The 58,923-nt window shown below is 31.7% G+C and overlaps 2 protein-coding genes and 2 pseudogenes across 3 annotated transcripts; all 4 read left to right on the forward strand.

Moving 5' to 3' along the window:
* The first annotated feature begins 3,422 nt into the window (after window positions 1-3,422).
* LOC114745894 (7-deoxyloganetin glucosyltransferase-like) lies at window positions 3,423-4,977 on the forward strand (annotated as a pseudogene).
* Window positions 4,978-10,850: 5,873 nt separating this feature from the next.
* Window positions 10,851-14,170, forward strand: LOC114745882 (7-deoxyloganetin glucosyltransferase-like; annotated as a pseudogene).
* A 10,882-nt stretch (window positions 14,171-25,052) lies between these two features.
* LOC114745918 (cysteine-rich receptor-like protein kinase 10) lies at window positions 25,053-34,065 on the forward strand. Its single transcript, XM_028934095.1, has 8 exons — window positions 25,053-25,449; window positions 25,632-26,035; window positions 27,231-27,344; window positions 27,556-27,722; window positions 29,306-29,516; window positions 32,769-33,006; window positions 33,143-33,293; window positions 33,403-34,065. The coding sequence occupies exons 1-8, from the start codon at window positions 25,076-25,078 to the stop codon at window positions 33,709-33,711; spliced, it is 1,968 nt and encodes a 655-aa protein (XP_028789928.1). The 5' UTR covers window positions 25,053-25,075; the 3' UTR covers window positions 33,712-34,065.
* A 7,825-nt stretch (window positions 34,066-41,890) lies between these two features.
* LOC114745928 (7-deoxyloganetin glucosyltransferase) lies at window positions 41,891-54,158 on the forward strand. 2 transcript variants are annotated; one of them, XM_028934115.1, is made up of 3 exons: window positions 41,891-41,898; window positions 52,447-52,998; window positions 53,127-54,158. In XM_028934115.1, the coding sequence occupies exons 2-3, from the start codon at window positions 52,476-52,478 to the stop codon at window positions 54,062-54,064; spliced, it is 1,461 nt and encodes a 486-aa protein (XP_028789948.1). In that variant the 5' UTR covers window positions 41,891-41,898; window positions 52,447-52,475; the 3' UTR covers window positions 54,065-54,158. The 2 variants fall into 2 exon arrangements, with proteins under 2 accessions (XP_028789948.1, XP_028789940.1); XM_028934107.1 differs by lacking the exon at window positions 41,891-41,898 and having other exon boundaries at window positions 52,357-52,998.
* The last annotated feature ends 4,765 nt before the right edge of the window (window positions 54,159-58,923 follow it).

A 58,923-nucleotide genomic window follows, 5' to 3' on the forward strand; every position in this document is an offset into this window, starting at 1 on the left:
AAATTGTTCATATTAAAATATTTTTCCCTCCCCTCCCCTCTTTTTTTATAAATCCAAACAAGATAATATTAAAATCCTTCCACTCCCCTCCCCTCCCCTTCCCTCCATTAAAATCCCTCCCCTCCCCTTCCTCTCATTGAGCCAAACATACCTTAAGGGAAAATAGGGGCACAAAACCTAGCCCTACTATTTGGATTCGAGAAATTTGGATAAAGCCAACCTAGCAATTAGGTATAAAAATAGCACAACGTTATCTACGTTCTCGTTTGTTATGAAACATTAAGAATGAAAAAGGAATATTATTGAGATTGCTTAATCCTAAGTAATAAGCAATTTATTATGCTAGATATTTTTTAAATAGATTTTCTTAATCTTTATTTTTCATTTTCAATACTTCATACTAAATGGGACCTTTGTCTCTAGCTGAAAATTTTAGTATCGTTTTAATAAATCAATGCTCTTATAATAACTAAATGATGATGATGATAAAGAATATGATGGGGATGTTTTTGTAAGATATACGCACAATAACACAAAGAATGTGGGCAATTAATTAAGATGACTTGTATATCACTAGCACGAAAATTATGAGCCAATGACCTTGTAACTTAATCATATGAGAACTTTCTTATAAGTGAAAAGTCATAAGTCCTGCACAGTGCTTATAATCTCAGGTAATTAGTACCTACTCTTATAATTCACATATAACGGAGTGTTTGGCCATAAAAAGGCTCCCATAAGTTTGGCATTTGGGACCCTTTTGAACAATAAAACACTGGTATATATGTCAGTCTAAATATTTGTTTCTTTTATGTAAAGATTCTTGGAGTATCCTACACTGAAAATTTATTATTTTTCCAGTATATATGCGTGGGATCGAATACGGTGGATTGGGCCTAAATATCTTTGCTGGTTCACGTTGGTCTGCTTTTGAACGAGTTGTCTTTAATTATTGTTGTTGTTGAGGAAGCTTTTGTGCTCCTAAATATTGGAGCTATATAATTATTTTATAAATATTAAAAAATTAGTTAAGTTAATTATTTATAATAAATATATATTGGTTTTTTTAAAAATATTTTTTTTATTATTAACCCGTTCCAATAAAGATCCCCTTTTATATATAAAATCAATGGAAAAAATATTAGTATAAGGGGACAAAGTATATTGCTATTTTAAAGACTAAATTAAACCTCCCAACTAATTTTTATATTTAGCATGAAGAGAATATTTAATTTTAAAAAGCCTCCTAATTAATTAGGAGAATTATAATCAAGTCCCAAAATTTTTTTTTAAAAAAGTCCTAATAACAATCTCAACAATCTATAATAATAAATTCTAAAGTTGACAATAATAACTTTTAAAATTTATTTTATAATTTTTTTAAAAAAATTTAATTGCAATTCTCCCTAGTTAATTTGAGTTACAAGGGAGCCAAAAAGCAATCCTCGTGAACGGGATGTGTGGCACAGAACAAAGATGATAAGCACAATCTCAAATAGGTGTTACGCTCAGAGAAATTAGGATAAGATGATGAACTTGTACGGACACATGGCAATGCTCCATATTTTTGTCTTCTCCCCATTACTCCTCCTCAATCGTTGTATATTTGTTGACCAAATATTTACATAAACAACACACACACACACACACACACACACATAAATATTTACATCCCCCAAAAAAAAAAAAACGCACACATAAATATTTGCAATATAGAACCGTTATTCAAAGAAAGTACTATCTTTGATCCTTTATATACATATATATATATATATATATATGTAAAAGTTACTTAATTAATTTTGATAGCTTAAAGAAAATCAAACAAATTTTGTTAATTATAATAAATATGACATGATATCCTTTAAATACTATGACCTCCGGTTCTTAATATAAGATCAAATTAACTAATTTGGAGATATTAGGAAAGTTACTAAATTACTTTAAAGTATTTATATTTATCGTTTTTCTCCAAACTAATTTGTCTCACTTATAAATTGACATATAATCTAAAGATACATGCAAATATTATAAAGATATCGTATAATATATGCTATAATTAAGTAATTTAATAACTTTCTTAATCTCTCTAAATTAATCAATTGGATCTTATATATTAAGGACCAGATATAGTAATATATAACATTAAATTATATATATCAATTTATAAGTTAAATAAATTAGTTTGAGAAAAAATTATAATTGTGAGAAATAAAATTAATAAAAGACTTATATTTATGATCATATATAGCTCCCAATTAGCTTATATACTAGTGATAAGAAGAAGAACCTCTCTAGCCATCAAACCTAATTGTTTGCTAGATGTTCGTCTTACCATGTCATTTTCATCAAATCTCAGAGATAACCTGCAACCAAACCATACACACTTCACCCACGAGGACAAAAAAAGAGCTCAGTTCTACTGCAATTCCTCCTGGAAAGCCTCTCCTTCACAAGAACTGCAGACTTTTTGGCAAAGTTTTAATCTTCCACAAATGACTCCATACCTCTTTAGGAATATATAAAACGAAGAGCTAGCCTTTTTACTCACTCTAATTCCTACCATTCATGCCTAACTTTGTGACAACTGCATGTGATATATATATGTGTCCTAGACTAATCTTGTCTTTTGAGTTTGACATGTATGCATAGGTGACAGAATTTACTGCTTGAAAACAACTTTCAATTAAGAAGACTTCATCATCCTAATTCTTAGTTTAAAATTCTGTGAGTTGTGTGCCATAGGGAACTAGATAAATCATGACTTGAATGGTTATCATTTTTTTGTTTTTTTTACCCATTTTATCCCTTTATCCGAGAGATGATTCCAAATAACAGGTATGAAACTTATAATTGTAGACCAAAATCAAAATCTAGGAAAGCAGTGGTTATGTATTTCCCTCAATTTTTATTTTAGGAATTATTTTTTTCACTCTCTTAGAGTACCACCTAAAATTTCAGTTAAAAAGATGAAATAATTTTTTATTATCTCAATTGAAGCAACGAGCCTACCAATTTTTTTCATTATCTCAATTAAAGTTCCAACTAAAGCACTTTACTTGTGGCGAATCTTTCTATGCCTTAGCTCATCCAAACTTTCTTTATACTAAAAACATCAAAGAAAGTTAGGTATAGTGTGTAGTTAGACTGTTAGCTTTTACTTTCGATCACCCTCCACCTTTTCTAGGTAGAGACAGACGGTGATGAAAGCTTACTAGTTCTGATTTGCTTTGTTGGTTTGTAATGATTACACTCTTCAATTCCAAAAAAAAAAAAAAAAAAAAAGACTGCTAGCTTCCATTGTCGCAACTATAACTTTTGACCTCACACTCTATATAACTTCTTATAAGGCCTTGCAACAGATTAGGTAGATCATAAATAAACTGAGAGAGAGAAAGGGAGAGAAGAAGAGAGAGGGAAGAATGGACGTTGCTGCAAGGGAAGGATCAAAACCACACGTTGTGATGATTCCCTTTCCGATTCAAAGCCATCTGAACAGTTTCATCAAATTAGCTAAAGTGCTTCATTCAAGAGGTTTTTACATAACATATGCTAGCACAGAGTACAACCATCGACGCTTGCTCAACTCAAGGGATCCTCGAGCTCTTGATGGGCTCCCAGATTTTCGGTTTGAAACCATTCCTGATGGCCTTCCTCCTTCTGATGCTAATTCTACCCAACAGCTACCTTCCCTTTGTGAATCTACAGCACAAAACTGCCTCCTCCCTTTTACAAAGCTTCTTGAAAAGCTTCATGAATATAATCTGCCTCCAAAGGTCTCGTTCCTCCGGTTACTTGTTTGATCTCTGATATGTCCATGACCTTCACAGTGAAAGTTGCTCAAGAAATCAAAATTCCTATTGCTATCTATAGTCCCATCAATGCTGCTTCTTATTAATCTTCATGATAAGGGTGGCATTCCCTTGAAAGGTAACTCATACAGATGCCCGCTCAGGCACACACTTTGTTATTTTTAGCTATAATGGACCTCTAATTTAACAAGATTGTCCATTTGCAGATGAGAGTTACTTGACAAGCGGTGGGCACTTGGATGCTAAACTAAACGGGCTTTCAGGCATGAAGAACATTAGAATGAGGGATCTTCCAAGTTTTTTTAGCACCCAAGATCCAAATGATGAGTTTATGATAAACATGACAAGATACAATCTAAAAAATGCGCAAGCTGCTCAAGCCATAATTTTCAACACATTCAGTGAGTTGGAGAGTGATGCGTTGAACACTTTATCCTCCATCTTCCTATCTATTTACACCATAGGCCCTACCCATTTGCTTCTATCTGGAATTCAACCTAACCAACTCTTGGAATCCATTGGTTCCAATCTATGGAAAGAAGGAACCACATGCATCAATTGGCTAGAATGCAAGAAACCTAAATCTGTAGTTTATGTCAATTTTGGAAGCGTCACGGTCATGTCTCCTGAACAAGTATATGAGTTTGCTTGGGGTTTAGCCAACAGCAATAAACCTTTCTTGTGGGTCATAAGGCCTGACCTTGTTGATGGCGGCACATTGATCTTATCACCTGAGTTTCTCACTGAGATTAAAGATAGAGGTCTCGTAGCTGACTGGTGTGAACAAGAGAAAGTGCTGAATCACCCTTCAGTTGGAGGGTTCTTGACTCATTGTGGATGGAACTCCATGATAGAGAGTGTGTGTGCAGGAGTTCCAATGGCTTGCTGGCCTTTCTATGGAGACCAGCAAACTAACTGTAGGTACGCTTGTGCAGAGTGGGGAATAGGACTTGAGATTGATAATAATGTGAAAAAAGCAATGGTGGAGAGGGTCATCAATGAGTCGATGGAAGGGGATAAGGGGAAGGAGATGAGAGATAAAGTCCTGCAGTGGAAAAAATTTGCAAGGGAAGCTATTAATGCTCCCGATGGTTCGTCCTATATCAACTTGGAGAAATTGATCAGCCAAGTCTTGATCCATCAAAATGCAAAAGTGAGGTGCTAAATTGAAAAATTAAATTTACTGCTTCCTTAAATCTTGTCTACTATTCTTGTTTTAATTCACTGTGTATCTCTAAAATTACACTTTATCCTATCTCTTCTTCTATAATATGGGCAAATTTATTTGGAATCTAGTTAGCTAAAAGTGTGGTATATATGTAGCTTCATCGATTCTTATGGAAGTTGCATTATCTTTTCAGTCTCAGTCAGTTTTTAAGGTTTGTAAGTTATGTATATCGACATATTGTAATATGTTTGGTTCTGTATTTGTCTTTTACATAAAGCGTGGCATCTTGAATTGTATACGTATGCAGTAAGATGCATATATTTGTTGTAAATAACAGAAGATTATTGATGTATGCAGAATGTGTGAATAACACAAGTGTATGTGTCCTATCAAATAATAAAGAGTAAGCAAAATATTGTTCCCACAAAAATTAATAAAACAAAATAATGTTTAGGCATTGAAATTCTTTTTTCATTTAAGTTCAGGAAGCTAAATTATAATTAATTAAGCGAAAAGAAATTAAATTAAGATACAAAATTTCTTAATCAACAACTATAATGTCAAAGGCAACCTAACATTATTAATCCCATTAGCTTCATAGGTTTTGGTTTCGCCTAATTAATTAGTCTCAATGCTAATTTCGTTAATAATTTAAAGTATCAGAAGCTATAACTATATGTCCATCCACCTATAATCTTTTCTCAAGTTTATATTATTCTGATCATTAATATAAGAGTTAGTTTGATATTCAATTTGGTTTTAAATATAAAACCCCAATCTATTTTGTCTATCATATTTATCTATTTTTTTAAAGTAGTCCTACAATTGTACATATTAAAGGTTTTATCAAATGGTAATTCAAGCTAATGTACTTGATTAGCAAGTGGAATAATTGCCAATTATATTAAAAATCTAATACTATAATACTCAATCGTAGACCATAGTTAAGATTTCTTTCATGAAGGTAAACCCAAATGCCCAACTTCATATTTAATGGTAACAAAACATTAAATAGACATATCAAAACATGCTCTACAAAAAAACATGAGATTAGGGACAAAATTGAATTAGCAACGGAATTTGTTCTGTCACTAATTTTTTTATCACTAATTGGATTAACGATGGAATTTCAATTCCATCACTAATTAACCACAGATTAGAGATGGAATTTTTCGTTGCTAATTACCAACAGAAATTTTCTATCACTAATCCGTCTCTAATTACTGATAGAAATTTCCATAACAAATTAGAGACGGAAAAATTTTGTCGCTAATCCTTCGCTAACCTGATTTTTGGGAAAAAAAGATTAAAATGCCATGTGACACCTCTATCAATCGCCCAAGACCTCGTCTTTGTGTGTATGCAATTTTACCAGTTGAGCTGTAATGAATCTATTAACTTATTATGCAAAATTATATATATAATATTCTTTTACACAAATAATTATATATACATATATATTATTAAAAACTAAAAATAAACTATATGATAATTTTAATCATAACTATTTTAATGACAAAATAATTTTTAAATATTTGTTTTACTATTTATTTTATAATGTCATATTTTAAAAAAAATATTTTTAATATAATTTTAATTTCCAATTACACTAATTTTGAATTAAAAATCATGAATAATTTTTTCATAAATATGTTTTTAAATTTATTTTTTAATTAGCATTGATTAGATATATAATTTAATTATATATGTATTATACTACATTATATTATATTATCTATATGTGCTATATATATTTGATGAAAACCATTTATAATTAGTAAAAAAATCTTGTTATTCAAAAAATAGCTACTATAATAAAATCTAACAAATTATTCTATATAAAAATTTAAATGATTTGAATGGATTGTGATAAACAATATTCTCCTACTTGTATATGTATCCTATTTAATTTATTTTCTTAAAAATTCTTTGTATATACTATTTGTTTTTGTATTGAAGACCAAAATCAATCTATATCATGGGCATTAATTATATCATGATTAAATTTCATTGTTTAATGATTAAAATTCAAAATTCACTTTAATATTAGTTTGATTTATAATCATAAATGGAGGTGCTCATATAAATTCATTTTTCGGTTTTAAATTTCTATCATATATTAATTCTTTAAATACATTGTTCATATGATAAAATTATTTATTTCTTATATCAGTTTGTAAAAAAATGTTATTAATATTCTTATTATATATTTTTTAATTATTATTAATAATCAATAAGAATTGATGAAATATAAACAAGTTTTCTAAGAAATTGTCTTCCTATTTTCAATATGTACCTAATAATGACATGAATGATGATAATATCTTCATTAACATCAACTCCATAAATATATCAATTTATTTTACAATTAACAATATATTTAAGTTATTACATTCTTAATTATGTTATTATATAAATTGTTGTAAGATTATAATCTAAAATAATAAAATTTAAAATTAGTGACATATTAGTAATGAAATTGTAACATAATTAGTAATGAAAACTTCTATGACAAACAATTTAGCAACGGAATTAGCAACGAAAAATTTCTGTCGCTAATTTCGTCCCTAAAAATTTTGTAATTAAAATCAACGACGGAATTAGCAACATAAATTTTCGACAGAAAAAATTCCGTCACCAATTCTGTCACTAAATATTTATTAACAGATTTTTTGATGAATTAGTGATGGAATTTAACAACGGACAGAAATTCTGTTACTAATATTATCCACAAAAAAATTCCATCACTAAATGATTAGTAATTCGTCAAAAATTAGGGACAAAATAATTTTTCATTGATAATAAGCTGTTTTTTTGTAGTAATGTTCAGCGACTAAAATTAACATTAAACATAATTAGTTAATGAAAACACTACCTCCTATGCTAATAAGTCCATAGTTAGTCTAACTCAAAAGGAAAACTAGCCACACATAACTAGAATCACATTCATAAAAGCAAAAAAAAAAAAAAAAATCAGACTCAATAAGGAGAGAGAGCAGGATAGAAGGGAGTAAAACTACGGCAAGCTCTTCTTTTCATTAGCTACCGTCAACGGTAAGAGAAACCTACTGCTCTTTTCTGCCTTGGATCCGTAGCCCTCTTTTGCTTAAAATTACACCGTTTTGGTGTAAAATAGGTGAGGTGGAACCTTTCTTTTTGTAGATAAGTATTTAACACCCAGAAATATTTTTTAATAAATTAAAAAATATTTAAAATATTGAATGATACTGAAATTTTTTTTCAAAATACTAAGACACCAAAAAATTATTTTACATGAAAAAAAGTTCTGCTTTACTTTTTTTTTTGGGCTAAATCCACTTCACTTATTCTATAGTTGGGAATACGTGCCAACCCACGGGCTGGGGGCCAGCCCGCTACAACCCATGGGTTATGCGGTGCAGGCTGGAGTAGCCCACATTTTGATTGGCTGGAAAAATGCCAACCCTAACCCGTCATAGTGGGTGGCAAGCCAGCTCACCAGCCTGCTATTTTTTTTTTTTTTCAATTCTCAATTTTTCAATTCTCAATTTAATTTTTTTAAATTAATAAATGGTAATCCAAAATTTCAAAAGTAATCATAAGTACAAATTATGTTTAACCACACTTAAAATAATCAGTACAAATATAAAAAAATACATTACAAATATTTTATATGATTAACATTCAACATCAACTCATCAAGTGATAAATTTTACAATTTTTTCATACAAGTATCATGTTTGATACAAAAAACTATCTCTTAATAAATTAGAAGTGTATCTATCTAATTTCTTTTTAAAGTTCATTCACCATGCTTTTCTAGAACTCTTTTTTTCTGTAATAAATATTGTCTTATATATGATTGTAGTTGTTAAATTTTTGTTATAAGTATAGTATGCTTATTTTTTAAAAAATTTTTGTTTAGATATGTACTCTTCCGATCCTTAATATAAGATCTATTTAACTAATTTGATTAGATTAAGGAAGTTAAGTAAGTTAGTTAATTATAAAAAATATGATATATTTTTCATAAAACACCATAATCATCTTTCTTAATATCCTCTCTTCCTCTTCTATTTGATTATGGTTGAGGGAGTATCTTTAGGGGTAATTTAGAAAAAATGGATAAATATAAGAAATATGTCTTATATTTATGACCAAAATTAACTCAATAATTAGATCATATATTAAGGATAACATGAAAATTGAAATGTAAATGAAGAAAGAAAATTTTCAAATATAACGTATTATTTATGTGAAATTTTTTTTTTTAAAAAAGTGACAGGTTAGGCGGGCCAACCAACCAACCCACTGACTAGCTTGCCAAAGCCCACAAGTTATATAGTGCGGGCTAGAGCAGCCTGTATCTTGATGGGCCGGTAAAATGCCAACTCTAATTTTTTTTTATAGCAGATTGACGGGCTGACCAGGGGATCCCGTATTCCTGACTCTAACTTATTCTAGATCAAAATGGTATAGTTTTAAGCAACGGAGGGGGGAAAAAAGGGAAAAGAAGCCGGTTCTATCAGATGACCAGAAGAAGAATGAGGAACCAGACGAAAAGTCTTTGTTGCTGTCGCCCGCTGATTCCTCTCCTCATTAATTTGCGCGTGCCTTTTTCCTGATTCTCTGCATCTGGTAATTAAAGTGTCATTAACTCACTTGCCGTATACCACTACTGGAGGCTTGGCCGAGTGGCACCTGTGTGTGTGGGGTATGTGTGTCGCCGAATCAAACCCGTCCCTTTGTTAAAAAAATGTTTGGCAAGTGATAAAAATAATTTTTTTTTATAAATTAAGACAAATTTTTTCAGTATACCATAAATTATTTTTAAAACTATAATTTGATATTCATTCAAACACCTTCTAATCCAAAAAAAATACATTCACTTGCTGTTGCGCCTCTCCTCTAACTTGGGGTATGTACTTGCTGCCGGGTCCTTCAATTTGGTCTATATTTTATTAATATTTAAGATTTGGATATGATTATTTTTTGTTAATAATTTTAGGATTAAAAAACTAAAAATATATTTTTTAAAAATTAGAAAATAAATTAAAACCCTATATTATGTTAAAGAACTAAATATATACTTTACCTGAAAATTAAATACACCTATAAGATGCATGCTAAATTTTCTATAAAATTCTCTGTTTAATAATTTACATTGAAAATTCTTCAGTTATCACTTTATATATGTTGGGTTATTCATCAATACGAATAATTTAAAGAACAATTATAAATTTTTAAAAAATATTAAAGACATGTATTTATAATTAAAATAAACTCTTTAGTAGGGGAGGGAGTAATTTGAGAATGCCAATTCCAAGTTCGCCTCCTGGAACTTGGTCCATAAGAAATTCACCGCTCCAACTTTGACTGACCTGACCTGATGACTACGTAGCAAAAATTGTAACATCTTCCTCAGCAATCAGCATGTCCCCACAATTCTCCCCCCCCCCCCCTTTTTTTGTTGCCTTTTTAAGAATTATTATAAGCTTCTAAAGATGAAACGTATTTACTAAAAATTTTCATAAACAACTTATAGTTTGTAATGATAAGTTTCGGCATAAAAAATAACAAAAAATTATAGTTGCTCACTTGTCATTAATTAGGACTTTTTAATTGCAATATCTTTTTGGCACCTCACAATAATTCTTCTTCTTGTTATCTTATCGAAAGGCATATCCTTACAATTCTTCCTCTTTAGATAACAAACCACCAACATGTATCAATCAATATCCACATAACCTTCACATATATAAGACTTGGAGATGGAGCCATGAACCTTGGGAAAGACGCATCACATGTTCTGCAGATTTTTAAATGCAATAACAACGTTGTAGGAAGCTGCCTATAAACCTTCACCACTATACGAGAGTGCTGCAATAGAGTGAAGGAGAGAGAAATCAGAAGTAGAGAAATGGATTCTATGGAAAGAGGAGGATCAAAACCACACGTTGTGGTCATTCCCTTTCCAATACAAAGCCATTTAAACACTTTCTTGAATTTAGCCAAGCTGCTTCATTCAAGAGGCTTTCACATAACGTACGTTAACACTGAGTACAACCACAGACCAACACGAGGGGTCCTCAAGCTCTGGATGGCCTCCCAGATTTTCGTTTTGAAAACCATCCCTGATGGCCTTCCTTATATTGATGCTGATGCCACCCAGCATCTGCTTTCTCTTGGTGAATCTACTCCAAAGAATTGCCTCATCCCTTTTAGAGATCTTCTCAAGAAGCTTCAAGAGTCTGCCTCTAATGGACTTGTAACTCCTGTTACTTCCTTGGTTTCTGATGCTGTCATGGCGTTTACAGTTAAAGCTGCTCAAGAATTTGGACTTCCTATTGCTATTTATTGTCCTATTAGTGCTATCTATTATTTGGGTGGTTCGCACGGTCACACTCTTCTTGATAAGGGTATCATTCCCTTGAAAGGTAGCGCATTAATTCATGTTACTCATTCTTCTTTTTTGTTCTTGATTGTTTGTTTGTGTTTTTTCTTTCCTTTGGAATGATCAATCTTCAACAATGTTTTGCGATTCTATTACGTTGCAGATGAGAGTTATCCAAGGAATGGATACTTGGACACCAAACTGGATTGGCTTGAAGGCATGAAAAATATGAGATTGAGGGATCTTCCTAGCCATTTCCTTTCACTAGATCCAGATGATTACTTAATGCTAAAATTCTTTGTCAATGACATACAAACAGAAACACTACAAAAAAGCAGCTGATTAGCGATGGAAACAAATTCCGTTGCTAATTTCTGACGGAATTGCGATGGAAATTCCGTCGCTAATTTTTCCGACGGATTAGCGATTGAATTTTTTCGTTGCTAATAGTGACAGAATTTCTATTCGTCGCTAAATTCTGTCGCTAATCCGTCAAAAAATCCGTCAATAAATATTTAACGACGGAATTAGCAATGGAATTTTTTCCGTCAGAAATTTTCATCATAAATTATTTGTCACAAAAGTTTTTGTCACTAATTCTGTCGCTAACTGTCACTAATTTTAAATTTTATTATCTTAAATTATAATCTTACAAAATTTATATAATAACAATTAAGAATATAATGATATATAAAATAAATTGATATATTTGTGGAGTTAGTGTTAATGAAGATATCGTCATCATTCGTGTCATCATTATATATATACTAAAAATAAAAAGACAATTTCTTAGAAAACTTGTTTATATTTTGTTAAAATAGATTCCTCTTGATTATTAATAATAATTAAAAAATATAATAAGAATATTAATAACTTTCTTATACAAACTGATATAAGAAAGAAATAATTTTATCATATGTAAAATATATTGAAATATATAATGTATGATAGAAATTCAAAAAAAAAAAAGAATTTATATGAATGCAAACTAATATTGAAGTGAATTTTGAATTTCAATCATTAAATAATAAAATTTAATCACGATATAATTAATACCCATGATATATATTTATTCTGGTCTTCAATACAAAAGCAAATGGTGTATACAAAGAATTTTAAGAAAATAAATTATATAGGATATATATACAAGTAGGAGAATACTGTTTATTATAATATATTCAAATCATTTAATTTCTTATATAGAATAATTTATTAGATTTTATTATAGTAATTATTTTTTGAATAACAAGATTTTTTGACTAATTGTAAATGATTTTCTTCAAATATATAAAACACATATAGATAATATAATATAATGTAATATAATATATATATCATTAAATTGTATATCTTATCAATGTTAATTAAAAAATAAATTTAAAAAATATTTATAAAAAATTATTTATGATTTAAAATTCAAAATTAGTGTTGTTAGAAATTTAAATTATATTAAAAATATTTTCTTAAAAATAAAGAATTATAAAAAAAATATTTAAAAAATATTTTTTTCATTAAAATAATTATGATTAAAATTATCATATAGTATATTTTTAGTTTCTAATAATATATATGTGTATATAATTTTTTGTGTAAAATAATATTTTATATATATATATATATTTAATTTTACATAATAAGTCAATAAGTTCATTGCAGCTTAACTGGTAAAGCCGCACGTGCACATAAAGGAGGTCTTGGGTTCAAGCTATGGAGAAGCCACTTTGAAGAAGGAATTATGTGATGGCGACACGTGGCAGGCAAAGGTGACATGTGATGTGGCAGCACACGTGGCAAGCAAAATTGAGGTGGCAGCTACACGTGGATGTGGTCCCCAGTGATGACGTGGCAATTGGTAGAGGTGCCACGTGGCATTTCATTTTATTTTTTAAAAAATCAGAACGAATTCCGTTACTAATTTTGTCGCTAAAAGCATGTTTTTTTAAAATGAAAAATCGGCTAATGCCATCATTTTCAACACATTTAGTGAGTTGGAGAGTGAGGCACTGAATACTCTTTCCTCGATCTTCCCTCCACTTTACACCATTGGTCCCGTCCATTTGGTTCTCAATCAAATTCCACATAACCATGTCTTAGACTCCATTGGCTCCAATCTTTGGAAAGAGGACGCTCATTGCATCCCATGGCTAGAATCCCAGAAACCTAAATCTGTAGTTTATGTGAATTTTGGAAGTGTTACGGTTATGTCTGCAGAACAACTGCATGAGTTTGCTTGGGGTTTAGCCAACAGCAAGAAACCCTTCTTGTGGATCATAAGGCCTGATCTTGTGGATGGTGGTTCAATGATTCTATCTCCCAAGTTTCTAAGTGAGACCAAAGAAAGAGGCCTCATAGCTAGCTGGTGTGAACAACAAAAAGTTCTCAACCATCCTTCAATTGGAGGCTTTTTAACACACTGTGGATGGAACTCTATAATAGAGAGTATATGTGCAGGTGTTTCTTTGGCTTGTTGGCCTATTTGTGGAGACCAGCAAACTAATTGTCAGTGTGCTTGGACAGAGTGGAGGATTGGGATTGAGATTGATAATAATGTGAAGAAGGAAGTTGTGGAGAGGCTTGTTAGTGAATTGATAGAATGAGATAAAGGGAAGGAGATGAGACAGAAGGTGTTAGAGTGGCAACAAATTTCAAAGGAGGCCACTAAATCTGGTGGTTCTTCTTGCATCAGCTTGGACAAATTGATTAATCAAGTGCTCATAAAAAGAAATTGATATAATTCTTCATGAAAGTCCTATGTATTGTTTACTGTGTTTGGTTACACATATTTATTTTCAATTTCTTATATAGGAAAATTTTAATGTTTTGCCCCTAAACTATGTTGTTGACTGAATGAAGTCAACTCTGAATATGAAAAGGGTCTTGTACGGCCAAAGGGAAGAGGGGATATAACTCGGAATTTTCTTTCCCCGCCCTTTTCATGGTTGCACCATAGGTTTGAATATTTAAATAAAAGTGGTGTACAGAAGCATTTTAGTCTTAATTATGTGATAAAGGTAACCAATCTCTCTTTAATTATGATTGAGAGAATATTAAGGGGATTAATTTCAAAAATAATTATGAACACTTATATATAGAATTAACAAATGGGAGGAGTATATTATATATATATATAGAGAGAGATAGATATATAGTAGTCTGCATATTATCTTAGTATTCCTCCAGTTATAGGACCCATTTTATAGTGTAAACTATACTACAAAATAGGTCATATATTTAGAACCGGAAGAGTACTAGTTATCAAAGGTCATTAATATTCATCTGTTGGTACGTGTCTCCTTCAAATTGGGGCATGCAATCTTTTAGTTGTTTCTTCCCGGATCCACGCCTCCTTGCTTCTGTTAATTTTATAAAATTCATTTTTTTCCTGATAAAATAATACTTAGCACGTTAATATTATTTTCTAGTAGCATCTATTATTACACTTTAATGTTATTTTTGTCAGCACTTTAATTTTATTTATAATTGAAGAGGTTGAATGCAATATAAATAAAATTAGAGTATTAGAAACACTCAACAAATAACATCAACAAAAATAATTAAAATATTTAATCAACTAGGTTAAGATAAAATTTCTAAAACATAAAATAGAAAAAAATATTGGAAGTTTGATTTATATTTAATTGAGTTTAATAACAGTTTTGCTATGAATATATGTCTTCTTATTTGAACAATCTTATTTAAGGTATTGTCATTTATTAAATGTGAACGCTTCTCTCACAGGAAATTATATTGAAACCTTATTTTGTTAGGATTGGATTCTTCTACTAAAGTAATTAAATTTAATAATTAAATTAATAGACCTGCGACCCCGGATCCATCCAACCATATGGACATGGGCTCATTCTATGAACCTGTCAACTTCTTAGGATGTGTTTAGATTGGCAGTGACAGAAGTAATTTTTTTTCAATATGATTTTTACAGAAGTCAGATTGGGTAAAAGTCAAATAGTGTAATGTGATTTATATTTAGATTGATTTTTGTAAAAAAATCAGTTTGAGAAGCTGAAATTTGTTTGGATGATAAATGTAAAAGTAAGTTTGGATGTAAAATGACTTAAAAGGACATGAATTTTATTAAGTAGCACATATCTAATTAGATATGTATATATAATGTGACCATTTTAAAAGAAGTAAGGGAAATAAAATTATTAAAGATAAAGAAATTCAATTTATTATTAGAAAGAAATTATATATACAATGTAATCATTTTGAAAGAATTAATGAAAATAAAATTATTAAAAATAGTGAAATTTAATTTATTATTAGAAAGAAATTATATATATAATGTGACCATTTTAAAAGAAGTATTGTAAATAAAATTATTAAAAATAAAGAAATTTAATTTATTATTAGAAGGAAATTGAAAAACACTAAAATACTTAGTTAAATATATGTAATGGATAAATATATATAGTTAATCAAATGGCAGAAGAGTATATCTCGTTTTTTTTTTAACCTCAGGTGAGAGAAAATACATGCAAGAGGGTCAGGTAGGTAACAAATTTTAAAAATCCAATTAATGCTCTAACAGTATTCCTTAACACTCTGTTTACCCAAAAAAAAGTAGCCTCAAATAGCTTATTACATAAGTCCATTTCAGAGCCAGAAGTCAGATACACAAAATGTGGGCTCAAACATTATTTTTCCTCCCACCTCCAGCTTCTCTGGTTGGGATGCACCTTTGGGGGCCTAAATGGCATCCCAAACACACTCTTGGTCCATAGGATAGCTGCTACTTCTAACAATTTTTTGAATTTGTGCCCTTGTCGTTTCTTTTCCCCCTTAAATATCTGAATTATTTGTCTTCATCATAATGGAAGTTAGATAGTTTGAAAAAGAAAAAAAGCTATATAATTAATAGGGTGTTTAGGTGAAAACCAAACTTTCAAAATGATTTTACAAAGTATTTGTACTCTTTTTAAAAGTGCTCTTTTAATTTATCCAAACAACCCCTAAGTGCTTGTTTGGGTGAGCAATTTATAACACTTATTAGCACTTTCACAGTTTCACATAAATCGAGATGAAATTTTTCTCACATATATACATGGTACTCTGTAAATTATGATTGAACAAACAGACTCTTAAGAAAATGCTAAATGCCCTTTTAATTTTATGCAAAGTTTTCATTTAATTCATTAACTTTAAAAAGCTTATTTTTAATCATTTAATTCTAAGATCATTAATTTTAAATGATAATTTTTTTAGAATAATCATGGTTATTTTGAAAATTAAACTGGAATATGTTAACATTTAAGATGTTTTATTAACATTTAAGATCTCAATATTATCTTTTTTTGTTAATCATTTTAGGATTAAAAGATTAAAAGGATACTTTTTAAAGCTAAGGGCCCAAAATAAAACTCTATATAAAATTAAAAGACTAAATATATAATTTATTTTTAATAAAATTAATTATACATAAAAATGAATGCCGACCTTTCTAAAATACCTTGTTTAATAATCTACATTGAAAATTTGCCTTATTAATGAAAATTTTCATTTTCTCTGCAAGATTATTCATCAACATAAATAATTATAAATTTAAGAAATAAAACATATTAATAAACTCTTTTGTAGGAGAGAGAGTAATTTGAGAAGGGAGAATTACAATGAGGCTTTGAAGGAGGAAAATAATTTAAAAAAAGTCTTAAAAATTGTTATTTTTTATTTTGAAACTTGTCTTTACAGGTTGCTTAAGTTGTTATTAATACTTTTCAGTAATTTTTTTTGAGAACTCATTGTAATTCTCCCATTCTAAGTTCGCCTCCTGAAACTTGGCCAAGAAATTTACAGCTCTCCAACTTTGACTCACCTGTCCCCCACGACTACGCAGCAAAAATTATAACATCATCGTCAGTTTCAGTTTCACCAAGTTATGTATATCGACATATTTTAATATGCTTGGTTGTGTATTTGAAGAGCGGCGGCATCTTGAATTGTATGCATACATGTGCACTAATATTGGGAGTCCCTTAATTATGAGCTTCGTGGGTTTTACTTTCACCTGATTAATCAGTCTCGATACTAATTAATTTCGTTGATCTAATATATTTGCAGTTATAAATGGACGTCAATCCACCTATAATCTCCTCTTAAATAAATAATGTTATGTCTAACACAATTACTCAATGAGGCTAAAGAAAGCAAATTCAAATTCACTCCTGAACAGTTCTATAGGACCCTTGGATATATATTTTCATCCTAGTTGCAAATTACATTAGAATTTTAATCTCATATTACTCAATCCTAAAGTATAATTAAGATTTCTTTCGTCAAGATAAACCCGGATGCACAATTCATATTTAAAGGTAATTGAACATATAAGACATATTAAAACTTGATTAAGTAACTAGAATTAACGTTAAACATAATTAATCAATGAAAACAATATCCACTCTACTAATAAGTTCATAGTCAGTATAACTCTTTAAAAAAAAAAACCAGCCACACACAACCAAAATCAAAAGAAAAGTGACATATTGAATTTTAAAATAATAAATGGGTGATTTTTATAGATTTGGACTTGTTAAAAATATTATGAGAGCCGTCAAAGTCATTATAAAAGTAGTCATAATAACCTATTTGTCTTTTAAAAATTTAACAGATATTTTTTTTGTTATTTTTGCAAAATTAAATTCATAAAAGAAAAAAAAATGGAAGGCTGTTCTTTCTATCTGCTGCTGTCAATCAGAAGTAGAATGAGGAAGCAGACGAAAAGACTTCCCACTCCTTCCTCTCCTCATTAATGTGGAGATTGGATCAGGATTCTTCCTGGTTCAACTTACTAACAAAGAAGACTACGAGTTTGCTCTCACAGAAGGTCCCTGGATGATTTTTGATCACTATCTTGCCATACAGCCCTGGAAACCTGACTTTGATCCCGATACCACGGAGGTTACAAGGATAGCAGCATAGGTAAGAATCCCGAAGTTCCCTATTGATTATTATGACCTAGGCATTCTGTATGTTGTAGGTAACCAAATTGGAAGGGTCCTCAAAGTAGATAGAAACACTCTCCGTCATTCAAAGGGTCGCTTTGCACGGTTATGCTTTGAGCTGGACCTAAGTAGGCCCCTACTGCCAATGATCTTGATCAATGGAAAGGAGAAAAAAGTGGTCTATGAGGGTTTGCACTCAATATGTTTTTCTTGTGGGAAGTACGGTCATGAATCCGAACATTGTCCTAGTCGACCCCAGGGACCATCTACAAGGATAGAAGTTTCGAAGGAACCTGTCACGAATAATGACGGCGCTGAAGGAATGGCGCCATCATTGGGTTCTCCACAGAAAACGATGTATGGTGACTGGATTGTGGCTCTGCGGCGGTGACGCTCACAGCGAGGTCCTCAGGTGGTTAGCGAGAATCACTGTCGTGATTTCAGGAATGACCCTAATGGGTATATGGGAGGCTCGAGATTTACGGCTTTGAATACTGATACGGGGGAGGAAAATTCTGAGGTGAATGTTAATAATCAAGGTCAGGATATGAGCAGAGATTCTAGCAACGGCATTGAGAAACCAAATCTGATTCATAAAGCACGTAATGGATATGAGTTGGTTTTAAACAAGAAGAAGCATGTGGACAATTGTAATGGGCCTAAAGCTGATGGTGCGGGTCGAAAGACTTCGGTAGCCAGCCCAATGGAGGCTTACATGAACATTAAGAAAAGAATGGACCAACAGGCCCCATCAAAACAAGCCTCACCTAGTCAGATATGCCAAGTTGCACCAGCTTCTATAGCAGACGATTATACCATGGAAAACCCAATGGCGACACACATAAACACCGTATCCAACCACGATGCTCCACCTAGGCCTCCCCATGCAATGCCCACCCCTACTAATGGCAACGCTACATCCATTAACAATGATGCAACAAACCCGATAGATCCTGGGGCTGGGAGGAATTCGATTGTTATTATGCATTCTAATCCTCTTGTGGAAGATGCAGATGTTGACATGCTTGGGGGAGGTGAAGTAGCCCTTGGGAGTAATGTTCTGTAGAGCTCTTCTTGTTGAGCTTGTGATCGTGCGCATCACTTTCACTATGAATATTATGATTTGGAATTCTCGGGGTAGCGATGGTGCCTCTTTCCATCGTGTTCTTTGTGATTTAAGTAGCAAACATAAGCTGAATTTCCTTGCCTTATTGGAGCCACAACAACCTAAGGATAAGGAAAAGTTAATCTCGCAAAAGCTTGGATGGAAGAATATGCATGTGGTTGAAGTTAGGGGGTTCAGTGGTGGTATATGGGTGTTCTGGGATGACAGCATATTGTTTAATGTTACTTCTATGGGTGATCAGTTTATCCATGGAGCAGTTAATAGTGGTACAAACGAGGAATGGTCTCCCACGATCGTCTATGGGCATCCGAATGCTATTATTCGTCGAAGTCTTTGGACCTCACTTGGAAGCTTACAAGGTTCTATCAGTGGAAAATAGGTGGTAGCGGGCGACTTCAATACAATCTCCCAGCATGAAGACCGCCTTGGTTCTGTGTCTGGGAACAATAGAAGGGTAAAACGGCCTTTCGGTGAATGGATTCTTGCTAGTAGTATGGTTGATATAGGGTTCTGTGGGCCATGCTTTACTTGGGGACGAGGATCAAGTCAAAGTAGAATTGATCGCTTTCTCGTCAATGACTTATGGTATGATTAGTTTCCAAACGCCTCTATTGTTCACCTTCTGAAATTCAAATCCGACCACTGCCCGGTGCTTTTGAAGACGGAGAACTCTCCTTGACCTATGATAGCTAAGCGCCCGTTCTGATTCTTTGCTCCTTGGTTGCTTCATGTGGATTTTGCTAGCTTTGTTAGGAATAACTGGGTGGAACGTAATGATTGGAATATGTCCATTTCAACATTCACCAACAGCTCATCAGGATGGAATGTTCAAGTCTTTGGCCATATACAACACGATAAAGAAAAGCTTTATAGAAGACTTGATGGCGTTAACCGAAAAATTGCGTTGGATGGGTTTTTTGCCAGATTGGATCGTATCCAGAAGGAGGTATGGTATGAACTTGAAAAAATACTCTCGAGGGAGGAGATGATATGGCACCAATATTCTCATGCTCAGTGGTACGTTAATGGTGATTGGAACTTGCGCTACTTTCACGTAAGGGCGAATGGTAGGAAAAGGCGAAATAGAATTGAAGCTTTGAAGCTTGAGTTAGGAGAATGGTCTTACGATGTGGCTGAGATCATGGCTATAGGGAGCAGATTCTTTGAAAAACTATACACCGAAACATCCACGACCCTGAATTCTCTTGAGTTTCACTATACTTATCCTCTTATTGATGAGTTTCATATGAACATCTTGGCTAAACAAGTGGATGATACAGAGATTAAGCATGCTTTATTTGATATGGGCCCCCTCAAGGCCCCAGGCCCTGATGGTTTAAGCCTGCTCTTTCACCAAAGTCAATATGACACTATTGGGGGTTCTGTGATGAAATTTGTTAAGGAAATCTTTAGGGATCTAAGCCTAATCCGCACAATTAATGGGACTCAGATTGTGTTAATACCAAAAATTGATCACCCTGAGACGATTCGTGACTTTCGCCCGATTAGCTTGTGCAATGTGATTTATAAAATTGTAACTAAGGTGATTACTAATAGACTCAAGCCAGTTATCCCTATGGTGGTAGCGCCAAATCAATGCAGTTTTGTGAGCATAAGGCATAGTTCAGATAATATTATCCTTGCACAGGAGATCATTCACTCAATGTGTAGCATGAAGAAGAAGCAAGGATTTATGGCTTTTAAGATTGATCTTGAGAAGGCTTATAATAGAGTTCGTTGGGATTTCATCTTTAATTGCTTAAAGGAGCTCAACATCCCAGAATATATAAGTTGGGTTGTATACCATTGTGTATTATCTCCTCATTTCCAACTGCTTTGGAATGGTTTTACTGCTAGTGAATTTACACTGTCTCATGGTGTTCAGCAAGGGGACCCGATTTCTCCTTATCGTTTTGTCCTAGCCATTGAACGACTAGGACACCTAATTCAGAGTGCAGTGAATGATGGGGAGTGGCATCCCTTCAGACTTAGGAAGAAAGGTACATCTATTTCCCACTTGTTCTTTGCTGATGACCTTATTTTATTCGCCAAGGATGATATGGAGCAGGCATGAGTAGTTAAGGCCATTCTAGATGACTTTCGTGAGATATCTGGCCAATGAGTTAATGCAAGCAAGTCTAGGATTTTCTTCTCAAAGAATGTCAACCATAATAGACAAACAGAGATTAGTGAGTTTCTGAACTTTGCCCCTTCTTTAGACCTAGGCAGATATCTTGGTATGCCTATCCTTCATAAGAAAGTGTCAAATTCTACGTACAAGTTCATCCTTGATAGAATGGATTCTCCATTATCGAGTTAGAAGGCGAATGTTCTGTCTCTTGCAGGCTGTCACATGTTGATATCCGCTTTAGCTTCCACCATACCCACTTATGCTATGTAGACGACTCCGCTACCTAGTGCTATTTGTTCAGAAATCGACAAACTATGTAGGAACTTCCTATGGGGATCCAACACCACTTTGAGGAAAATACACCTTGTCTCGTGCGATACCATTTATAGTAGGAAAGAAGAAGGTGGCTTGGGGCTACGGGCAATGCAAAGCGCAACTTACTAATCAAGCCTACTTGACCAGGCTAGGGTGGGCAATGATAAACCGTAAAGATTCCCTATGGGTTCATTTCCTACGTGAAAAATACAAGGCCGGTGATGATCTGATTCCCAAGGTTGAGAAACGTAGATCTGAATCTCGAACAGGGAAAGGCATTTGTGATAGTTGGAAGAATGTAATCGACGGGCTCGCTTGGAGGGTGATGAATGGGCGAAACACTTTATTTTGGCGCGACATCTGGGTTCCTCACCTTGATCCTCTAGCGAGCTACGTTACTGTTCCTATCCCACAGGAGGCTTTGAGTTGGAAGGTGGGAGATTGTGTTACACCCTCGGGGGCTTCGAATTGGCCGATGTTCACTGGGTACCTTCCCCAATGTATACTCTCGGCAATCAATCGCGTGCACGTGCAGATAAACGGCTGTGATGACTTCCTAGTGTGGCGGTAGTCCTACTCTGGTATGTTTACTCTTAAATAAGCTTATACCCAGATTGCAAGCCAGAATAGCATCCTTAACCGGTCCTTGTGCAAGCTCATTTGGAAATTGCTCGTCCCACAAAGTTGTCAAACCTTTCTATGGTTATGCGCGCAGAACATGCTGCTTACAAACCTGTCTAGGTTTAAGCGTGGTTTAAGTAATTCTGGGGACTATGGTGTATGCTTGGGGAGACAAGAAACAGTTCTTCGCATACTTAGAGATTGTAGCCACAGTAAGCAGGTCTGGTCTGCTCTACTGCCACGTGTATGGAGGAGTCATTTCTTTGACATGTCTGACACATCCACTTGGCTTGCATGGTGTATATGTCGGAGGGTTTCTATAAAGGGCTTCAAATTTACACTCTGGTTTCCTATAGTGTGTCAAAATATTTGGCTTAGTCAGAATGAACGTTGGTTCAAGAGTCTAAGGCTGGACTACTGAGTCTCTCTTAGCTCGATCCCAAAAGTATCTGGCTTGGGGTGCTCGAAACCCTGCTCCAAACCAAAAGGGCAGCTCAACATAGATCAAATGGAAACCACCTCCACTAGACGTTGTGAAGATTAACATAGATGGTTCTCATTGCTTCGAATGTAGACAGTGCTCGTGTGGTGGAGTATTTAGTGACCATAATGGCGTGTTCCTTCAGGGGTTCATGTATAAGGTTGGCCCGGGATCAGTCTTCACAGGTGAAGCTTGGGGGCTCTTGTGAGCACTCAAGCTAGCGTGGGGTACCAGCTCACGAAAAATAATTATTGAAAGCGATTGCAGTGATTTAGTTAGCATTGTTCAATCAACAATCCCTTATGAACACCCGGACTACAATGCCCTGGTAGAGATCCAGCAACTGTTGGAACAAGAATGGCAGGTAGAAGTGGTCCTCTATGCCAGTGATGCGAACTCTGTGGCGGATGCTTTGGCTGCTGAAGCTGGAAGAGCCGTGGTTGACTTCACTCTGTTGCATAGACCCCCAGTTTTTATTCGCGATTTTCTTCATAGGGATGCACCTCATAGTGTAATCCTTGATACTTTGGGTACTTATTAGGTTCATCTCGCTCTTTGTAATTAAAAAAAAAAAAAAGAATGAGGAAGCAGACGAAAAGACTTCCACTCCTTCCTCTCCTCATTAATTTGCGTGGGGCCTGTATCTTTTCCTGATTCTCTGGCGCTTACTCCCCTCTCTCTCTAACTTACATACTCTCCCTCTTAGGGATGGTAACGTAGGACTTGTTACAGGTTAGGTTAGGATTAAAAGATATATTTGTTTAATAATGAGTTGGTTTTTAGCCAACCCTTATTTATTGTGGTGGGTTGATGGGTTGACCCATCAACTATTTTTTTTTTAATTTGTTATTTTTTAAATATTTTTTTCTTATACAATATAGAAAAAATATAATGAAATTTTTATTCTTCTTTCAAATATTTGATTGAAAACATCAAATAAATAATATTGGCTTTTTTTTTAAATTTTTTAGATGGGATATAAAATATAATAATATAATTATAATAATTAAAAAATAACCAAAAAAATAAATGCAGGCTAACTTGTTGCAGTTGTGGATTAGGCACTGTGGGTTAAAACTTTTTTTTGCTGGCAGCTTGACTTTTAACTAACTCTAACATATCATTTTTAGTGGGTTGGCTGGTTGGACCCACTTACCAGCTCTACTCCCTCCGTTCTTTTTTATAAGCAACCTTAAACTCCATATAGGCCAAAAAGTTGGTTAAAATTGGTGAGAAACAATAAATATGTAGAAATTAAAAGTTCTTTCTTCAAAATACTCTTATTTATAGAAAAGAGAAGGCAAAAGAAAGAAAATAAGAAAATTATCATAATAAAGAGAGTTATGAATGAGAGAGAACGTGTGATGACAAAAGATGATGGTTTGGAAAATGAGATAATAAATATATTGAATATTAAAATAAGTAATTAGTGTGAGCAAAATAAAGAATTTGCTATAAAAATTTAAGATAACTTGTAAATGTTGCTTATATTTAAGAACAAGAGAGGAACGGTAGTTGTTATTTATAAAATAGGACAGAAGGAGTATTATATTTAATTGGTATTTAATATAACACCTAATCAACTAATTTAACTAGATTAATATGTTAGTTAAATTAGTTAATGTGATATTGTTTTTATAAAATACCTTAAGTATCTTTTTAAATTTTTTCAATTTCTCTCTTAATTATTATTGGAAAAATATTAATAGGTTCAATTTTAAAAAAATTATGAATACTTAGGAAAAACATGTCATATTTCTTATAATTAATTAACTTACCTAACTTCCTTAATCTAATCAAATTAGTTAAATAAGTCTTATATTAGGGACCAGAAGAGTATATGCTCTTTCAAATCAATTTTCCTACAAGTAAAGAAAGCACCAGGAAAATTAACAAGAGAAAATAACAATGATAAGAGACCAAGTTAGGAGTATTTCAACTAAAGCATCAATTTCCACGATACAATTCTTAACATATACTCGTCAAAATTTATCTCGTCCACATATTTTGCGCGATTCATCATCAATTTATCTATCCATTTATATTCGTATACACGGCACTTCAAAATTGAAAAATCCTCTATGACTCCGTGATGGAATCCTCAAAACCCATTATCACCGTCCCAGGAGTAACTTCAATCGTCTTCTTCATAGTTGTCAGCTTCATCAGAACTGGTATTTCTCAGACACCGAATTACGTTGGAGACGACTGTCATAACAAGACTTCACAAGCTCTTACAGCCTCCTACAAAGCCAACCTTAACCAGCTACTCTCAAGGCTGTCCAACGATGCTTCCATGAGCAAACACTTCAGCAACAACGCCATCGGAAACACCACTAACGCCGCCGTGTATGGCCTCTACGACTGCCGTGATGATGTTGCTCAATCCTTCTGCCAGTTCTGTGTCTCCACTGCCACGAGAGAGGTTCTCCAACGTTGCCCAAGTCAATATTCTGCTGTAATATGGTACCAATCTTGTGTTTTAAGCACGCCTATGTTCTCAAACTCCTTCTATGTAATTAACAAATCTTCTGTGTTGTTTTTACTGTATAGAAAATTTTAAATCTGACGATGGCACCCGTACTAGCTAACACGGACACTTTAACTATTCTTATGCCAGTTTTTGTTTAATTTCAATTGCAACATAGGTACAGCTACTGCATCCTGCGATACTCTAACGAGAACTTCTTTGGGAAGGCGATGATGAGCCTGTCATGGTCGGCGGAAGGAGAGAAGAAGGTGTTGGATCCGATGGAGGGGAAGAAGGTGGAGAGTTACATAAGAAGTCTGATCGGGGAAGCCACGGAGGAGACAAACAGATTGAGCGCATGGGGAGAGTTTAATTTAGGTGGTGGAACAAGATATGCGCTGGTACAGTGCAGTAAAGACCTTACCAGTGAGGGTTGTAGGCAGTGTTTGGAGGCTATGGTGAACAAGGCAATTCAATGCTGTGAGCAGAAGCAAGATTGGCAAGTGGGAACGCCAAGCTGTATGGTCAAGTACACTAATTACATGTTTTACCAGTCACCATTTTCTCATAATCCTAGTACAGGTAAAATAGTGAGATAGACATGTTAATTTATTCAGTAGTTACGTTTGGCATTAAATTTCTTAAATCTTAAATTTGACATTAACCATAGAGTAATTTGCAATTGACGTTTCAAAACTTAACAAAGATATTCCAAAAATTGACACGTATATAAAATTTATTCATTTTTTAAATTCTAACGTTTTGTCTTCAGTTCAAATTAAATGGTCTTTTTCCACTCAAAAAATTAAATGGTCTTTTGGTTTTCTCGCAGTTTGCATCTCCTCCCGCAATATGCTAATTCACTCCTAGGGGTGAAAGCAATCAAAATATGCTTTATGAATTGGATTTTTATAAAATTTTCAACTATAACCTTTTTTCTTTCTTCATATTTTATAAACATTGTTATCTTAAAAAATACTCTTCTAGTCCTTAATATAAGATCTAATTAATTAATTTGAATAGATTAAAGATGTTAGTTAAATGAGTTAATATGGTATATTTTTTCAAAACACCCTAATCATTTTTCTTAATTTTCTCCCTCCCCTTCCTACTTGATTATTGTTGAGAGAATATCAATAGGTTTATTTTTAAAAAAAATAATAAATATGTAAAATAGATCTTACATATAGAACTAATATCATTTCTCAAAAATTAGGTAATATGCTAAGGACATGAGGAGTAACTTCTAAATCCTAATAAAGGCATTCTTGTTTGCAGGGGGATTTTTTTTTTTTTATAAAAAAGAAAGACAAGTGGGTTCAACAACCTCTATTTATTGCTTATAAAGAGAGGAAAACTGCTTTTTTTGTTTGTTTTTTTTTTGGCCCCGGGGGGGGGACGGGTGGTGGAAACTCGTCCTTGGTGCTTTTGACTTGGTCAAGCTTTAAAAAGCAAGCATTAAGTTGGAGAGATAATGACCTGGCCTGGTGTGGTTGTGTGGTGTGAATTTGATAGAAACTAAAGTTTTCTGCAATAAATTAAATAGATTAGATTCTATTACTATAATCGAATGTTTGCTCTATTGTATTGGATACATTCTTTTTCTTAAAACTCATTCGTTTCTCTTAATATATCGATATAAATATATATATATATATATATATTGCAAACTTTTATGCTACTTTACCTTTTGTTAAATTTCTTTTTTCTGTGAGGTTCAATATATATTAAGATATGTTGTAAAACTTTTTATGCTAATTATTTGTCAATGTTGCAGCCAATCATGGAGTTAGCAAGTCAAAAGCCTTGATCATAAGCACAAGTGTATTAGTAACTGTGACTGTACTCAGTTTTTCTTTCTACCTCTTCAGACGAAGCAAGAGGAGGAAAGGTATCACAGTACATGAATTTTCAATCTAATCATATCAATAATATCTTTCACAGTTAATTTTAATTTGTCTCATTTCATCACATCACATCATTTGACCCACGTTTTTAGATGGTATCCTTTCACTTGTCAAATTGTTCAAAGCTCTCACACACTTGTCTGAATAAACATGTGCCATACAATCAAACTGTGACTTGACATAATTTCCTTGTAGATGAAACGTCATTGGAGAGCACTCCAATAGTTTATGACCCTTCCCAAAGAGATAGTTCACTAAATACTGACCTTCCCATTGTCCCTTTGCTTGCGATTCAACACAGCACTCATCACTTTTCAGAAGATTCTAAATTGGGAGAAGGTGGATTTGGCCCTGTCTATAAGGTACTATATTTTGATTTAGAAGTTTGAATTATCAAATGGTTTGATTATTTGTTTTTACTAAATGTTTGTTTTGATTATTAATATGGTTTCCTAGCTTGAATTTACGATGGACTCATTATTATCATAAACAATTTTAGTTGAGCCTTTATTATTGAACTTATATGAGCAACTAAATGATACAAAGATGGTCAATAACATGTTTTCTTTTGATATATATATATATATATATATATATTTATATACCTTGTGAGAGCTTCTACTTTGGTCATTAATGAACATTTGTCCCTCTGCTTTGAGGGTCTTATATCGGATAAGCTAGAAAGTGAGGTTTATTATATTAAGGAATTTGGTTATTGTATTTTCACGGAGAATTTAATTCTCATTACATTAGGTAGAATGTTTAAATATGAATGGACCTGAGTTGATGTGGACTGAATCCTACACATATGCTTGAGGTCAATACAATTTTCTTTCTCTCCTATACTTCCTTACATTGTGTGTGAAATTCAAAGTTAAGTGTCGCTGGCAAACATTTTTATGGGCAGTTGTTGGAGGGACACTAAAAAAAAAAAACAATAATTAATGGCAAAATTTGCAAATTGTTATAAAAAAAATTGTTACTAATCAATAAGTAATGAACTTATGTCGCTAAACTCATTAGGACTGGTTCAAATTGAGTTGCATTGGTGGGCAAGGTCAGTTAAAAGTAAAAGAGTTAAGGTGCAATTATGATCTTGATCTTATTTTTTAGATACAATTTTAACCCTAATCTTTTTGGTAGTTCAATTTTGACCTAATCTTTTTTTTTTGGGTGTGCAATTTTGCCCCTAATCTTTTTAATTGGTAGTTCAATTTTGACCTAGTCTTTTTTGTGTATGCCATTTTGCCCCCAAGGGTCAAAATTGCACCACTAAAAAGTCAAGGGTAATATTGCACATGAGAAATAAGATCATGGTCAAAATTACATCTTAATCCAAAGTAAAATTTGGCCAAATTGTAAAAATACAAGCAAAGTAAACTTAAGTAGTGAGTCAAGTGTTGAAAGAAATCAACCATCCTCACTAGCTTCCACCTAATATGCTTAATATTTTTTATTTGGTGAATGCTTAATATTATTTTTAAATAGTACAAGGAAACATTTTTCCTTTCAACACGATGAAAAATATTTTTTAATTTATATGTAATATAAATATGGAAGACGTTTTTCATTTTACCATTCTAAATTTGTTATATATATATATAAATGTATTAAATTTTAAAAAAGGAATTTAAGTAAAAATTCAGAATTATTTTGGATGACCTGACTCCGCTTGTATTCACTAGTTTCAACCCAATTAAAGACCTATCTATATTAAGCCAAGGAAGGCCCTTGAGTTAGAAAAATACAATGCGCCCTACAAGAAAATAGGGCCTGGATTAGGCTACAAGGTCACACCCACACACATACACACATATATATTGTCACCTCAACTCAATCCTTATATGCTTCTTGTTTATCATATAATTACCGTATAGGATATTTGATTTGGCCTGATCAAACATATAGTATCTCTTTGAAATCATATATCAACCTTTTTCATTAGGGAACACTACCAAATGGAAAGGAAATTGCTGTGAAAAGACTCTCTCAAACTTCAGGTCAAGGTTCACAGGAATTCATGAATGAAGTGATATTCATAGCAAAATTGCAACATAGAAACCTTGTTAGACTTTTGGGTTGTTGCATGGAGGAAAATGAAAAGTTGCTTGTATTGGAGTACATGCCAAATTCTAGCCTTGATTCACACCTTTTTAGTATGTTTTCTAAACTCTCTTTCTCTACCATTTTTAATTTTTATCTCTACAAAAAATAGCAAATTAGTGGCAAAATTTGCAAATTGCGTTAAAAAATCATTTGATAACTACTTTACTTTTTTTTTTTTTAGAAGTTTATGGCTCCAAAGTAGTATCATGAATGACAAGGTTAATTTTATATGGTTTCAACCATGAATGTATGTGTTATGTTTCTTAGAGCATGAATTCACATGTTTAACACATGTATTATTCACGGTTGGTTGACCGCTTGTATGACTAGTAGTATAATATAATATATGGCATAATTATGTGAATCCACTAACTTTTCTTGCAATGATCCCTTTTAAATAGGGATGAGGTGCGAATATGTCCCGGAAGTATACAGTCAGGAGCTATAAGTATCTGAAAGTTTTTTAAGTTTTAATGTTGTCCTGAAAGTTGCTAAAATACAGCAATGTCATCCTGTAGTTGAAAATGCTAAATTTGACCATTTTGTTTGTCTGAAAATCTTAGTTGGCACTATCAGATGGCACTCATAATCCCACTTATTGCCACCTCACCTCAGTGTTTTTGTCTTTTACCCTCTCTCATCATCTCTCTTTAGTCTTTTCTCATTCTTTTCCAGACTCCTCCACTTTCTGTACAGTTTCTTCATTTCTTCAGTCATTGCGCCCATAGCCAATGTCGTCCCCACTCACCAAATGCTTTTCTTCTTCTCCTCCCTCCATACGCTGGCCGACTTCCCTGACTGTAACCATAACTCGACGGACCGTAGGTGTTCTCTCCTGTTACTTTTCTCAGTTCGAGTGTCCGTTCCTCTTGCAAGCAGTCATTGCCATCGTCCTCTTTCTAACCTCACTGTTCGCCGGCGTCTTCGATTCAACCTTCTCTCTCATTCTTCAAGCTAATTAGTTGTTCTCATTTTTTTTTCCTTTTGTCTCTTCCTATGGCCCTTCTCGGTGCTACTTCTTCCATCTTGACAATGCTAAGCTCTCTCTCTCTCTCTAAGACCCAAGCAGGCAAGACAATGACGGGATGAGTCTTTTTTCTTCAATGAATTTCAGTTTTTGTCATGTGCTGAAATTTACTCTTGTTCTTGCTCTGAAATTTCTTTCCTCTTCTTCTTGCTCTATATAATTTTGGGCCTGTATCTTTGAATGGATCTTTACCAGCTGAAGGAAACATACCACTGTTACAGCATAACATACACACAGAAATAATTTTTTATTGCTTTGGGCTGTGAACGTCGATGTTGGTTTGAAATTTTTTGGCCACAGGATATCATGCTGCATTGTGTTTTTTGTTGAAGTCATTGTCATATATTACTGTGAGAACAAAGAAAATAAAGAAAAAAAGTTCATGATTCTATATGTTACGAAGAATAAAGATGACGGGGTCAGAAGGAAGCGGAGGTGGGGGAAGAGAGAGAGCCGAGGGTTTGCTGGTACTCGAAAGGAAGAGTGGGGGAGATAATGAGGTGGGTGACGTTGGAGAGAAGAAGCAAGAGATGATGAGATGGCATATTACGTGGCTACCAAATAAGCAACTTGGTCAAACTTAACAGTCCAAATTAATTGGGATAATAGGGTGACATTGCAATGTTTTTGTAACTTCTGGGGCGATATTGAGACTTAAAAAATTTCTAGATACCCATAGCTCCTAACTGTATACTTTCGGAGCAAATTTATATCTTATCCCTATTAAATATTAAGGTTTCATGAGGAACAAATCAGTACATTTCAGACTTTTCTCCTTACAAATTTATCCTATTCTCTTATTCTCTTATATATAACTACACTGCCTTAATGTTTGCCCATAGCTTTTTTTTTTTTTTTTAAATAAGAGTGTTTGCCTACAGTTTGTTTGTTTTTTTTTTATTGATCTCCATTACTGTTCACACGTGCGATGCTATCATCAAATATGTAAGGTCTCCATTGATGCTATACCAGCTAACACTTTTTAACTCAATTTGCCAACACAAACATTGCCACAAAACTGTCTGGCTTCTACTTTGTGTGTGTGCGCGCGCGCGTGCGCGCGTGTGTGTTGGAGGCGTTTCCAAGTTTCGACTATGCGTTTGACCTCTTTCTTCGTTGGATTTTTATTTAGTTAGATAATAGAAAGGTTATAGATTAACATGTTTTAGAGACATTAGATACCCTATAGTGATAAAACAAATGAAACTCAAACTGTCATGCCCATTACTATTTTTACCCATTTAGTGGCATAGGGAAGTATTATGGTTCAAACAAACTATGAATTAAGTCCCATAAATTAAAATTTGCATTTTAGTCATTGAGTTACTATTCAATCATTTGGTATTTTTAATTTTTTTTAGTCTAGCGTTGAAAATAAATAACTAATTATAAAAATATCATATAAAGGGGACTCAAGTTTTTAATTAAAGCTCTCTGAATTCTCTATAAGGAAATAAGCTATAAATCTAGACATTGATCCTGCCAATTGTTGTAGTATCTTTGGTGGAACATCAGTACTGTTCATTTCGTCAAATAATGTCTTGTAGATTTAATCCCTATCCTGAAAAATTGATATCATGAGCTCTAAATGTGCAATTGAAGTGATCTATGTCTTTTTTTTTTTTTTTAAAGATTGATTTATGCTCTTCCTTTTATAAAATCATCATGACCAAGCTTATTTTGCTTCTATGCTTTATGTCATACTTTTTCTTACTATGTAATTTAGGAGCTTTAGTGCATTTCTTTTGATAAATTGGCCTCTTCAGTCATTCTTTGTGCCCTATTTTTTCAGTATCTCATCTTCATCTTAATGCATGCTATCATAACATGAAATATTCATGTCATGCAACTCTCAAAACCTCATCCCACCTCATCACACTTGATTACAAAATTTCACAACTTGCATACTTCAACTATTTTAGTACATTGTGTCCTTTGTTTTTTTTTCATGCATTCTCCTCCTCTTGTTATTGGTAACTATTATGGCTAGTTAATGAAAGACGAGGTTAAGGAGAATCTTAGTAGCAATATAACCATTCAAGGACTAAAGTCATGTTCAATCATTGTACAATTCTTACATAACATTGTCAAGACTTGCATACCATATTTAGACATCAATTGATGATAGAAACACAAGCAGTTATAAATTTTGTTGTTTTGTTATACATTATGCAACAAAATTTTAAATGGTGAGTCTCTTAGAAAACAACTAACAAAAATTTTTTTCCTCCCTCAAATGCTGTTGTCAAAATTTTTCTTGGAAAAAAATTTTCAGATGAAGAAAATAGAAAGAAACTGGATTGGAAACAAAGATTACATATTATTAATGGAATTGCAAGAGGACTTTTGTATCTTCATGAAGATTCTCGACTTAAAGTAATTCATAGAGATTTGAAAGCCAGCAATATCCTTTTGGATTATGAGATGAACCCTAAAATATCAGATTTTGGATTGGCAAGAACCTTCGAAGGAGTGCAAAATCAACAAAATACAAGACGAATAATGGGTACATAGTAAGTGTTAGATACACATTGATCATTTACCTTTTTTAACTTTTAAATTATCCATCTCAAAAAATTAGTATTTGAATTGTTTGAAAAAGTTTAGTTCATGGATGACTCAACTGCTATTTGAATTGATTGAAAACAGTGGTTATATGGCTCCGGAATATGCTATGGAAGGATTATTTTCAGTGAAATCAGATGTTTTTAGTTTTGGAGTTCTTTTACTAGAAATTATATGCGGGAAAAGGATTAGTGGCTTCTATCTCTCTGAACATGGTCAAAGTCTTATACTTTATGTAAGTTATTTTACTAATCTTATCTCCTCAAGGAATTTTGATTTTATAGCAATAATCCAATCTTAGCCCATTCGATATTTCAAATAGAAAAATTGGCTATTCCTTGCAGGCTTGGAATTTGTGGTGTGAAGGAAAATGGTTGGAGTTGATGGACCCAATACTAGAAAATTCATACATTGCAAATGATGTTTTGAAGTGCATACATATTGGTTTACTTTGTGTTCAAGAAGATGCAGCAGATAGACCAACCATGTCCACTATTGTTGTCATGCTTGCAAGTGACACAATGACCTTTGCCAGACCTAATCGTCCTGCATTTTCAGTAGGAAGAATGGTCCTAGGAGATTCATCTACTTCAAAAAATTCCAAAGATGCTTCTATTAATGAGGTAACCTTGTCTCACATCAAACCCAGGTGAAAACTAATTTGATAGATGACTATATAAATCCTCTATATAGCAACTACAAAATCAAGTGGGCTTTTTTCATCTTCTTAAGCTAGATGAAGAAGAAGACATTGGACAATCTGGAACAAGGTTTAATTATCAATTAAAACCAAATGATGAGATAAGACTTCTAGGTTATTAACTACGACATATGAAAGAAATTCGCATCGGTCCGTCCCTGCCTAAAGTGTATTTCTGGGTATGTATCTTATGACGCCCTCACGTCTTATATAGTTATCAAAGAAGGTGATAAAATGGTCGGATAAAAGTGTAAAATTTTATCCTTTTTACAAAGAAGGCTTCTCATATTCACTACTTAGAATTTAATTTTTCTACATTGTGTGCATGCATATTTGATTTATTAGTATGTTAAATAATTAACTGGTTCCAATTCTACCGAATACTTGTTCATTCCTAGAATGTGGATATTCTTTGTGGAGAAAACTCCTTATATTTTATTTAAATAATTGTAAATAATTAATTGGATTTTATAAGTTGGGGCCAAATCTTGAACCATGTTTTTTTTGGTAACGATCTTGAAACATTTTATCATAATTAAAATATTTTTACGGTATTTTTGTTCCAAAAGTGCTAAATATAACATCCTGAGTTTTTAGCCTTTAAGAGAATTAGGAAAATTAATTGTTTCCCCAAAATGGCTATTTTAAGTATTTATAAAATTTATGAAAAGATTATTTCCCCAAAAATGACCTAAATAATTTTAAAGTTAATTTTGGATTTTAAAGGGGCTATTTTGTTGAAAATCCAAAAAAAATTGCTAGAGGATTATTTTTGAGCTGAGATTCTTAGAAAAATTATTTTATGAGTTAAGGAATTTAATTATCGCATAAAATCCTTATAATGTGTTAAGGATTAATTTATGAAATTAAGGGCTGTTTTCTTGAAAAATTCAAGAAAAATAATTAGGAGTTGATTTTTGGCCCAAAGTTTTTACAAAAATTATTTCATGAGCCAAAGAAGATAATGGAGGAAGAAAATTTATTAAATATACCAAAATCTAATTTCTGGTATTATTTAGTTATTTCAGAAAATTAGAGTAAGGGGTGAAGTTCGCAAGGAAAAAATTGAAGGGCAAAAGAGTCAATTCCCTTCTCACACAATTCTCATGTGCGCTCCCTCAGTTTTAAGCCTCAGATTACTCTCTCCCCTCCCTCATTTTCACCTGCAACTAGAGAGAAAGGAAGGGAGACTCGAGAGAGATTGTGGGAGAGACCAGATGGTCATCGTCGATGAAGTGATCGAAGGGTGGTTTTGGTGCAGCAACCAAATTAAATCCTAAGTCCAATCATTCAATCCGTAAAGCTTCCAATTATAACTATCATATGACTACTCACCTATTTTTTTGCACCTCCATCTCTTGAGTTCTTGGGAATCACTTTTTTATATAACTACTAACCTAGTATTCTATATCATGAGTTTTTTTCTTTCCTAACAACAAACTGATAATCTCCATTAAACAAAAACCGAGGTCCAACAACATAAGCACAAGAAAAGCAAAGCAAAGCAAAACAAAATAACATCAACCAAGATCAATTATAAAACTACATCTATCTCTATCTAAAAGATCCTAAAACTGATTCAATATATCATGATCAAATTTTATTTTTTCGCCATTCAAATTCAAAATTACCTTCAACACTAGTTTGATAGATAATAGAAAATAGAGGAGTGCATATAAATTCATTTTTTAATTTTAAATTTCTATCATATATTGCATCTTTCAATTTTTTTTTGCTATATTAATTCACGTAAGAAAGTTATTAAGTTTCGTATCTTATTTGTTTAATTATTATGAGTGATCAAGGAATTGATCTTAATGAGATGTAAAACAAATTTTTTGAGAAATCGTCTTGCTGTCTCAATAAGTATCTAATGATGAGATCAATGATAATGATGCCTTATTAACACCAACTCCACAAATATATCAACTTATTTTACAATTAAAAACTATAATTAAATCATTATATTATTAATTATGTTTTTATTATATAAATTGTTGTAGGATTATCATCAAAAATACTGAAATATGAAATTAGCATTGGATTAGAGGCAGAAAAATTCTGTCACTAAAAATTTGTAACAAAAATTAGTGATAGAATTAATAACAAAAATTAGAGATAAAAAAATTCTGTCACTAATTTCATTGCTAAAAGTTTATTGACAAAATTATTTACATATTAGCGATAGAATGGGATTCTGTGGCTAATACATTACTAATGTAGCGACAGAAAAATTTCATTGCTTACCCATTAATCTGTTGGCAAATTCAGTGATAAAAAGTTTTTCAACAATCCGTCGAAAATTAGTGATAGAATAATTTTCATTGCTAATTTTGCCAATAATGAGTTGTTTTTTTTAGGTAGTGACTTATTTAACTATAGCTTAGATTTATTTTCTCACCGTAGACTAGCTTTTATTTCCATTAAATATTTCTTTTCAGTGTAAACTTAAACAAAAGTGTAAATGTAAAATTAATGCTCTTTTAAGTGTAAACTGTAAATGTAAAATTAATGGTCAACCAGTTGTTGGTACCAGATACACGTGGGAACAATACTAATCACATTATTAGTTGATACAACCCATGAATTTGTGATAACGTTGGCTCACACATTTTGTGCTAGGGGCAGTGATACAGGCCAACCCGTGGGTTGCTCTGTAATAGGTTGATCTCATATGAGTCGGGTTAAAAAGGCATGGTTGAAGCCAACCCTCACCCATCAACATGGGTTAGCGATTGGCAGCATTTACTTTTTTTTAATTTTTAATTTTTTAAATTTTTCTTATACAATATCCAAAAATATATAATAAGATTTTTGTTTTTTCTTGAAATATTTGATTAAAAGCACCAAATAAATTATATAGATATTTTTAAAAAAATTTTAGATAGGATATAATATAGATTAATATAATTATAATACTTTTAAAAAAATTTAAAAAAATAAATACGGGTTAGCCTGCCAGTTATCGAGCTAATAACCTGCGGCAGGTTATAGGTCCGGTGGTGTGGGTTAACAAAGTTCAATTACGGGTTCAACCTATGTTACTAGCTCTACTTTTTACCTATAAAAAATTGAGCATAAATCCAAAAAATGCACATGAAGCATTGTCGAGAACCTTATCTTCAAGTTAAACATGCAAGTTACCATTAGAACCTTCACATAAAACCAATTTCCTCATAATATAATCATAAAGGATTGATTTTTTTTTTCCAGCACCTGCAAAGTATGTTTTTATATGTTCTAATATGTTATGTTAAACTAGGGGTTAAAGTACAAATTTGTCTCGAAAGCTTTTACTTAAGACAACTAAGCAACCAGAAGTTTTTTAGGTGTAAATTTTCCCAGATGCTTAAATTCGTAACAATTGTGCTCCATACCATTAAAAAACTAACACTGATTATTAAAATTGTAACATTGACAGTTAAATTTTCTAACAGTAGGGGGCAAAATTATTATGATTTTAAACTTTTCAGAGCAAAATTGCACCTAAAAAAACAAAAAGAAATATCCAGGTGTCTATTACTCCTTATTAGTGAAAACTCTTGGGACAAATTTTCGTTAGAATGACAAAACACCTGAGAAGGGAGTGAATTGGGTAACATTAAAAATTTTAAAGATTAAAAAATCATAATATAAATTAAATAAGGTAGAGTTAGAAAGATTTCGACGAAAGAGTAACAAGAGAAAAGAACACAAGCAAATTATACTGGTTTGGTCCAAGCTCTTAACCTATGTCCGGTGCCCAAAGCACCTTTGAGAGTTCTACTATAGTCTCCAAGATTCAATGGGCTCTTGGTGCCTCAGTACAGCCATTGAATTCTCTCAATCATTCCTCCTCACTTCCCATAAGAATGTAACCCACTCAAGACTCCAATGATCTTGAGTATCTCTCAAACTGAGTAACAATAGCTTATACATTTCTCTCTTATAGAGTATTAATGACGATCACTAAAACCTAGGAATACAATTCAAAAAACAAAGCAATAAATGAACAAATTAAATACAGCAGAGTGGTAGTTTGTATTTGTTAATGCTCCATTGAATGCTTCATCTATTTATAGTTGATTTTCATTAACTATCCATTAGACTCAAGCATTGTTACTGTTGTAAAGAGAATTGAATAGGTTGGTAGCTTGTAGCGGTTAAAATGCATTTAATGCTTCTGACATAAAGTGGTTTAACCAACTTCATTTTTTTCATTGAGCTACTAATCCTACGATAATCTTGCTTAAATATGTCATTAGTAAATCACAGAGTCAGGGTGACTAAAGAAAGATCATTACATGAAGTTAAAAACAAGTAATCTTTAAGTTGTCCAAAAGATCAAATACCTCAGCTTGATGAACTCTTCTCAATAAGAAATTCAAGAAGCATGGTTCTCAATAACATTATCAAGAAATATCAAAGCATATAAAAGTTGAAGTAAGGAAACTTGAAGCACATTATCGAGAAATTGGTTTCTTGATAAGTTTTCAAGAAAAACACGATATGCTAGAGTAACTTAGAAAATCTTAAAAGGAAGTTTCTTGAGTAGCTTATGGGTAACAGAAAAAGGTTATTTCGATAAAGTGCTCAAGACCTCAATTACCTTATTGAGAAATACATTTATTGATAACTTTGTTGATAAAAGCTTTTCTTGATAACATTACTGAGAAATAGTGAAAAAAATTTAAGATCAGAACAACTGAGTTGGAGCAAACTATATGGTAGTCTTTAAAGAACTTCACTTTCTTTTATGGGAAAAAAATAAAAATTAAAGAAAATTTCAAGAGACTTAGGTGAGAATAGAAAAAGGACTTAATAAATATGGAACTTGACATCATTAACTTATATTCTCAAGAAGTTTATCAATAAAATAGCTTCTCAGACTATGGCTATGTTTGGTCCTGGGTTCCTCTACCATAGACTATTATAGTAGAAATCTACGATGAGCCTGTAATCCTCATTCTCATCATACCACCAAGGGAAACGATCTCCTAATTTCTTCTAGTTGACTGACTCCTCTGAGCCACTATTATTCCTACAACACACCATGTCTATAACTTCTTGCAACACAATGACCATAACAATCCACTAAATGAACAGCAATATTTTCCCTCAAATCATAGCATTACAACTGATGCCAGAACTTTTACTTTGATACCAAAAATATAACACCTGCAACTTATACTAAATAACTAACTAATTAGAAGTAAATAGAATCACATTTGATGGCTACAAGTTTGAAAAATTTTGTTCTTGGGTTACTATTCACAATAACCCATATTTTGGCCAAATTTTGAAAAATCATAAATAATTCTAAAAAAACTAATATTGAGTGATTCCAAGTTTTATTGGAAGCTCTTTCGATTACCTTTTGATGCAAAATAGTTTTTGAATGAATTGTCTTCAAATTTGAGCCCAGATTAATTTTCAAAAAGTACTGTTCATTTGGTTATTTTTTAATTTTTCAGTATTTTTGCTTAACTTTGGATAGACATAACTTCTTGTACAAATATCCATTTTATACATGTTACCACTCCTTTTAAAGATAAAAATGAGATCTATTTCCATGTAAAATTTCATGGCCCAAATCATTCAATCAGTCAGAATCACATTAGTCAAAATTTGACCCTGAATTGTTGACTTTTCTCTCCTAATTGCTTTGCCTTTTCATACTTAAGCTCTAGCTTGTCATGCTATTCATTTAATCACATTTTTGGGGATAATGGCATTCTTTGGCATAAATTTGCATCAAAATATAGCATAACATAAGGTCATCCAAAAGAGATTAATTACAAATATCCACATATTTTCTAGAAAGGGACAAAGTCATGTGATGTTTCATAACATTAATCATTCCTTTATGCATTAATCACCTCCTTGCCTTTTTTCTTTGATGTTGTAGGCCCTAGGATTTGTTGGAATATGGGAGGGGTAAGATTCATAGAAATCTTAGTAGCATAGCACTATATTTACAATGTCACACAAGTAAAGTATTACATGCCACATGCTCTAGCTATCACAAGCTATAAACTTCATTCACATGCCACGGAAAGGAAATACATGCTTCTTATTCAATTTACTCAACATTGCATAAGCCAAGGCATTTTATGCATGGAGTTATACATGACATAATATTATAATCTCATCCACATCATGGCATAGTAATAAAGCATAACACATAGCAATAAACACAATTCAAGGTAACATTTAAATGGTAATTGCTAGCTACCTCTTGTAAGCTTTTCCCTTGGTGCCTTAAGCTCTTTCTTGGGCAATTCTTCCTTCTTCTTTGATGCTAGACCTATTGATAGGATATTCTACATTATTATTCCATCCAATACACTAGTCACAAAACCCTTAAGCCCCTTTTTCTTTAATTTTAGGGTTAATATGCCTATCTTTGATTCCTTAAATCTCTTAGGTCATTCCTACATAATTTTTCATTTAGAATCCAAATATCAATTTAGATTTATGAAAATCCAATTCCTCCCCATTGATCCCCATTTGGCCGAGAGGTACGCTCTTGAGATTCAAAATTTTTATTTTCAATTTTATTCCTTCCAAGGTTCCTTTCTTGGTGTTTTCCCATACCATTTCATCATTTAAACACATTGGAAGCATCAAATTGATTGGAATCCAGCTCTAACCCTCTCAACCTCTCTTGGGCGAAAAAACACACAAGGTTTGGGGGTTTGATTTTCCATCAAAACTCAAGCATACCCACTTGTTTCCTATCCTTTTCTAATGCTACATCAATGTTACAATTACTTGGCCAATTCTTAGACATTATGGTGCTATTTGGACAGCATTTCCCCCCGAGGGAATTGGCCTTCCAAGCATCAATAATTCATCACCAAAACAGCCCATAATCAAAGCCAAATGATAGCCTAAACAATAAGCAATAAGCTTAGAAGATTACCATGATGATTGCTTAGCTTGATTATGCTTTCTCTCTCTAGGGTTTCTTGTTCTCTCTCTTAAATTTCAAGAGCAAAATGGTCTCCCTTATGTCTCTCAAAGGTGTCGAGTTATGAGTGTGGGAGGTGTCACATCTTGAAAATTTCATATGGATATAGGGAGTTAAAAATTTGAATGAGGGCCAATATAAAAAATAGATAGAGGGATAACATAACTTTTGATGTGAAACCCTGGTAGGATCCGGGCTGGTATTTTTAGAACTATTAATGTAGGAAGGGCAAAACGGAAAAATTTGAGAAAAATTCTAGAAAATTCCCAAAAATATAGTAAAAAGGTAAATTAGAGGTTTTGGAACCTCGATGGAGGCCCTAAAGGAGAAATTGGTGTGAAAATATATCATTACGGAATTTCTTGAAAATAGAGGTTTTTTTGGGAAAATAGTAAAAAAATTAGAGAAAATAATTATCTTAAATAGTTAGAGGCCTCAATAATTCTGAAAGGAATATGAAATAATTATCTAATTATTTTTTTAGAATTTAAAAAATTGATTTTGGGCCTTGGAAGTGCGAGAAATTATTTTTGGGATTTTATTTCCCATAGTCTCACCAATAAGGACCTATTTGGGAAAAATTCAAAATAAATAGTTAGAGGTGGAGAAAAATTCTAAAAATTTTCAGACCATATCCTTATAATAGAAGAGGATTTTTCATGGGGAAAATGTGATTTTCGAGGTCTGGAAAAATTATGAAAAGTTACGGGTGAATAGTAACCGATAAAACTTCAAAATGGTTTGGGAGGAAAGCTAATGTGTGGGCCATTATTTTAGGCCATTCTAAATCATAAGTGGGCCTCACATTGGACTAGAAAAGGGCCCAAAATTTGTGCAAAACCTGGCCAATTGATTAAAGCCCAATTAAGCCCAATTTTTACATAAATATCAAAGGAATATTCTGTGTAATGTACACTTGGCATGATTATGAGACTTGGAGCACATGATGGCAGCCAAGTGTCCCCCTTATGCGGTAGTTTTGGATGCCTAATTGGAGAGGGAGAGGGCAGATTCATTTGCCTATAAATACCCCCTAAAATACACTAAATAGGTAGAAAATTGACAAAAGAGGGGAGGTTCTATCAGTGTTTTCTTAGGCTTAGAGACTAAAATTAGTGAGAGTATTTAGACAAGGAATCACCAAGCTTTAGTCAAGGATTTACCATGATATGTTTAAGCTTTATTATGGTTGAGATTAAAGCTTGCTTTGGTTGGAAAATTGAATTATTTTTGAAGTTAACTTTGCTGCCACGTTTTGGTCAATATAAGTATGCATTAGGGAAGGATAGAAGCCTTGAAAATGAGTTGGAATTATCATATTTTAGTGGGGTTTGGATTGATTTTTGAAAGAAAATCAAACTAGGGTTCATTATGCCCCCTATTCGGCCAAGACTAAATGACAAGGAAGGACTTTGATTTTCATAAATCTGAAATGATATTTAGATTCTACATAAAAAATTGTGTAGGAATAGACCAAGAGATTCTTGGAATCAAAGGAGGAATGATTATGTAAAAAAAATCAAAGAAAAAAAGGATTTAATTAGGTTTAAGGTTAAGCATTGGTGTTTAAGTTTGAACAATTGCTAATACAGCTTGTAATTATGCTTGGATTGATAGGTATTATGGAGAAAAATCAAGGGGATCCTTAATCACTTGAACAGGCCGAAATACATTAAGTATAAAAGGTAGCATTAAACTTATAATTTGATTGTTTATCTTGCTTGCTTAATGTGTTTATGTTGATTGCTTGAATTGAGGAAATTATGTTGTGGCAATTGTTGATTTTATGACACTTGATATGCTTTGACCAAATGCATAGAAATATGTCAATGTGAAAGTGTGAATATTTCCTCTCTTGATATGATGTATAATATGATTCCTATGACTTGAGGATGTTTTGAAGTTCTATAACATATCACATTATGTATTGCTTGATTAACATGATAATTATAATTTATTGCTACTGAGATTTCTATGAAATCTCCTTCCCTCCTACGTCAAATAATGCATTAATAGGGAGTGGATCAAGTATGGATAAGGGCAAGTAGTTGGTATTGAACTAAGGAGGCCAAGTGACTTTTATGACATTGTGTAAAGTTATGTTGTATTTTGATGAACTTTGGCATAAGTTTGTAATGAGTTATGATATGAGATACTTTGGAATTATGTAATTTATAATGTTAAATGGTTGTTTATAATCACAGTTTGGTGTGCTTGAATGAATAGTATACGAAAAAGAGAAAAGAAAAGGGAAGGAAATTGCATTAGGGGATAAAAATACCCTGAAAAGGAGCAATTTTGTGACCTATAAAATAATAAGCAAATGGATGAATTTGGACTTAAAACTTAGCAGACTTATCGATCTCATTTTTATCCAATGTTTTTGCTAAGTTGGAGTAATGGGAGACCAAGCATGAAAATCGTAACTCCCATGTGACTAAGCTGTCCAACAACATAAGTGAAACTCAAGCAAGAAGTAGTGGTTCTATGCCATCTAACACTGTGATAAATCCTAAGTCTCTTAATACCATTACTTTGAGGAGTGGTAAAAAAGTTAAACATAATTAATTAATGAAAACAATATCTACTCTACTAATAAGTTCATAGTCAGTCAAACTCAAAAAAAAAAAAAAACACTAGTTACACACAACCAAAATCAAAGGAAAAATGACACCGATTGAATTTTAAAATAATAAATGAGTGATTTTCACATATTTTGACTTGTTAAATATTATTACGAGATTTGTCAAAGTCATTATATAAAAGTAGTCACAATAACCTATTTGTCTCTTAAAAATTTAACAGATATATTTTTTTGGTTATTTTGCCAAAATCAAATTCATAAAATAAAAAATGGAAGGTTGTTCTTCCTATCTGCTGCTGTCAACCAAAAGTAGAATGAGGGAGTAGACGAAGAGACTTGCCCACTCCTTCCACTACAAAAAAAACATGCTTTTAGCGACGGAATTTAGCAACGGAATTTTTTATTTAGCAACAGAATTAGCGACGGAAACGGATTAGCGACGGAATTTGTTCCATCGCTAATTCCTTTGTCACTAATTGATTAGCGACGGAATTGAAATTCCGTCGCTAATTAGTGACGGATTAACGACAAAAAATTACGTCGCTAATTACCGATGGAAATTTCCCGTCGCTAATTCTTGACAGAAATTTCCGTCGCAAATTAGTGACGGAATTTTTCCGTCGCTAATCTGTCACTAACCCTATTTTTTTAAAAATAAAATAAAATGCCACGTGGCACCTATACCAATTGCCACGTCATCACTGGGAGCCACCTCCACGTGTCTCTGCCACCTCAACTCTGCCTAGCACATCACATGTCACCTTTGCCTACCACGTGTCGCCACCATATAATTCCCTCTTCAAAGTAACTTCTCCATGGCTCAAACCTATGACCTCCTCTATGCGCGCGTGCGATTTTACCAGTAGAGCTGCAATGAACCTTTTGACTTATTATGTAAAATTATATATATATATATATAATATTATTTTACACAAACAATTATATATGCATATATATTATTAAAAACTAAAAATATACTATATGATAATTTTAATCATAACTATTTTAATGAAAAAATAATTTTTCAATATTTGTTTTATAATTTTTTATTTTTAAAAAAATATTTTTAATATAATTTTAATTTCTAACCGCATTAATCTTGAATTTTAAATCATAAATAATTTTTTATAAATATTTTTTAAATTTATTTTTTAATTAACATTGATAAGATATACAATTTAATGATATATGTACTATATTACATTATATTATATTATCTATATGTGTTTTATATATTTGAAGAAAATCATTTATAATTAGTCAAAAAATCTTGTTATTCAAAAAATAACTACTATAATAAAATCTAATAAATTATTCTATATAAAAAATTAAATGATTTGAATAGATTATGATAAACAATATTCTCCTACTTGTATATACTTGTATATATATCCTATGTAATTTATTTTCTTAAAATTCTTTATATATACCATTTGTTTTTGTATTCAAGACCAAAATCAATCTATCATGGGTATTAATTATATCGTGATTAAATTTTATTGTTTAATGATTGAAATTCAAAATTCACTTCAATATTAATTTGCATTCATATAAATTTATTAAATCGTTTTGAATTTTTATCATATATTATATATTTTAATATATTTTACATATGATAAAATTATTTCTTTCTTATATCAGTTTGTATAAAAAAGTTATTAATATTCTTATTGTATTTTTTAATTATTATTAATAATCAAGAGGAATTTATTTTAACAAAATATAAATAATTTTTCTAAGAGATTATCTTTCTATTTTCAGTATATACATAATGATGACATGAATGATGACGATATCTTCATTAACACCAACTCCATAAGTATATCAATTTATTTTATAATTAAAAATGTTCTTAAGTCATTATATTCTTAATTGTTACTCCCTCCGTTCCTTATTATAAGAGACACTTGATGCTTATGCCATGTTCCTATATATAAGAGACACTTACAAGTTGTCTCTACTTTTTTGTGTTGATTTACTATTTTACCCATATTTATTATCTCCAACTCACACTCTCTCTCTCTCCCACTTCTCTTTCTTTTAATAATTTAATTATTCTCTCTCATGCTCTCTCTCCTTATTAATGAGGGTATTTTTGGAAAAAAAATTATACTTTTTATACATTAATTGTTCTTAACTAACTTTAACTGTTTTTTTTATCAACGTATTTCGGTTATTTGTCTCTTATAATAAGGAACGGAGGGAGTATAATATAATTTTTGTAAGATTATAATTTAAAATAAAAAATTTAAAATTAGTGACGGGTTAGCGGCAGAATAGAATTAGCGACGGAATTAGTGACAAAAACTTCTATGAGAAACAATTTAGCGACAGAAATTTCTGATGGAAAAAATTTCGTCGCTAATTGAATCATCAAATATTTACTGGCGGATTTTCCGACGAATTAGCGACGGATAGAAATTCCGTCACTAATCTGTCGCTAATATTAGTGACAGAAAAATTCTGTCGCTAATCCGTCAAAAAAATTAGCGACGAAATTTCCGTCGCAATTCCGTCGGAAATTAGCAACGGAATTTGTTTCCGTCGCTAATCAGCTGTTTTTTTGTAGTGTTCCTCTCCTCATTAATTTATGTGGGGCCTCTATCTTTTCCTGATTCTTCAGTGCTTATTCCCCACTCGGTAGCTTATATGCTCCCCCTTGAGGGTGGTAGCGCGGGGTTCGTTATGGGTTAGGTTAGGATTAAGAGGTATAAGATGACTTTTAACCAACCCTTGCTTATCGTGATGGGTTGATGGGTCACCTCGACTATTATTTTATTTTTTCTTTTTTTCTTTTAAATTTTTTATTTTTTAAATATTTTTTATACAACATAAACAAATATAATAAAATTTTTATTTTTTCTTCAAATACTTGATTAAAAACACCAAATAAATAATATTAATTTTTTTATTTTTTTAGATGGGATATAAAATATAATAATATAATTATAATAATTAAAAATAACAAAAAAAATAAATATGGGCTAACCTACGGCAGGTTGGGGGTTAGACAATGTGGCTTAAAAAATTTTGTTTGTTGGCAGGTTGATTTTTAACCAACTCTAACATATTATTTTTCATGGGTCGGCTAGTTGGACCAGCTTACCAACTCTACTCTTTCTGTTTCTTTTTATAAGCAACCTTAAACTTCATCATGTGGGCCAAAAAGTTGGTTAAAATTGGTGAGAAACAATAAATGTGTAGAAATTAAAAGTTCTTTCTCCAAAATACTTTTATATATAGAAAATAGAGGGTATAAGAAAGAAAATAAGAAAATTATTATAATAAAGAGAGTTATGAATGAGAGAGAATGTGTGATGGCGAGAAATGATAAATATACTGCATATTAAAATAAGTAACTAGTGTGAGCAAACTAGAAAATTTGATACAAAAATTTAAGATAACTTGCAAATGTTGTTTATATTTAAGAACAAGAGAGGAACAGTAATTGTTGCTTGTAAAATGAGATGGAAGGAGTATCATTTAACTGGTATTTAATATAACACCGAATTAACTATTTTAACTAGATTAATAATGTTAGTTAAATTAGTTAATATGATTTTTTTTATAAAATACCTTAAGTATCTTTTTTAATTTTTTTTAATTTCTCTCCTACTGAATTATTATTGGAAGAATATCTACGGGTTTAATTTAAAAAAAATTACGAACACTTATGTATGGGATTAACATATGGGAGGAGTATAGTGTGTGAGTCTGTGTGTTTATATATATATATATATATATATATATATATATGTTGTCTTAATTATAAAAACTTATTTATAGATTATAAATAAGATCTTATGATTAAGATCGGAAGTACTACTTTCGGTCCTAATTATATGTGATCTTTCAATTATTTCTTACTGGGTCCACACCCAAAGGTTAATTTTATAAAATTAATTTTTTTATAAAATAATATTTAGCACTTTAATATTATTTTCTAATAACATTTAGTATCTTAGTGTTATTTTTATCAGTATTTTAATTTCATTTATAAGTTAAGAGGTTAAATGTAATATAAATAAGATTAGAATATTAGAAGTATTAAACATAACATCCACAAAAATAATTAAAATATTTAATCAACTTGGTTAAGATAAAATTTCTAAAACATAAAATAGAAAAAATATGGAAAGTCTGATTTACATTTAATTTAGTTTAATAACATTTTTATTAGGAAAAATGATAGATAAAGAAAGTAGAATATATAATATTCTAATTTGGGAAGCTAAGAAAAAGTAATGAGAGAGAGGGAAGTCCTTCCCAAATTGGAATTTTAAAATTCAGTAAAATGACAAAAATGCCCTTTGTCTTTTTTTTTTTAAAAAGCTTAGCCCTCACTGATGGTCGGCCAGTGCCGGCACGGTGTTGTGGTTGTCGATGGAGTTTTTTGGTTCAAAGCTTTTTTTTTTTACCATGTGAGAATATATTGTAAAAAAGTGGTGGGGGTGAAATTTGATTCCACTACCCCTTGGTCATTTTGGTCAACAACAAAAAAAAAAGATGACCATTGGGCCATAAAAAACTTCTTAACCTTATAATGCAAACAAAAATATAAGTTGACTCTTTTACTGTGACTCCAACCCGTGACAACAATTTATCTGGGGATGACTAGTCTTCATTGAGAAATAACAAGTCTAAATTTGATATTAACAAAGCAACTTTTCCTGATACATAATAAGAAATAATATGTACATTAATTAAAAATGACAATAATTTATTTGAAAATGACACGTCTTTACGGGAAAATGACACGTCTAAATTTGATATTAACAATATATCTTTTCCTCATACATAATATGAAATAATTTGTGCATTAATTAAAAATGACAACAATTTATGTGAGAACCAAATTTAGACTTGTTATTTCTCAATTAAGACATGTCATTCCCACATAAATATAATTGTTGTCATTTTTAATTAATGCATATGTTATTTCATGTTATATTTTAGGAAAAGGCACATTGTTAATCTCAAGTTTAGACGTGTCATTTTTCAATAAAGACATGTCATTTTCAAATAAATTATTATCATTTTTAATTAATGTACATGCTATTTTATGTTATGTATCAGGAAAAAGACACATTATTAATATCAAATTTAGACTTGTTATTTCTCAATTAAGACATGTCATTCCCACATAAATTGTTATCATTTTTAATTAATACAGATGTTATTTCATGTTATGTATCAGGAAAAGACACATTGTTAATATCAAATTTAGACATGTCATTTTCTAGTAAAGAAGTGTCATTTTCAAATAAATTATTGTCATTTTTAATTAATATACATGTTATTTCTTGTTATGTATTAGAAAAAGCTGGAGTCACAGTAAAATAGTCAACTTATATTTTTGTTTGTATTATAACATTAAGAAGTATTTGATGACCTAATGGTCATCTTCTTTTTTTTGTTAACCCAAATGACCAAGGGGTAGTGGGATCAAATCCCACTCCCACCACTTTCTTGCAACATATTCTCACATGGTAAAAAAAAAAAAAAAAAGCTTTGATCAGAAAAGCTCCACCAGCAGCCACCACACCGGTGGCCACCGCCAGTGCCTAGCAGCGGCTAATGGCCACAGGTGAGGGCTGAGCTTTTTTTCAAAAAAAAAAAAAGATAAAGGGTATTTTTGTCCTTTCACTAAATTTTTAAAATTTCAATTTGAGAAGAACTTCCCTCTCTATCATTATATTTTCTTAGTTTCTTAAATTAGAATATTATATATTTTACCTTCTTTTTCTTTTTTTCTTTTTTTATTGTGCATAAGTGTTTCCTTATTTAAATAATCATATTTAAAATATTATCGAATATGAATTGTGAGTATTTTTTTAAAACTGATCATATTAAAATTTTGTTTCGTCAAAGGAGTGACCTGTCGTACCAAATCAGTTAAGTGTAATAATTAAATTAGCAGCCTTGCGACGCCTAATCCACCCAGCCATGTAGACGCGGGCTCATTCTACGAACCTGTCAACTTCATGGTCCACATGATAACCACTACTTTGTTTTTTTTTTTGGGCCATGATAACGACTACTTTTAATAGTCATTTGAATTTGTCCCCATGTCGTTTCTTTTGCCCCTCAAATATCTTATTTGTCTTCAAACGGGTGCTTGATGGCTGGGGGGAAAAACAAGAGAAAATTTCATTTAAGGGCTATTGTAGCCAATTAATATAAGTCAGCCCTCAAAAGATTTCAAAATTTCAATCAAATCCCTTTAGACCAAAATAAAATTAAAATTAAAAGTAAATTTACACTAATATCCCTCATTTTATTTTTTTTAAAAAAATATTAATTGTAGCTAGAGTTTTGACTACCAAAGATAGGAGGTTCGGCCACCAGTACTGAGATGGCAGTCACTGTAGCTCCAGTGCCTGGAGGATATTTTGTTTAAAATTAAGTGACTAACAGAAGGTTTGAACCCATGACTCTTTGACATACCAAAAATGATATAACCACCAAGTTAACCAAACCATTTAGTTATATAATGCCAAAAATATATATATAACAAAACAAATATAAGTATCCAGGTGCAAATAAATGAACAAGTAAAATTCAATAATTTACAAGTGAAATTCAGTGATTTACAACAAAAATTTAACAATTTACAAGTAACATAATAGAATTCACAACCTCATAAACAAGTGTTTAAATGTGAATGAGCAAGTGAAAATTTGAAGATTTATAATAAAAGTTCATGGACTTACAATTCAAATTTGGCGATTCACAAGAAACACAAAGGAATTTACAACCCAAAATATAAATGTATGAGTGTGAATGGACAAGTGAAATTTAGTGATTTATAACAAAAATTCAGATATTTACAACTCAAATTCAACGATTCATAAGAAACATGAATACTTGTATTTCAAATTGTGAATTTTCTTATTAGTTTTATAATATAAATGTATTTGAAATGTTTTGGGGGTTGACTAATATTAATTGACTACAATGGTCCTTAAATGAAATTTTTCCAAAAAAAACAAAGCTAGAGGATTAGGAGTGTTTTGGTTGAACCAAATTATAATTTTAAAAATAATTTTTTGAAAATAGCTACTCCCTCCATTTTTTTTATATGCAATATAAGACTCTATTATGTAGATCAAAAAATTAATTAAAGATCATAAATAGGTAAAAATTAGAATTTTTTTTAAAATACCCTTATTTATTGGGGAGTATAAGAAAGAGAATAAAAAATTATTATAATAAAAAAATTACGAAAGAGAGAGAATGTGTAACGAAAAGAAATAATGGTTTGAAAAACGAGATAATAAATACATTGAATATTAAAATAAGTAATTAATGCGGGCAAAATAGAAATTTGCTACAAAAATTTAAAATAATTTGTAAATGTTGCTTATATTTAGGGACAAGAGGGGATGGTAGTTGTTACTTATAAAAAAGGGAAGAAAGGAGTATGTAAGAAGAGTTTTATCCCGATTTGCATAAAAAAAAACTGTTTTAAAAGTGCTCTTTTATTTATCCAAACACCTCCTAAGTGCTTCTTTGGATGAGCAATTTATAACACATATCAACACTTTCACATAAAATGGAGATAAATATTTTTCTTACATATATACATTGTATTTCATAAATTATGATTGAAAAGGTACTTATAAGTCATTCTAAGCAGGCCATTGAGAAAAATGCTAAATGCCTTTTTAATTTTATATAAAATTTTAATTTAATTCCTTAACTTTAAAAACTATATTTTTATCCTTTAATTCTAAAACCATTAAGCTTGATGATTTTTTATAATAATCATGGTTATTTTGAAAATTAACTTAACATGTTAACATTGGATAATGTTTTATTAAGATTCAATATCTCAATATCATTTTTTTTAAAATCATTTTATGATTAAAGGATAGAAAGTGTAATTTTTAAAGTTAAGAGTCTAAAATAAAACTCTATATAAAACTAAAGGACTAAATATATAATTTATTTCTAAGAAAATTAATTATATATAAAAATGAATGCTAAATTTTCTCAAATACCCTATTTACATTGAAAATTCTCCTTATTAATGAAAATTTTCACTTTATATATGGGATCATTCATCAATATAAATAATTTAAAAAACAATTATAACTTTAAGAAATAAAACATACTAATAAACTCATTAGTAAGGAAGGGAGTAATCTGAGAATGACAACTCTAAGTTTGCCTCCTGCAACTTGGCCTTTGAGAAATCCACCGCTCTCCAACTTTGACACCTTCCCTCGCGACTACGCGGCAAAAATTATAACATCATCGTCAGCAATCAGCATGTCCCTACAATTCTTCTTTTTTCTTTTTTCCCCCCTTTTAGGATTATTATAACCCTCTAAAGATGGTATATATTTACTAAAATTTTCTAACATCTAAACAATTTCTATTGACAAGTTTTAGTACAGAAAATAATAACATGTTGTAACAGCTCATTTGTCATTAATTAAGAATTTCTTATTATAATATTAGAAAAAATGGGGATAAATCCCTTATTGAGAAAGTAATTGGAAAATAGTCCCCAAGAATTTTGTACAACTCAACTTCTATTATGTGTAACTTGACTTCCCTAATGTGCAATCATCTTCTCTTGTGTAATGTGCAGCGGAACATTCTTTTGTACAACTAAATTTTTCTTATTTGCAAATCATCTTCTATATGTGCAGGTTAGTCTTTTTTATCCAAATAATATTGTGTGCAAACCATTTTTATTATATGTAACTCTTCTATTGTGCAATTCATTATCTTATAGACCATTTACTAATTAAATTTTTAACGGGGGTTTTATCTCCAATTTTTCTTATAATATTTCTATTTTGGGATCTCAAATGATTCTTCCTGTTTGTTTTTTTTAAATGAAAAAGCATACCCTTACAATTCTTCCCCTTTTAAATAACAATGCCACCAACAGATATCAATGAATATGCATGTGGCCTTCAGATAAGACTTGAAGATAAAGCCGGGAACCTTGGGAAACACGCATCACATGTCATGCGGACTTTTAAATTGCAATAACAACGTTCTAGGATCAGGTCAAAAGGGGGGGCGGGGAACAACGTTCTAGGAAGCTGCCTTGCAGCACTTTTCACCAAAAAACAGTCTCGATCCTCGCTGGCTCTATAAATAAAGCTTCACACATAGAGAGTGTTGCAATAAAGTGAAGGAAAGAGAAATCAGAAGTGGAAAGATGGATTCTATGGAAAGAGGAGGATCAAAACCACACGTTGTGGTCACTCCCTTTCCAATACAAAGCCATTTGAACACCTTCTTGAATTTAGCCAAGCTGCTTCATTCAAGAGGCTTTCACATAACGTACGTTAACACCGAGTACAACCACAGACGCTTGCTCAAGACGAGGGGTCCTCAAGCTCTGGATGGCCTCCCAGATTTTCGTTTTGAAACCATTCCTGATGGCCTTCCGTATACTGATTCTGATGCCACCCAACATCTGCCTTCTCTTGCTGAATCTACTTCAAAGAATTGCCTCATCCCTTTTACAAGTCTTCTTAACAAGCTTCAAGAGTCTGCCTCTAATGGCCTTGTGCCTCCTGTTACTTCCTTGGTTTCTGATGCTGTCATGGCGTTTACAGTTAAAGCTGCTCAAGAATTTGGACTTCCTATTGCTATTTATTGTCCTATTAGTGCTATCTCTTATTTGGGTGGTTGGCACGGTCGCACTCTTCTTGATAAGGGTATCATTCCCTTGAAAGGTAATGCATTAATTCATGTTACTCATTCTTCTTTTTTTGTTCTTGATTGTTTGTTTGTGTCTTTTCTTTGGTTTATCCTTTGAAATGATCAACCTTCAACAATGTTTTGCGATTCTATTATGTTGCAGATGAGAGTTATCTAACGAATGGATGCTTGGACACCAAACTGGATTGGCTTGAAGGCATGAAAAATATGAGATTGAGGGATCTTCCTAGCCATTTCAGTTCACTAGATCCAGATGATTACTTAATGCTAAAATTCTGTTTGAATGAGTTACAAACAGTAAAATCAGCTGATGCCATCATTTTCAACACATTCAGTGAGTTGGAGAGTGAGGCACTGAATACTCTTTCCTCGATATTCCCTCCACTTTACACCATAGGTCCCGTCCCTTTGGTTCTCAATCAAGTTCCACATAACCATGTCTTAGACTCCATTGGCGCCAATCTTTGGAAAGAGGACGCTCATTGCATCGAATGGCTAGAATCCCAGAAACCTAAATCTGTAGTTTATGTGAATTTTGGAAGTGTTACGGTCATGTCTGCAGAACAACTGCATGAGTTTGCTTGGGGTTTAGCCAACAGCAAGAAACCCTTCTTGTGGATCATAAGGCCTGATCTTGTGGATGGTGGTTCAATGATTCTATCTCCTGAGTTTCTAAGTGAGACTAAAGAAAGAGGTTTCATAGCAAGCTGGTGTGAACAACAAAAAGTTCTCAACCATCCTTCAATTGGAGGGTTTTTAACACACTGTGGATGGAACTCTATAATAGAGAGTATATGTTCTGGTGTTTCAATGGCTTGTTGGCCTTTTTCTGGAGACCAGCAAACTAATTGTCGGTATGCTTGCACAGAGTGGGGGATTGGGATTGAGATTGATAATAATGTGAAGAGGGAAGTTGTGGAGAGGCTTGTTAATGAATTGATAGAAGGAGATAAAGGGAAGGAGATGAGACAAAAGGTCTTAGAGTGGCAGAAAATTTCGAAGGAGGCCACTAAATCTGGTGGTTCTTCTTGCATCAGCTTGGACAAACTGATTAATCAAGTGCTTATAAAGAGAAATTGATATAATTCTTCATGAAAGTCCTATGTATTGTTTAGTGTGTTTGGTTACATATATGTATTTTCAATTTCTTATATTGGAAAATTTTAATGTTTTGCCCCTAAACTATGTTGTTGACTGAATGAATTCAACTTTGTATATGAAAAGGGTGTTGTAGGGCCAAAGGGAATAAGGGATATAACGTGGAATTTTCTTCCTTCTCCCTCTTTCATGGCGGCACCACAGGTTTGAATATTTAAATAAAAGGGGTATACAGAAGCATCTTAGTCTTAATTATGTGATAAAGGTAACCAATCTCTCTTTAATTATGATTGAGAGAATGTTAGGGGGATTAACTTGAAAAAATAATTATGAACACTTATATATAGAATTAACAGATGGGAGGAGTATATTATATATATATAGAGAGAGAGAGAGAGATAGTAGTCTGCATATTATCTTAGTACTAGTTATCAAAGGTCATTAATACTCATCTTTAGGTACGTGTCTCCTTTAAATTGGGGCATGCCATCTTTTAATTGTTTCTTCCCGGATCCACGCCCCCTTGCTTCTGTTAATTTTATAAAATTCATTTTTTTCTGATAAAAGAATACTTAGCACGTTAATATTATTTTCTAGTAGCATCTAATATTTTATTTTACTGTTATTTTTGTCAGCACTTTAATTTTATTTATAATTGAAGAGGTTGAATGCAATATAAATAACATTAGAGTATTAGAAACACTCAAAGAAATAACATCAACAAAAATAATTAAAATATTTAATCAACTAGGTTAAGATAAAATTTCTACAACATAAAATAGAAAAAATATTGGAAGTTTGATTTATATTTAATTGAGTTTAATAACAGTTTTGTTATGAATATATGTCTTCTTATTTGAACAATGTCATTTAAAGTACTCCTCCGATCCTTAATATAAGATCCATTTAACTAATTTGATTAGATTAAGAAAGTTAGGTAAGTTAGTTAATTATAAGAAATGTGACACCTTTTTCATAAAATATTATAATCATCTTTCTTAATATCCCTCTTCCTCTTCTACTTGATTATAGTTGAAGGAGTATCTATGGGGATAATTTAGATAAATTAATAAATATGAGAAATAGGTCTTATATTTAGAATCAAAACTAACTTAATAATTAGATCCTTATTAAGAAGGGGGGAGTATTATCCAATACTTCTCTTACAGGAAATTATATTGAAACCTGCGACGCCGGATCCATCCAGCCATATAGACATGGGCTCATTCTACGAACCTGTCAACTTCTTGGTCGATAGGATAACCACCACTTTTAACAATTATTTGAATCTCGCCCTTGTCGTTCCTTTCCCCCCTTAAATATCTGACTTATTTGTCTTCATCATAATGGAAGTTAGATAGTGTGGGAAAATATATATATATATATATAATATAATTAATGGCTTATTTAGGTGAAAATCAACTTTCCAAAGTGACTTTACAAAGTATTTGTACTTTTTTAAAAGTGCTCTTTTTATCTATCCAAACACCCCCAAATGCTTTTTTGGATGAGCAATATATAACACTTACTAGCATTTTTACAGTTTAAGAGAGAAAATTTTTCTCATATATCTATATATATATATTTATATATATATGGTACTCCGTAAATTACGAATGAACAAACAGACTCTTAAGAAATGCAAATGCCCCTTTAATTTTATACAAAGTTTTTAATTTAATCATTAATTTTAAAAAGTATATTTTTATCATTTAATTCTAAAATCATTAAGTTTAAGTGATATTTTTTTGAACAATCATGGTTATTTTGAAAATTAAATTGAATATGTTAATATTTAAGATGTTTTATTAACATTTAGATCTCAATATCATCTTTTTTGTTAATCATTTAGGATTAAAAGATTAAAATGATACTTTTAAAGCTAAGGGCCTAAAATAAAACTCTATATAAAATAAAAGACTAAATAATAATTTATTTTAAGAAAATTAATTATACCAAAAAAATGAATGCTGAATTTTCTAAAATACCCCTGTTTATAATCTACATTGAAAATTTGCCTTATTAACGAAAATTTTCACTTTATATGTGGGATTATTCATCAATATAAATAATTTAAAAAATAATTATAAATTTAGAAATAAAACATATTAATAAACTCTTTAGTAGGGGATGGAGTTATTTGAGAAGGGAGAATTACAATAAAGTTCTAAAGAAAGAAAAATAATTACAAAACAAATCTTAAAAGTTGTTTATTTTTAATTCTAGAACTTGTCATTACATATTGCTTAAGTTGTTATAGGTATTTTTTAGTTTTTGTTTTTTTTGAGAACTATTGTAATTCACTCATTTTTTCAGAATGACAATTCTAAATTCGCCCCTGAAACTGGCCAAGAATTTACCGCTCTCCAACTTTGACTCACTTGTCCCCCACGACTACGCACAGCAATAATTGTAACATCATCGTCAGTTTCAGTTTTCACACCAGTTACGTATATCGACATATTGTAATATGCTTGGTTGTGTATTGAAGAGTGGCGGCGTCTTGAATTGTATGCATGCATGTGCAGTAATATTGGGAGTCCCTTACGAGCTTCATGGGTTTCCTTTAGCCTAATTTTTTTTTTTTTAATAGAAAGGTATGTATATATTAATCAAAAAAGCAGATAACTTACGAGAGACGGAAGAGGGAGTGTGGAGACAAACGAAGTCACCTGCTACAATAAATCCAAAATATTTCTAGCTCAAAGTGTGTCAGTGAGAACATTACAGAGCGAACTATAGAGTCTGCGGGAAAAGAGTGCTCTTGAAAAATTCGTTTGTTGCGAGCGTCCCAGAGTTTTCAGCGTAGCAAACCAAACTTAATCTTCCAGACTTAACTATTATTCAGTGGGTTGAGGTTCTGAAGAATCCACTCAACAAAGGAAGTCTGGGATCCTTTCGCCTAATTAATCAATCGCGATGCTAATTTGGTTGATCTAAAATACTTGTAGTTTATAATGCACGTCAATCCACTTATGATCTCCTCTTAACAAATAATGTTTTTTCTAACACAATTACTCAATAAGGCTAAAGAATCAAATTCAAATTCACTCCTGAACAGTTCTATAGGACCCTGGATATATTTTTCATCCTAATTGTAAATTATATTAAAATTTAATCTCATGTTAATCAATCCTAAAATCTAATTAAGATTTCTTTCGTCAAGATAAACCCAGATGCACAATTCACATTTAAAGGTAACCGAACATATAAGACATAAAAAACATGATTAAGTAACTAAAATTAAAGTTAACATAATAATTAATGAAACAATATCTACTCTACTAATAAGTTCATAGTCAGTCTAACTCAAAAAAAAAAAAAAAAACTAGTTACACACAACCAAAATCAAAGGAAAAATGACACCTATTGAATTTAAATAATAAATGAGTCATTTTCACATATTTTGACTTATTAAAATATACTCTCGGTCCTAATTATAAGACCCAATTGACTTATTTGAGGAGATTAAGAAGTAAGTTAAGTTGGTTATTTATAATAAATAAGTATTGTCATTCCTAAAATATTCTCGCTAATTAAGTATATTGGCTAAAACTATCATTATTAGAAGGATTATCTTGGAAAAAATGCATCATAAATATAATAGACAAAATAGATTGGGGTCTTATAATTAGGACCAAATAAAAAGTCAAATGGGGTTTATAATAGGACCGGCGGAGTATTACGAGATTTGTCAAAGTCATTATATAGAAGTAGTGACAATAACCTATTTGTCTCTTAAAATTTAACCAATATATATTTTGTTATTTTGCCAAAATCAAATTCATAAAATTAAAAATGGAAGGTTGTTCTTCCTATCTGCTGCTGTCAACCAGAAGAGATGAGGGAGCAGACGAAGGGGTTCTAGCTTTCCTCCGCTGCGCTTATCCTCCGCTGTGCTTATCCTCCGCTGCCTGTTCGCTGCTTGCATACAGTGCCGTTTTCAGCAAAATGAAAAGAGAGCTAGAATGCAAAAATAAGAAGAGGAGTATTTGGCAATCGAGAGGGGCAAAACGTTCAGGTGAGAGGTGGAAACAACTATTCATCCCTATTTTTGGGACCCATGCACCCCCAAAACATTAAACAATCATATGCAAGGATTAAATTTCATAATTTAAGATTAATTGATTTACAGTGATAATTATTTTTTCAAAATTATTATTCAAATTTTAAATATTAAGTTTTTTAAAATTTTACTTTTTAATAATTTTATTTTTTATTTTAAGAGATTAACCAAATAATTCCTCTTTATAAAATGATAATCATTGATAAATTTTAAAAATGACTGTCACGCACAAAATGATAATAGCTTTGGAAATATAAAAATATGCATCACTAAAAGACTGATGTAAAATATTAGCTGATGTTAAGCAGTATTTAATACTATTTTTTTATGTGCATCTACTACTCAAAGTAATTTAATAGTGTATTAACGTCCTGAAATATTCAAGTGCCCACACAACATCCGAATATATTTTTTTATGTAATTTTATACTTAGCAAGTTATGATACTGGATGCAGCAAAAAATAATTTTGAGTGTTGGATACATCTAAAAAATATTTTAAAATACTAAATGCATCAAAATATAATTTATGGTTTTTTTTACCGGATTTATGGTATTAAATACACTTAAAAAAATACTTCAAAATATTAGATCATTACATAATATTTTAGGATGTTGAGTATGCTTAAAAAATACTTCATGGTGATATGTAGCTGAACCTAAAAACTAAGTTTTCTCTTTTTCTTATGTATTTGTCTAATTAATGAAAAAAAGTATTAATTGATTTTTTTTAAAAATGTTTTGAAGGTGGGTGGAACCCAAAGTTAGGGATGAACA

The sequence above is a fragment of the Neltuma alba genome, unplaced genomic scaffold (genome assembly GCF_004799145.2).
Source record: "Neltuma alba isolate B1F8T4 unplaced genomic scaffold, ASM479914v2 tig00000791_pilon, whole genome shotgun sequence".
NCBI classification, from domain to species: domain Eukaryota; kingdom Viridiplantae; phylum Streptophyta; class Magnoliopsida; order Fabales; family Fabaceae; genus Neltuma; species Neltuma alba.

Excerpts from the sequence above, each read along its gene's own strand:
- LOC114745918 (XM_028934095.1), top strand. The coding sequence starts at position 25,076 with ATGGAATCCTCAAAACCCATTATCACCGTCCCAGGAGTAACTTCAATC. Across the intron at positions 33,007-33,142 it reads AGACGAATAATGGGTACATA|TGGTTATATGGCTCCGGAAT; the intron begins GTAAGTGTTAGA and ends GATTGAAAACAG. Across the intron at positions 33,294-33,402 it reads GTCAAAGTCTTATACTTTAT|GCTTGGAATTTGTGGTGTGA; the intron begins GTAAGTTATTTT and ends TATTCCTTGCAG.
- LOC114745928 (XM_028934115.1), top strand. The coding sequence starts at position 52,476 with ATGGATTCTATGGAAAGAGGAGGATCAAAACCACACGTTGTGGTCACT. Across the intron at positions 52,999-53,126 it reads GGGTATCATTCCCTTGAAAG|ATGAGAGTTATCTAACGAAT; the intron begins GTAATGCATTAA and ends ATTATGTTGCAG.